This window comes from Eptesicus fuscus, chromosome 10 (genome assembly GCF_027574615.1).
Source record: "Eptesicus fuscus isolate TK198812 chromosome 10, DD_ASM_mEF_20220401, whole genome shotgun sequence".
In the NCBI taxonomy this organism is placed as follows: Eukaryota; Metazoa; Chordata; class Mammalia; order Chiroptera; family Vespertilionidae; genus Eptesicus; species Eptesicus fuscus.
In genome coordinates, this window is record NC_072482.1 from 3,225,667 (window position 1) to 3,287,273 (window position 61,607).

Consider the following 61,607-nt stretch of genomic DNA (forward strand, 5'->3'; position numbering starts at 1 on the left):
CATTTTTTTTTGGCTTTCTCATTAAGGTCCTTGAATGTCTAACTAAGCTCCTCAGAGGTCTCATCAAGTTTCTCAGTGGTTTTTAGGAGATTCTTGAGTAACCTTATAAATGTGGTTTTGAACTCTATGTTGTCCAGTATTTTGCTTTCCTCCATTTATTTCATTCGTGACATGCTTCTGTGTCTCTGCATTTTGGCTGCTTCCCTGTGTTGATGGAGTGGCTTTGTGTGGTAGGTGACCTATAGGGGCCACTGGCTCAGCCTCCCCAATCACCTAAGGTGGACGCTCTTGGTGCACCCCTTTGTGGGCTGAGTGCAAAGTCTTGGTGTAGTTAAGCCTTGATTGCTGTGAGGACCTGATGTGTCCATAATGAAAGAACTGCTGCGCTGGAGACACGCTTATGGGGCAGGACTTGCTTCAGTGAGGCTTTGGTGCTCACTGAGTCTGCCTCTTGGATGTGTCGCTTATGGATGTGAGGAGTTGAAATTTGGTGTTGTCTCACACTGACCACTAGGTACACTGTCTTCTGGATCTCCAATGGGGTGCAGGTCAGCTACTGTCTGAGGCCACCCAGCAGGAACTATAGCAAAAACTATAGTTTTCTCCTCTTTGCTTGGGATTTGGAGGTTTTGGAGCTGTCTGAACAGAGCTGCAGTTTGTTAGGTTAAGCTGCGATAGGGAAGGCCATTCATATGCAAAAGCCACTGCTTAGAGCTTGGGTGGGTTTGTAGATTGTGCGGGGCAGGGTCTCAGGGAGTCACTAGGCTAGGGTGTGGCAAACAGCAATGGCTGCCAGTCAGCCGTCTCTGCATCTCCGAGTTTCCGCGCCCCCACGTCTCATGCCCCAGCACAGTAAACAATGATTCCTGTGTGCAGCTCTGCAAGCAAGCCACCCTCACTTTCCGACCTGATGGCAGACAGTCCAGTTTCTCCCTGTATGAGTTTGGGTCCCCAGCATCTCCCCAGAAACTGGAGTTCAGAGTAATCAGGAGCTTGTCTCCCTTTGGGTTGAAAAAAGCAACGTGAGCCACCAGCCCAGTTCGCGCACCTCCGTACCTCAGCTTTTCAGCACTTGTGCACATCTCAATGCTCTTTTCTCTTTCCTTCTAGTTGTAGAACATCCATTCATCCAGCTGTCCTGTGGTTCTGGGTGATAGACATTTTGTCTTTTAGTTGTAGTTTTGAAATTTTTGTGTGAGACAGCAGTTTAGGTGTTTACCTATGCCGCCATCTTTGTTTCTCCATCAACTTTGTTTTTCTTTCTCAAGATTGCTGTAGCTATTCAGGGTCTTTTGTGGCTCCATATACATTTTTGGATTATTTGTTCTAGTTTTGTGAAATATACCATTGACATTTCAAAAGGAATTTTTTAGAATCTACAGATTGTTTTGAGTAGTGTGGACATTTTAACAGTGTTAACTGTTCCTTTCCATTAGCACAAAATACTGTATGCTCCCATGTATTTGTATCTTCTTCCATTTCTTTTTTTTTTTTTTTAATCCTCACCTGAGACTATTTTTCCATTGATTTTTAGAAAAAGTGGGAGGGAGAGGGAGAGACAGAAGGCACAGGTCTTTTACCTTCTTGGTTAAATTTATTCTTAGGTATTTTTTTATGCAACTAAAAATGGGATTGTTTTTCTAGCTTTTCATTCTGATACTTCATTATTGGTATATAAAAACTAAACTGCCCTAGCTGCTATGGCTCAGTTGGTTGAGCATCATCCCATGAACTGAGAAGTCACTGATTCAATTCATGGACAAAGCACATACCCAGATTTCGGGTTCAGTGCAGGCAAAGGCAATGAATCAGTGTGTCTTTCTCATCAATGTTTCTGTGTTTGTGAGTGCGTGTGCCTTTCCTTTCCTCTCTCTCTAAAAGAAAATCAATAAAAACATATTTTAAAAATAAATTAATTAAAATGCAATCAATTTCTAAATATTTATTTTGAAATTATCCTGCTAATTTACTGAATTTATTTATCAATTCTAATAGTTTTTTGGTGAAATCTTTAAGGTTCTCTATATACAGTATCATGTAATCTGAAAATGACAGTTTTACTTCTTCCTTTGAAATTTGAATGTTTTTTATTTCTTATTCTTCTTGTCTGATTGCTGTGCTAGGATTTCCAGTACTATCCTATATAATAAAAGCCTAATATGCTAAGTGTCTGGTCATCTGATCAGTCGACCATTCAACCAATCAAAGCGTAATATGCTAATGATATGCTAAGGCTGCTCAACTGCTAGTTGTGACATGTAATAACCACAAGAGGGCAGACAGTTGACTGGTCAACCAGATGCTATGACATGCACTGACCACAAGGGGGCAGACACTCTGACTGGTAGGTTAGCTTGCTGCTGGGGTCTGGTCAATTGGGACTGAGTGTAATGGGTTGGACATGCCCTGGAATCCTCCCACGGTCCCTCCCTGGCTGGCCCCGATTGGCCCCAATCTGGACTGGGTGAGATGGGGCTGGACACACCCTGGACCCCTCCCACAGTCCCTCCCCAGCCCAAGTTGTGCACCAGTGGGGTCTCTGTATGATCTGTGCCCACTCACAATCCCGGACCTCTCGGAGTCCTTTACCCATTTTTTATCTGGGAAGCTCCTTCATCTTCAATTTTGAATGACAGCTTTACTGGATAGAGTATTCTTGAATTCAGTCCCTTGTTTTTCATTACTTTGTATACTTCATTCCACTCCTTTCTGACCTAATGTATTTCTGCTAAAAAATAAACTGATAGTCTAATGGGAAATCCCTTGTAGATAACTTTCTGTCTCTCTCTTCCAGCATTTAAGATTCTTTGTCTTTAATGTTTGCCACTTTAATTATGATGTGTTTTGGTGTGGGTCTTTTGGAGTTCCTCTTGTTTGGGACTCTCTGTGCTTCCTGGACTTAGGTGACTTTTTTTCTTCCCCAAGTAATAGAATTTTTCTGTCATTATTTCTTCAAACAGGTTTTCTATCTCTTGCTCAGCTTCTTCTCCTTCTAGCACCCCTATTATGTAAATGTTGTTTTGTTTCATGTTATCCCAAAGCTCCCTTAAACTCTCCTCCTGCTTTTTAATTTTTTTTTCCAATTGCTGCTCTGATTGTCTGTTTTTTTCTACCTTGTCTTCTAACTCACTAATTTGGTCCTCAGATTCTTCTAATCTACTGTTGAAACCTTCTAGGCCCATACCAAGACACATCATAATTAAAATGCCAAGGGCAAAAGACAAAGAAAGAATCTTAAAAACAGCAAAAGAAAAGCAGTTAGCTACCTCAAGGGAGCACCCATATGACTGTCAGATGATTTCTCAACAGAAACTATGCAGGCCAGAAGGTAGTGGCAAGAAATAGTCAAAGTGATGACTATTAAGGACCTACAATCAAGATTACTCTACTCAGAAAAGCTATCATTTAGAATTGAAGGTCAGATAAAGAGCTTCACAGACAAGAAAAAGCTAAAGGAGTTCATCACTGCCAAGATTAAGGTGAAGATGAAGTTGAAGATGAAGATGAATAACCACAATAAAATGGCAATAAATAGATATCTACCAACAATTGAATCTAAAAATCAAAATAAACAAACAAGGAATCAAATGGACAAAATAAACTGATGAGTAAAATAGAACCAGAAGCATGGAAACATGGAACAGACTGACGAATCTCAGAGGGAAGGAGGAGCAGGGGAGAGGTTAACCAAAGATCTTACATGCATATATGCATTACCTATGGACATGGACAATGGACAATAGGGTGGTGAAGGCCTGGGGCAGGGTGGAAACCAGGTGGAGGGGGGCAAAGGGGGACATCTGTAATACTCTCAACAATAGATATTTTTTAAAATAAAAATTATTTTTTAAAGAAAGGATCTTAAATAACCAACCTAACTTTGCATTTCAAGAAACTACCAAAAAAGAAAAATGAAGCTCAAAGTTAGAAATAAGAAAATAAAGATCAGAATGGAAATAAATGAAATAGAAACTAAAAGACAATAGAAAAGATCAATAAAACTAAGAGCTAGTTTTTTGAAGATACAAAAAAAATCACAAACCTTTAGCTAGCTAGACTCACCAAGAAAGAAAGAGAGATGATTCAAATTAATAAAATTATGAATGAAAGAGGTGTTACTATTGATACCACAGAAATACCAAGGATCATAAGAGATTACTATGTAAAGTTAAACTCCAACAAATTTGATAACTTAGAAGAAACAGATAAATTGCTAGAAACATACAGTCTACCAAGACTTCATAGTAAAGAAATACAAAGTCTGAAGAGATGGGTTGCTGGTAAGGAAATTGAATCAGCAATCAAAAGCCTCCCAACAAACCAAAGTCCAGCAACAGACAACTTCATGGGTGAATTCTACCAATAACCTAAAGAATAATTAATATAAATAATTTCAAACTCTCCCAAAAAAATAAAAAGGAGGGGACACTTGCAAACTCATTTTATGAGGACAGCATTAACCTGATCCCAAAATCAGACAAGGACATTATAAGAAAATAAAATTATAAGCCAGTATTTCTGATGAATATAGATGTAAAAATCATCAACAAAATCTTAGCAAGCCAAATTAAATGTTAAAAGGATTATATACTATAATTAAGTTGGATTTATTCCAGAGGTACATGGATGGTTCAACATCCACAAATCAATCAATGGATACCAAAACAGCAATTGACAAAACACAACTTCCATTCATGATAAAAAAAAAACAAAACAAAAAAAAACACCTCTCAACAAACTATAAAGGGAACATGTCTAAACATAATTTTAAAATAAACATAATAAAGGCCATATATGATATGCTCATAGCTAAGATCATACTCAATGGTGAAAAGCTAAAAGCTTTTCCTCTAGATTCAGGAACAAGAACGCCCATTCTCACAACTTTTATTCAGCATAGTATTTGAAACCCTAGTTAGACCACTTAGGCAAGAAAAATAAATAAAAGGAACCAAAATAGGAAAGACAAAAGTAAAATTGCCTCTATTTGCAGGTGACATGATGCTATGTATGAAAAACCTTAAGACTGTACATTAAAAAAAAAAGCTGTTGAAACAAATTCAATAAAGTTTCAAACACAAAATCAATATACAAAATGTTGTATTTCTATAAATTAACAATGAACTATCAGAAAAAGAAATAAAAAGCCATCTCATTTATAATTGCATCAAAAAGAATATAATACCTAGGAATAAATTTAACCAAGGTGGTAAAAAAACCTGAACACTAAAAACTATAAAACATTAAAGAAATACATTGAAGAAGATGAAAATAAATAGAAAGATATTACATGCTCATGGATTAGAAGAATTAACAACATGCTTATATTACCCAGAACAATCTACAGACTCAATGCAATCCCTATCAAAATGCATTTTTCACAGAACTAGAACAAGCAATTCTAAAATTTGCATGAAACCTCAAAACCAAAGGAATCTTGAGAACGAACAAAGCTCATGTTCCCTGATGTAAAACTACAGAACTATAATAATCAAAACAGGATAGTATTGGCATAAATACAGACACATAGATCAATGGTCAATTAATTTATGACAAAGAAGCCAAAAATACAGAATGGGGAAAATACAGACTTCAATAAATGGTGTTGGAAAAACTACACAGCCACATGCAAAAAATAAATAAATAAATAAATAAATAAATAAATAAATAAGGAAGGAAGGAAGGAAGGAAGGAAGGAAGGAAGGAAGGAAGGAAGGAAGGAAGGAAGGAAGGAAGGGAAGAAGGGAGGGAGGGAGGGAGAAATTGAACCACTGTTAATTGAAAATTAACTCAAAATTTATTAGGACTTGAAGGTAAGACTTGAAACCATAAAATTCCTAGAAGATAACATAGGCAGTAAGCAGCTTGATATTAGTCTTAGAAATACTTATTTTATTTGACACCTAAAGTAAAAGTAAACAAATGAACTATATCAAGTTAAAAAGATTCTGCATAGACTGGTGCAGCCACTGTGGAGAACAGTGTAGGGAGCGGTTATAGGGTTAAGCCTCGACTGACCTGCTGGCAAAGTCAAAAACAAGTCCCAGCTTGGAGGGCACAGCCCTCTAAGCATAATTAAGCTTGATCCTGTAACTGCTCCCTAGATCTTTCCTGGGTAGCTAATGGGCTGTGGGAGGGGCAGCAAGTGCTGTGAAAACAAGTGAAACTTACAAGAACATTGTAAATTACCTTGTTTACCCCTGACTATAAATAAAGCATCAGCTTTGCAGTCTGGATCTGTTCTGTGGCCTCAGCCAGGCACAGAAGATCCACCTAGACCCAGCTTATTCTCTTGTCTGTCTTTTTCTTCATCCTTCACCAGCCCTCCCTCAGGCTCACCGAACCCTTGGTTATGCTGGCGAGGCGCAGAACAGTATGGAGTTTCCTCAAAAAACTAAAAATGGAACTCCCATTTGACCCAGTGATCCCACTTCTAAGAATATATCCCAAGAAACTAGAAACATGAATCAGAAAGGATATATGCACCCCTATGTTCATAAGAGAAAGATAAATATCAGGCAGAGAAAGATAAATATCACATGATCTCACTCATTTGTGGAATATAATGAACAACATAAACTGATGAACAAAAATAGATCCAGAGACAGAGAAACATCAATCCGAACGTCAAACCTCATGGAAGGTAGGGGACAGTTGAGGTAAGGCGGAGAGATCAACCAAAGGACTTATATGCATGCATATAAGCCTAATCAATGGACACAGACAACAGGGGGTTGGGGCATGAATGGTAAGTGGGGGGTAATAGGGAAATAAGGACACATATGTAATACCTTAATCAATAAAGAAATTAAAAAATAAAATAAAAAGATTCTGCATAGCAAAGGAAACCATAAACTAAACAAAAAGTCACCCTACCTAGTGGGAGATAATATTTGTAAATTACCTATCTGACAAGAGATTAATATTCAAAATATATAAAGAGCTCAGATAACTTCATAGCAAAAAAAAAAAATGTTCAAATAAAACATGGGTAGAGGATCCGAATAGCCATTTTTCAAGAAAACATAGAGATGGCCAACAGGTACATGAAAAGATGCTCAACATCAGTAATCATCAGGAAATGCAAAATCACAATGAGATATCACCTCAAACCAGTTAGAATGCTTATTACCAAAAGACAAGAAATAACAGGAAGTTCTGCAGGTGTTGGTAAACTCTGTGCTCACCTCCTCCCATGATCATATCAAAATTACAACTAAATTATAGAGCAGCCATCACTTCAGGGGCAGGGGCAGAGCCACTCTCTCCAGAGACCTAAGCAATGGCAGTCGCCATTGTTCCTTTGTTGAGTTCTCTTCCTACCCAGCCAGCTGAGCAGCAGGCACCAAGCACCAATTCTGTGCTCTCCATTAACCTAACAGCATTCACCTGCCCTCCTGATTCCCGGAGACTCTGCCCTACCCAACCGGCTATTTCAACCTAAGCATCCTCCAGGGCTCCTCCAAACAAGTGGACTGCTCATGCTGTGGACTTTCCCCAAAATCTGCAAACTTCACCATGGAGGCGGCCCTCAGCTTGCACTGCAGACCTGCTCAAACGTTGGCAAATCCCACACAAGTGGCCGCTGTCCTTGACACTGAAAATAACAGTGTATGATTGATAAAATACAACAAGAAATCATCATGTTTCTCTTCAAGCCAACCCATCCAAAAGCATAAATGGTAGTCAGTTTTGTTAAGAGGGACTCCTCGACCTTGGTCAAAATTCAAGATTTCCAAATCCAACAGTTGTGTGCCAAATGGAGCTGGGAAAATGGACTTGCTCCTCAGAGAAGCAAGTTAGACGAAAAGAGAGCACAGAGAAAGAGAAATAATTGACACCCAGAATCAAGGGAGTATTTGGGACGTGTAGAATGACCATGTAGGAAGTATTCAAATGTAATTCTTTCCTAATAAAGGTACACGTGTCTCCCACTTAAAAAGCTATTTACTGGACTGTGAGCCGGGATGATGACTCAGAGGAGTCTGTCTCTCTGTCCCCTTTCCTGCACGTTCACAGGACAAGAAGGAAATAAGTGAACCAGACCTGGGACTGTGATTAGAATAACTAAATCTGCAGTAAAGACAGAGAAACTACAAGAATTTAAGGATTTCCCATTCACTTGAAAAAAATGCTTCTAAAAGAATTCAGGATTGCACAATGCCTGGAGCATTCCACGGCATCCAGCGTGCCCCACCCTGACCCCTTGTCCCATTAAACACAAAAGGAAGAGATCTACTAAACTGTAGGTCACACAGAAGAACCAGGCCTGGCCCCTCACAGGGTGGCCTGGAGGACGAGGGACAATGCGGACCCTCCTCCGGGGCACTGCCAAAGTCCAGCCCCGGAGCAGGGCGGGCTCTGGCCCTTTCCTTGCTTTCCTCCGGCTGGTAGACTCGTGGTGGTTTTCTGTCACTTCCTGTTGCAGGGACGGGTGATGAATTTATTACTTCACCATAGTTGGCAGGGCCATGAAAGCCACATCCACCACAGGAGAGGAAACTCGTGAATCCAGAGGTCCTGGACTTGGTATTGTCTCCCTTTAGACTCGGACAGGGAGGCTTTGGTTGTTCACGGACTACATACATTTTACTTGGAGGGCGCACCTTAGTTTTTTGTTTTTTTTTGTATTTGTGTGTGTGTGTGTGTGTGTGTGTGTGTGTGTGTGTGTGTGTGTGTGTTTGAGGTGAAGGAGACCTTCATTAGGTTTTCATTTCAAGGTTCCTGTGTGAACTGTATATAAACAACAGACGTTAAAGGAAGAGTGGCACTCATATTAAGCGCATTGGAAGATGTGGTGATTAAAACTAACGTATATCCCAACCAGCACAGGTTACTAACTAAACAAGTCCCTTAGTTTGACAGAGTCAGCCACTGCTTTCCTTGGGCAATTCCCTTTCGCTGTAAACCACAGAGAGAAAATTAAAAGAAAAGTAGATGACTGAAGAATTGGATGCTTTCTAGCCAGATTTAGCCCTAAAATTGTGTTTCTAATAGAGGGGTTACATTGTCTAGCATCTTTCTATACTTTTCCCACCTTTATACCTTAAGTGGCCTCTTGAGCCTAATCATATTTTGCCCTTAGAGCAATTGTGAGAATCCCATGTCTATAGTGACTGGGTGAGAAATTGGTGCTTTCTCCAGATTGCTAATTGGAGCTGACATGATGGTCTCTTGCTATTCAGATGTTGGGCTGAAAATGTGAGACGGCCACTTTCCTAGCCAAGTGGGAAATGCCGACTCCCGCAGGAGAAAATAAGAGAAATGAACAGGGAAAAGCAGAAATCAGAGAGACATACACAGACACGGAGCAGCAGAAAGCAAATGCACACAAAGAGAAATGGGGACAGAGAGGCATGGAGACAAACAGCATGAGGGAGAATATAGACAAAGGAAAAGGCCACAGAAGACAGAATGACAGAGAGAGGAAAACCCTGGGCCAACAGACTGAGAAACAAGGAGGTGGGCAGAAAGACACCCTGAGAGAAAGACACAATAAATACATATTCATAGGAGAGAAAGAGTCACAGAGTGAGAAGGAAGGAGAGAAATAGAGAAATTCACAGAGATATGGGTATAAGGAGAAATGCAGATACAGAGTCAGAAAAGCCATCTAATAGATTAACAGTACAAGAGCAGGTCGTTCAGACAGACAGGGATGGCAAGAGAGATATGAGAGAGACAAAGAGAAGCAGGACAGAGAGATGTGCAGTAGAAGGGGAAAGAAGCACACTGAGAGAAGGGAGGGAGCACAGAGGGGAGGAGAGAGGAAGGAGGGAGCCAGAGGGAGGAGGGATAAAGACCTCGTTTGAGTCCTGGGGTCTAGGCATTTTCTGAAGCCAAACTCACTTTCAAATCTCATGAACCCAAAAAACTAATTTTTTCTCTTAAGCTAGCATTAGTAGAGTTTTCATCATATGCAACTAAAAAAGTACTAATAAAACCTCCATTGCTGATTACAGTGAGGTGGGTCATATTCAATTAACGATCATGGTTTTCCCCCACTGTACACAGGGCCCTGCAGGGAAATGTTTGTGTTGTCGATTCCATACATTATACCACTAGGCGCCGGGTACCGTGACTGGCACCTGCACAATTACTTGAAGCTCATAGACCATTGCGGGAGCCAGGGGAGGCACCCAACCCCAGATCCAAGGGCCCAGGAGGATGGAAACCTGAATTTGTTTCATACCTCATGTCCCATTCTTTTCTTTAACCCTCACCCAAAAATATTTTTTCCATTGATTTCTAGAGAGAGTGGGAAGGAGGGAGGAGATGGAGAGAGAGAGAGAGACATTGACATGAGAGAAACATGAGAGAGATACATTGATTGGTTGCCTCCTGCACATGCCCCTGCCGCACGCACCCCTACCAGGCTGGAGAACCTGTAACTGAGGTATGTGCCCTTGACTGGGAATGAAACCCATAACCCTTAGTTTTGCAGGCTGACACTGTAACCACTGAGCAAAACCAGCCAGGGCTCATGTCCCATTCTTACATGGCCTGAGGTATACCAAGCTTGGAGACCCATGATTTTCTAGTCTCCTTGCTGGATAGTACCCTCTTTGGAGCATAACTAAACTTGAGAATCTGACCTTCCTTTTGCTCAGTGTCCCCACTCCCTGGCCCCAACCACCATCATACACAGCAAAACTGGAACGTAAGTGATACACAAATCTTTTTTAATTTTGAAAAAAAAATTTATTGAAAGAAAAGAGCTTGACACTGAACTCAGGGGCTGTCTTCAGAAAGAGCAGGATCTGAAATGCCATTGAGAATGGGCGTGGTTCAGACAGACTCTAGGCTCCAGCACCGGGTGCAAACCAGGCACAGGCCTCGCAGCAAAGACAGAACAAAAGGAAGGCCACCAGCTGCTTCTCAGTCTCTGGGGGGCAGGACCGGGGGTGACGCTAGCACAGGTGGCTTGCTCACCAGCCTGGTGGAGGGGAGGCTGGGACCCTAGATTGAGGGTAACACAGGGCAAGGCCAAGGAACGGCGGTGACGGATCCAGGAAGAATGTCTGGGTCAGTGCAGCTCTGGGGGAGAGAGAGGAGGGCGTCAGCAGCCACACATCCCTGAGGAGACTGGCCCTGCCCCCCTCGGGCCTGCCCGCAGCATGGGGACCCGAAGGTGGATCTAAGGTCCCGCTGCTGGCATTGAGGGACCAGCATGGTGGCTAAATGAGCGAGGCTTCCGCTTGCAGGGCCTGACTCACGCTGCAGTGCCCATTGCTTCTCCCACCAGCGAGCTCAGGGCACTGTATGCCATTGGGGTTCGGGGGCATCATCCAAAGCTCGCTGCCAGGCTGATGCCAAAGGCCGGTCTTAGTCTGGGAAATGACCTCTGAAGTTGCCTGCTGGGACCATACAGAACGTCCCGAGTTTCCTGGGCCCGACTCACATGAGAGCATGTGGCTGGAGCAAGGATAGCATACGGAACCCTCAGTGTGCAGACAAGCCACTCCTTCCTTTCTACTCACCTGAGTCATGTCTCTTCGGGAAGAGTGGGAATGTCACCTGTGGGCAGGGCCACGGGGCCTCCTAGCCTCAGGAAGAAGGAAAAGAGAAGGGAAACTCATTAGCCTGGGAGAGGGACACTGCATCTGCCTCTCTTCAGGGAATGCAAGCCCTCCGGTCTGTCCTCACACGAACCAGGCCCATAAGGCTGCGATTGCTATAAGGTGAGGTCCCCCAGCCACAGAGCTGTCACCTGGGAAGGCAACAGAGCCTGAGAGTGCTTTAGGAGGGGAGCTCAGAGCAGGAAGTCCCATCTAATAACTGCCCGACACAGGAGAGGACGGAGGTGAGGACAGCGGTGAGGACAGAGGTGAGGAAAGCGGTGAGAAAAGAGGTGAGGACAGAGGTGAGGACAGAGGTGAGGACAATGGTGAGGACAGCGGTGAGGACAGAGGAGAGGACAGAGGAGAGGAAAGCGGTAAGGACAGAGTGAGATCAGAGGTGAGGATAGAGGTGAGGACAGAGGAGAGGACAGAGGTGAGGACAGAGGAGAGGACAGAGGTGAGGACAGAGGAGAGGACAGAGGTGAGGACAAAGGTGAGGACAGAAGAGAGGACAGAGGAGAGGACAGAGGTGAGGACAGAGGTGAGGACAGCAGTGAGGACAGCGGCGAGGACAGAGGTGAGGACAGAGGAGAGGACAGCGGTGAGGACAAGAGTGAGGACAGAGGTGAGGACAGCAGTGAGGACAGAGGAGAGGACGTAGGCGAGGACGGAGGTGAGGAAAGAGGAGAGGACGGAGGTGAGGAAAGAAGAGGACAGATATGAGAACGGAGGAAAGGACAGTGGTGAGGACAGCCGTGAGGACAGAGGAGATGACAGGGGTGATGACAGCAGTAAGGACACAGGAGAGGACGGAGGAGAGGACAAAGTTGAGGACGGAGGCGAGGACGGGGGAGTGGACAGAGGTGAGGACAGAGGATAGGACAGAGGTGAGTACAGCGGTGAGGACGGAAGGGAGGATGGAGGAGAGGACAGCGGTGAGGACAGCGGTTTGGACAGAGGTGAGGACAAATGTGAGGACAGCGGTGAGGACAGAGGAGACGACAGAGGTGAGGACAGAGGTGAGGAGAGCGGTGAGGACAGAGGAGAGGACAAAAGAGGGGACAGTGGATAAGACAGCGATGAGGACAGAGGGGAGGACGGAGGAGAGGACAGAGGTGATGACAGAGGAGAGGACAGAGGTGAGGGCAGAGATGAGGACAGCGGTGAGGACAAATTGAGGAAAGAGGTGAGGACAGAGGTGAGGACAGATGTGAGGACAGCGTTTGGACATAGGAGAGGAAAGCGTTGAGGACAGCGGTGAGGACAGAGTTGAGGACAGAGGAGAGGACAGAGGTGAGGGCAGCGGTGAGGACAGCGGTGATGACAGAGGTGAGGACAGAGGAGAGGACAGAGGTGAGGGCAGCGGTGAGGACGGAGGTGAGGACAGAGGTGAGGACAGCGGTTAGGACAGAGGTGAGGACAGAGGACACGACAGCGGTGAGGACAGAGGTGAGGAGAACGGTGGGGACAGAGGTGAGGACAGAGGAGAGGACAGAGGTAAGGGCAGCGGTGAGGACAGCGGTGAGGACAGCGGTGAGGACAGAGGTGAGGACAGCGGTGAGGACAGAGGTGAGGACAGCGGTGAGGACAGAGGTGAGGACAGCGGTTAGGACAGAGTTGAGGACAGAGGAGACGACAGCGGTGAGGACAGAGGATAGGACGGACGTGAGGACGGAGGCGAGGACGGATGTGAAGACAGAGGAGAGGACAGATATGAGAACGGAGGAAAGGACAGCGGTGAGGACAGCGGTGAGGACAAAGGAGATGACAGAGGTGATGACAGCAGTGAGGACAGAGGAGGGGATGAAGGAGAGGACAAAGTTGAGGACGGAGGCGAGGACGGAGGTGTAGACAGAGGTGAGGACGGAGGAGAGGACAAAGGTGAGGACAGCGGTGAGGACAGAAGAGACGACAGAGCTGAGGATAGAGGTGAGTAGAGCGGTGAGGACAGAGGTGAGGACCGAGGAGAGGACAGAGGAGAGGACAGTGGACAAGACAGCAATGAGGACAGAGGTGAGGACAGAGGAGAGGACAGAGGTGAGGACAGTGGTGAGGACAGAGGTGAGGACAGAGGTGAGGACAGAGGAGAGGACAGAGGTGATGACAGCAGAGAGGACAGAGGAGAGGACGGAGGAGAGGTCGGAGGTGAGGACGGAGGCGAGGACGGAGGCGAGGATGGAGGTGAGGAACGAGGAAAGGACAGAGGTGAGGACAGCGGTGAGGACGGAGGTGAGGACAGAGGTGAGGACAGCGGTGAGGACAGAGGTGAGGACAGAGGAGACGACAGCGGTGAGGACAGAGGTGAGGAGAGCGGTGGGGACAGAGGTGAGCACAGAGGAGAGGACAGAGGTGGGGGCAGCGGTGAGGACAGCGGTGAGGACAGAGGTGAGGAAAGCGGTGAGGACAGAGGTTAGGACAGAGTTGAGGACAGAGGAGACGACAGCGGTGAGGACAGAGGATAGGACGGACGTGAGGACGGAGGCGAGGACGGATGTGAAGACAGAGGAGAGGACAGATATGAGAACGGAGGAAAGGACAGTGGTGAGGACAAAGGAGATGACAGAGGTGATGACAGCAGTGAGGACAGAGGAGGGGATGAAGGAGAGGACAAAGTTGAGGACGGAGGCGAGGACGGAGGTGTGGACAGAGGTGAGGACGGAGGAGAGGACAAAGGTGAGGACAGCGGTGAGGACAGAACAGACGACAGAGCTGAGGATAGAGGTGAGTAGAGCGGTGAGGACAGAGGTGAGGACCGAGGAGAGGACAGAGGAGAGGACAGTGGACAAGACAGCAATGAGGACAGAGGTGAGGACATATGAGAGGACAGAGGTGAGGACAGTGGTGAGGACAGAGGTGAGGACAGAGGTGAGGACAGCGGTGAGGACAGACGTGAGGACAGAGGAAAGCACAGAGGTGAGAACAGTGGTGAGGACAGAGGAGAGTACAGTGGAGAGGACAGCGATGAGGACAGAGGTGAAGACGGAGGAGAGGACAGAGGTGAGGACAGAGGAGAGGACAGAGGTGATGACAGCAGAGAGGACAGAGGAGAGGACAGAGGAGAGGTCAGAGGTGAGGACGGAGGCGAGGACGGAGGCGAGGATGGAGGTGAGGAACGAGGAAAGGACAGAGGTGAGGACAGCGGTGAGGACGGAGGTGAGGAGAGAGGTGAGGACAGAGGTGAGGACAGCGGTTAGGACAGAGGTGAGGACAGAGGAGACGACAGCAGTGAGGACAGAGGTGAGGAGAGCGGTGGGGACAGAGGTGAGCACAGAGGAGAGGACAGAGGTGAGGACAGCGGTGAGGACAGCAGTGAGGACAGAGGTGAGGAAAGCGGTGAGGACAGAGGTTAGGACAGAGGTGAGGACAGCGGTGAGGACAAAGGTGAGGACAGCGGTGAGGACAGAGGTGAGGACAGCAGTGAGGACAGAGGTGAGGACAGAGGTGAGGACAGAGTAGAGGACAGAGGTGAGAACAGCGGTGAGGACAGAGGAGACGACAGCGGTGAGGACAGAGGAGAGGACAGTGGTGAGGACAGAGGAGAGGACAGCGGTGAGGACAGAGGTGAGGACAGCGGTGAGGACAGAGGTGAGGAAAGCGGTGAGAACAGAGGTGAGGACAGCAGTGAGGACAGAGGTGAGGACAGAAGTGAGGACAATGGTGAGGACACCGGTGAGGACAGAGGAGAGGACAGCGGTGAGGACCGAGGTGAGGACAGAGGAGAGGACAGAGGTGAGGACAGAAGAGAGGACAGAGGTGAGGACAAAGGTGAGGACAGAAGAGAGGAGAGGAAAGAGGTGAGGACAGAGGTGAGGACAGCAGTGAGGACAGAGGTGAGGACAGAGGAGAGGACAGAGGCGAGGACAGCGGTGAGGACAGAGGTGAGGACAGAGGTGACGACAGAGGAGAGTACAGAGGTGAGGACAGAGGCGAGGACAGAGGTGAGGACAGAGGAGAGGACAGAGGTGATGACAGCAGAGAGGACAGAGGAGAGGACGGAGGAGAGGTCAGAGGTGAGGACGGAGGCGAGGACGGAGGCGAGGATGGAGGTGAGGAACGAGGAAAGGACAGAGGTGAGGACAGCGGTGAGGACGGAGGTGAGGAGAGAGGTGAGGACAGAGGTGAGGACAGCGGTTAGGACAGAGGAGACGACAGCGGTGAGGACAGAGGTGAGGAGAGCGGTGGGGACAGAGGTGAGCACAGAGGAGAGGACAGAGGTGAGGGAAGCGGTGAGGACAGCAGTGAGGACAGAGGTGAGGAAAGCGGTGAGGACAGAGGTTAGGACAGAGGTGAGGACAGCGGTGAGGACAAAGGTGAGGACAGCGGTGAGGACAGAGGTTAGGACAGAGTTGAGGACAGCAGTGAGGATAGAGGTGAGGACAGCAGTGAGGACAGAGGTGAGGACAGACGAGAGGACAGAGGTGAGGACAGAGGAAAGGACAGAGATGAGGACGGAGCAGAGGACAGAGGTGAGGACAGAGTTGAGGACATAGGAGATGACATAGTTGATGACAGCAGTGAGGACAGAGAGGAGGACGGAGGAGAGGACGGAGTTGAGGACAGAGGAGAGGACAAAGGTGAGGACGGAGGAGACGACAGAGGTGAGGACAGCAGTGAGGACAGAGGTGAGGACAGAGGTGAGGACAGAGTAGAGGACAGAGGTGAGAACAGCGGTGAGGACAGAGGAGACGACAGCGGTGAGGACAGAGGAGAGAACAGCGGTGAGGACAGAGGAGAGGACAGAGGTGATGACAGCGGAGAGGACAGAGGAGAGGACAGAGGAGAGGACAGAGGTGAGGACGGAGGCGAGGACGGAGGCGAGGATGGAGGTGAGGAACGAGGAAAGGACAGAGGTGAGGACAGCGGTGAGGACGGAGGTGAGGACAGAGGTGAGGACAGCGGTTAGGACAGAGGTGAGGACAGAGGAGACGACAGCGGTGAGGACAGAGGTGAGGAGAGCGGTGGGGACAGAGGTGAGCACAGAGGAGAGGACAGAGATGAGGGAAGCGGTGAGGACAGCAGTGAGGACAGAGGTGAGGAAAGCGGTGAGGACAGAGGTTAGGACAGAGGTGAGGACAGCGGTGAGGACAAAGGTGAGGACAGCGGTGAGGACAGAGGTTAGGTCAGAGTTGAGCACAGCAGTGAGGATAGAGGTGAAGACAGAGGTGAGGACAGACGAGAGGACAGAGGTGAGGACAGAGGAAAGGACAGAGATGAGGACGGAGCAGAGGACAGCGGTGAGGACAGCGTTGAGGACATAGGAGAAGACATAGGTGATGACAGCAGTGAGGACAGAGAGGAGGACGGAGGAGAGGACGGAGTTGAGGACAGAGGAGAGGACAAAGGTGAGGACGGATGAGACGACAGAGGTGAGGACAGCGGTGAGGACAGAGGTGAGACCAGTGGTGAGGGCAGAGGTGAGGACAGCGGTGAGGACAGAGGTGAGGACAGAGGAGATGACAGAGGTGATGACAGCAGTTAGGACAGAGGACAGGACGGAGGTGAGGACGGAGGCGAGGACAGAGTTGAGGACGGAGGACAGGACCGAGGTGAGGACAGAGTAGGGGACGGAGGTGAGGACGGAGGAGGAGACAGAGTTGAGGACAGCGGTGAGGACAGAGGTGAGAACATAGGTGAGGACAGAGGGGAGGACAGCGGTAAGGACAGAGGTGAGGACAGAGGTGAGGATAGAGGTGAGGACAGAGGAGAGGACAGAGGTGAGGACAGCGGTGAGGACAGAGGTGAGGACAGAGGTGAGGACAGAGGTGAGGACAGAGGTGAGGACAGAAGAGAGGACAGAGGTGAGGACAAAGGTGAGGACAGAAGAGAGGACAGAGGAGAGGACAGAGGCGAGGACAGCGGTAAGGACAGAGGTGAGGACAGAGGTGAGGATAGAGGTGAGGACAGAGGAGAGGACAGAGGTGAGGACAGCAGTGAGGACAGAGGTGAGGACAGAGGAGAGGACAGAGGTGAGGACAGAAGAGAGGACAGAGGTGAGGACAGAGGTGAGGACAGAAGAGAGGACAGAGGTGAGGACAAAGGTGAGGACAGAGGTGAGGACAGCGGTGAGGACAGAGGTGAGGACAGAGGAGAGGACAGAGGAGAGGACAGCGGTGAGGACAGCAGTGAGGACAGAGGTGAGGACAGAGGTAAGGTCAGAAGAGAGGAAAGGAAAGAGGTGAGGACAGAGGAGAGGACAGCGGTGAGGACCGAGGTGAGGATAGAGGAGAAGACAGAGGTGAGGACAGCGAAGAGGACAGAGATGAGGACAAATGAGAGGACAGAGGCGAGGACAGGGGTGAGGACAGAGGTTAGGACAGAGGTGAGGATAGAGGTGAGGACAGAGGCGAGGACAGAGGTGAGGACAGCGGTGAGGACAGAGGTGAGGACAAAGGTAAGAACAGAAGAGAGGAGAGGACAGAGGAGAGGACAGAGGAGAGGACAGCGGTGAGGACCGAGGTGAGGACAGAGGAGAGGACAGAGGTGAGGACAGCGAAGAGGACAGAGATGAGGACAAAGGAGAGGACAGAGGCGAGGACAGGGGTGAGGACAGAAGAGAGGACAGAGGAGAGGACAGAGGAGAGGACAGCGGTGAGGACAGAGGTGAGGACAGAGGAGAAGACAGAGGTGAGGACAGCGAAGAGGACAGAGATGAGGACAAAGGAGAGGACAGAGGCGAGGACAGGGGTGAGGACAGAGGTTAGGACAGAGGTGAGGATAGAGGTGAGGACAGAGGAGAGGACAGAGGTGAGGACAGCGGTGAGGACAGAGGTGAGGACAGAGGAGAGGACAGAGGTGAGGACAGAAGAGAGGACAGAGGTGAGGACAAAGGTGAGGACAGAAGAGAGGAGAGGAAAGAGGTGAGGACAGAGGTGAGGACAGCAGTGAGGACAGAGGTGAGGACAGAGGAGAGGACAGAGGTGAGGACAGCGGTGAGGACAGAGGTGAGGACGGAGGAGAGGACAGAGGTGAGGACAGAGGAAAGAACAGTGGAGAGGACAGCGATGAGGACAGAGGAGAGGACAGAGGTGAGGACAGAGGAGAGGACAGAGGTGATGACAGCAGTGAGGACAGAGGAGAGGACAGAGGAGAGGACGGAGTTGAGGACAGAGGAGAGGACAGAGGTGAGGATAGCAGTGAGGACGGAGGTTCGGATGGAGGAGAGGACAGAGGTGAGGACAGCAGTGAGTACAGAGGTAAGGACAGCGGTGAGGACAGAGGTGAGGACAGAGGTGAGAACAGTGGTGAGGACAGAGGAGAGGACAGTGGAGAGGACAGTGGAGAGGACAGCGATGAAGACAGAGGTGAGGACAGAGGTGAGTACAGCGGTGAGGAAAGAGGAGAGGACAGAGGAGAGGACAGAGGAGAGGACAGAGGTTAGAACAGAAGAGAGGACAAGCTGAGGGCAGCGGTGAGGACAGCGGTGAGGACAGAGGTGAGGAAACGGTGAGGACAGAGGTGAGGACAGACTTGAGGACAGTGGTGAGGACCGAGGAGATGACAGAGGAGAGGACAGCGGTGAGGTCAGCGGTGAGGAGAGAGGTGAGGAGAGAGGAGACAACAGAGGTGAGGACAGCGGTGAGGCCAGAAGTGAGGACAGAGGAGAGGACGGAGGAAAGGACGAAGGTTAGGACCGAGGGGAGGACAGCGGTGAGGATAGCGGTGAGGACAGAGGAGAGGACAGAGGTGAGGACAGAGGTGAGAACAGCAGTGAGGACAGAGGAGAGGACGGAGGAGAGGACGGAGGTGAGGACGTAGGCGAGGACAGAGGTGAGGACGGAGGACAGGACAGAAGTGAGGACAGCGGTGAGGATGGATTTGAGGACGGAGGAAAGGACAGATGTGAGGACAGCTGTGAGGACAGAGGTGAGAACATAGGTGAGGACAGAGGTGAGGACAGCAGTGAGGACAGAGGTGAGGACAGAGGAGACGGAGGTGAGGACGAAGGCTAGGACCGAGGGGAGGACAGAGGTGAGGACAGCGGTGAGGATAGCGGTGAGGACAGTGGAGAGGACAGAGGTGAGGACAGAGGTGAGAACAGCAGTGAGGACAGAGGAGAGGACGGAGGTGAGGACGGAGGCGAGGACAGAGGTGAGGACTACGGACAGGACAGAAGTGAGGACAGCGGTGAGGACGGAGTTGAGGACGGAGGAAAGGACAGAGGTGAGGACAGCTGTGAGGACAGAGGTGAGAACATAGGTGAGGACAGCGGTGAGGACAGAGGTGAGGACAGAGGAGAGGACAGAGGTAAGGACAGCGGTGATGACAGAAGTGAGGAAAGAGGAGAGGACAGAGGTGATGACAGCAGTGAGGACAGAGGAGAGAACGGAGGAGAGGACGGAGGTGAGGACGGAGGCGAGGACCGACGGGAGGACAGAGGTGAGGACAGCGGTGAGGACAGAGGTGAGGACAGAGGTGAGGACAGAGGAGAGGACAGAGGAGAGGAAAGTGGAGAGGACAGCGATGAGGACGGAGGTGAGGACGGAGGAAAGGACAGCGGTGAGGCTAGAGGTGAGGACAGAGGTGAGGACAGCGGTGAGGACAGAGGAGAGGACAGCAGTGAGGACAGAGGTGAGGACAGAGGAGATGACAGAGGTGAGAACAGAGGAGAGGAAAGAGGTGAGGGCAGTTGTGAGGACAGAAGTGAGGATGAAGGGGAGGACGGAGAAGAGGACAGAAAAGAGAAAAGAGGTGATGACAGCAGTGAGGATAGAGGTGAGGACAGAGGAGAGGACAAAGATGAGGACAGAGGTGAGGACGGAGGAGATGAGGACAGCGGTGAGGAAAGAGGTGAGGACAGAGGTGAGGACAGAGAAGAGGACAGAGGAGATGACAGAGGTGAGAACAGAGGAGAGGAAAGAGGTGAGGGCAGTTGTGAGGACAGAAGTGAGGATGAAGGGGAGGACGGAGAAGAGGACAGAAAAGAGAAAAGAGGTGATGACAGCAGTGAGGATAGAGGTGAGGACAGAGGAGAGGACAAAGATGAGGACAGAGGTGAGGACGGAGGAGATGAGGACAGCAGTGAGGAAAGAGGTGAGGACAGAGGTGAGGACAGAGAAGAGGATACTTGTGAGGACAGAGGTGAGGAAAGAGAAGATGACAGAGGTGAGGACAGCAGTGAGGACAGAGGAGAGGACAGAGTAGAGAACAGCGGTGAGGACAGCGGTGAGGACAGAGGTGAGAACAGTGGTGATGGCAGAGGTGAGGTCGGAGGTGAGGACAGAGGTGAGGACAGAGGAGATGACATAGGTGATGACAGCAGTGAGGACAGAGGAGAGGACTGAGGAGAGGACGGAGGTGAGGACGGAGGCGAGGACAGAGGTGAGGACGGAGGACAGGACAGAAATGAGGACAGCGGTGAGGACGGAGGTGAGGACATAAGTGAGGACAGAGGTGAGGACAGCGGTGAGGACAGAGGTGAGGACAGCGGTGAGGACAGAGGTGAGGACAGAGGTGAGGACAGCGGTGAGGACAGAGGTGAGGACAGAGTTGAGGACAGTGGTGAGGACAGAGTTGAGGACCTTGGTGAGGACAAAGGAGAGGACAGCAGTGAGGACAGAGGTGAGGACAGCGGTGAGGACAGAGGTGAGGACAGAGGAGAGGACAGAGGAGAGGACAGAGATGAGGACGGAGGTGAGGACAGCGGTGAGGACAGAGTTGAGGACAGAGGAGACGACAGAGCTGAGGACAGCAGTGAGGACAGAGGAGAGGACAGAGGAGAGAACAGCGGTGAGGATAGCGGTGAGGACAGAGGTGAGGACAGTGGTGAGGGCAGAGGTGAGTACGGAGGTGAGGACGTAGGAGAGGACAGAAAGGAGGACAGCAGTGTGGACAGAGGAGACGACAGAGTTGAGGACAGAGGTGAGGACAGTGGTGAGGTCGGAAGTGAGGACGGAGGGGAGGACGGAGGTGAGGACAGAGGTGAGGACAGAGGTTAGGACAGAGGAGACCATAGAGGTGAGGGCAGCATTGAGGACAGAGGTGAGTACAGAGGAGAGGACAGAGGTGAGAAGAGAGGAGAGGACAGAGGTGAGGGCAGCGGTGAGGACAGCGTAGAGGACCTTGGTGAGGACAAAGGAGAGGACAGCAGTGAGGACAGAGGTGAGGACAGCAGTGAGGACAGAGGTGAGGACAGAGGAGAGGACAGAGGTGAGAACAGAGGAGAGGACAGAGGTGAGGACAGCGGTGAGGACAGCGGTGAGGACAGTGGTGAGGTCGGAAGTGAGGAAAGAGGAGAGGACAGAGGTGATGACAGCAGTGAGGACAGAGGAGAGGTCGGAGGAGAGGACGGAGGTGAGGACGGAGGCTAGGACCGAGGGGAGGACAGAGGTGAGGACAGCGGTGAGGACAGAGGTGAGGACAGAGGAGAGGACAGAGGAGAGGACAGTGGAGAGGACAGCGATTAGGACGGATGTGAGGACGGAATAAAGGACAGCGGTGAGGCTAGAGGTGAGGACAGAGGTGAGGACAGCGGTGAGGACAGAGGAGAGGACAGCAGTGAGGACAGAGGTGAGGACAGAGGAGATGACAGAGGTGAGAACAGAGGAGAGGAAAGAGGTGAGGGCAGTTGTGAGGACAGCGGTTAGGACAGAGTTGAGGACAGAGGAGAGGACAGAGATGAGGACAGAGGTGAGGACGGAGGAGATGAGGACAGCGGTGAGGAAAGAGGTGAGGACAGAGGTGAGGACAGAGGAGAGGACACCAGTGAGGACAGAGGTGAGAACAGCAGTGAGGACAGAGGAGAGGACAGAAGAGAACAGCGGTGAGGAGAGAGGTGAGGACAGAGGTGAGAACAGTGGTGAGGGCAGAGGTGAGGAAGGAGGTGAGGCAAAGATGAGGACAGAGTTAGGACAGAGGAGTAGATAGAAAAGAGGACAGGGGTGAGGACAGATTTGAGGACAGAGGACAGGCCAGAGTAGAGAACAGCGATGAGAACAGCGGTGAGGACAGAGGAGAGGATAGAGGTGAGGGCAGCGGTGAGGATAGCGGTGAGGACAGAGGAGAGGACAGAGGTGAGGACAGCGGTGAGAACAGCAGTGAGGACAGAGGAGAGGACGGAGGAGAGGACGGAGGTGAGGACGGAGGCGAGGACAGAGGTGAGGACGGAGGACAGGACAGAGGTGAGGACAGAGGAGAGGACAGAGGTGAGGACAGCGGTGAGGACAGAGGTGAGGACAGAGGAGACGACAGAGGTGAGGACAAAGGTGAGGACAGCGGTGAGGACAGAAGTGAGGAAAGAGGAGAGGACAGAGGTGATGACAGCAGTGAGGACAGAGGAGAGGACGGAGGAGAGGACGGAGGTGAGGACGAAGGCTAGGACCGAGGGGAGGACAGAGGTGAGGACAGCGGTGAGGATAGCGGTGAGGACAGTGGAGAGGACAGAGGTGAGGACAGAGGTGAGAACAGCAGTGAGGACAGAGGAGAGGACGGAGTAGAGGACGGAGGTGAGGACGGAGGCGAGGACAGAGGTGAGGACTACGGACAGGACAGAAGTGAGGACAGCGGTGAGGACGGAGTTGAGGACGGAGGAAAGGACAGAGGTGAGGACAGCTGTGAGGACAGAGGTGAGAACATAGGTGAGGACAGAGGTGAGGACAGCGGTGAGGACAGAGGTGAGGACAGAGGAGACGACAGAGGTAAGGACAGCGGTGATGACAGAAGTGAGGAAAGAGGAGAGGACAGCGGTGATGACAGAGGTGAGGACAGAGGAGAGAACGGAGGAGAGGACGGAGGTGAGGACAGAGGCTAGGACCGAGGGGAGGACAGAGGTGAGGACAGCGGTGAGGACAGAGGTGAGGACAGAGGAGAGGAAAGAGAAGATGACAGAGGTGAGGACAGCAGTGAGGACAGAGGAGAGGACGGAGGAGATGACGGAGGTGAGGACGGAGGCGAGGACAGAGGTGAGGACGGAGGACAGGACAGAAGTGAGGACATAGGTGAGGACAGAGGTGAGGACAGCGGTAAGGACAGAAGTGAGGAAAGAGGAGAGGACACAGGTGATGACAGCAGTGAGGACAGAGGAGAGGACGGAGGAGAGAACAGAGGTGAGGACGGAGGCTAGGACCGAGGGGAGGACAGAGGTGAGGACAGCGGTGAGGACAGAGGAGAGGACAGAGGAGAGGAAAGTGGAGAGGACAGCGATGAGGACGGAGGTGAGGACGGAGGAAAGGACAGTGGTGAGGCTATAGGTGAGGATAGAGGTGAGGACAGCGGTGAGAACAGAGGAGAGGATAGCAGTGAGGACAGAGGTGAGGACAGAGGAGATGACAGAGGTGAGAACAGAGGAGAGGAAAGAGGTGAGGGCAGTTGTGAGGACAGAAGTGAGGATGAAGGGGAGGACGGAGAAGAGGACAGAAAAGAGAAAAGAGGTGATGACAGAGGTGATGACAGCAGAGAGGACAGAGGAGAGGACGGAGGAGAGGTCAGAGGTGAGGACGGAGGCGAGGACGGAGGCGAGGATGGAGGTGAGGAACGAGGAAAGGACAGAGGTGAGGACAGCGGTGAGGACAGAGGTGAGGACAGCGGTTAGGACAGAGGTGAGGACAGAGGAGACGACAGCGGTGAGGACAGAGGTGAGGAGAGCAGTGAGGACAGAGGTGAGGACAGAGGAGAGGACAGAGGTGAGGAAAGCGGTGAGGACAGAGGTTAGGACAGAGGTGAGGACAGCGGTGAGGACAAAGGTGAGGAGAGCGGTGAGGACAGAGGTTAGGACAGAGTTGAGGACAGCAGTGATGACAGAGGTGAGGACCGCGGTGAGGACAGAGGTGAGGACAGACGAGAGGACAGAGGTGAGGACAGAGGAAAGGACAGAGATGAGGACGGAGCAGAGGACAGTGGTGAGGACAGCGTTGAGGACATAGGAGAAGACATAGGTGATGACAGCAGTGAGGACAGAGAGGAGGACGGAGGAGAGGACGGAGTTGAGGACAGAGGAGAGGACAAAGGTGAGGACGGATGAGACGACAGAGGTGAGGACAGCAGTGAGGACAGAGGTGAGACCAGTGGTGAGGGCAGAGGTGAGGACGGAGGTGAGGACAGAGGTGAGGACAGAGGAGATGACAAAGGTGATGACAGCAGTTAGGACAGAGGACAGGACGGAGGTGAGGACGGAGGCGAGGACAGAGTTGAGGACAGAGGACAGGACCGAGGTGAGGACAGAGTAGGGGACGGAGGTGAGGACGGAGGAGGAGACAGAGTTGAGGACAGCGGTGAGGACAGAGGTGAGAACATAGGTGAGGACAGAGGGAAGGACAGCGGTAAGGACAGAGGTGACGACAGAGGTGAGGATAGAGGTGAGGACAGAGTAGAGGACAGAGGTGAGGACAGCGGTGAGGACAGAGGTGAGGACAGAGGTGAGGATAGAGGTGAGGACAGAGGTGAGGACAGAAGAGAGGACAGAGGTGAGGACAAAGGTGAGGACAGAAGAGAGGACAGAGGAGAGGACAGAGGCGAGGACAGCGGTGAGGACAGAGGTAAGGACAGAGGTGAGGACAGAGGTGAGGACAGAGGAGAGGACAGAGGTGAGGACAGCAGTGAGGACAGAGGTGAGGACAGAGGAGAGGACAGAGGTGAGGACAGAAGAGAGGACAGAGGTGAGGACAAAGGTGAGGACAGAAGAGAGGACAGAGGAGAGGACAGAGGTGAGGACAGAGGTGAGGACAGCGGTGAGGACAGAGGTGAGGACAGAGGAGAGGACAGAGGAGAGGACAGCGGTGAGGACAGCAGTGAGGACAGAGGTGAGGACAAAGGTGAGGACAGAGGAGAGGACAGAGGAGAGGACAGAGGTGAGGACAGAGGTGAGGACAGCGGTGAGGACCGAGGTGAGGACAGAGGAGAGGACAGAGGTGAGGACAGCGAAGAGGACAGAGATGAGGACAAAGGAGAGGACAGAGGCGAGGACAGGGGTGAGGACAGAGGTGAGGACAGAGGTGAGGATAGAGGTGAGGACAGAGGAGAGGACAGAGGTGAGGACAGCGGTGAGGACAGAGGTGAGGACAGAGGAGAGGACAGAGGTGAGGATAGAAGAGAGGACAGAGGTGAGGACAAAGGTGAGGACAGAAGAGAGGAGAGGAAAGAGGTGAGGACAGAGGTGAGGACAGCAGTGAGGACAGAGGTGAGGACAGAGGTGAGGACAAAGGAGAGGAGAGAGGCGAGGACAGCGGTGAGGACAGCGGTGAGGACAGAGGTGAGGACAGCAGTGAGGACAGAGGTGAGGACAGAGGTGAGGACAGAGGTGAGGACAGAGGTGAGAACAGTGGTGAGGACAGAGGAGACGACAGCGGTGAGGACAGAGGAGAGAACAGCGGTGAGGACAGAGGAGAGGACAAAGGTGAGGACAGAGGTGAGGACAGCGGTGAGGACAGAGGTGAGGAAAGCGGTGAGAACAGAGGTGAGGACAGGAGTGAGGACAGAGGTGAGGACAGAAGTGAGGACAATGGTGAGGACACCGGTGAGGACAGAGGAGAGGACAGAGGAGAGGACAGCGGTGAGGACCGAGGTGAGGACAGAGGAGAGGACAGAGGTGAGGACAGCGAAGAGGACAGAGGTGAGGACAAAGGAGAGGACAGAGGCGAGGACAGCGGTGAGGACAGAGGTTAGGACAGAGGTGAGGATAGAGGTGAGGACAGAGCAGAGGACAGAGGTGAGGACAGCGGTGAGGACAGAAGTGAGGACAGAGGTGAGGACAGAGGTGAGGACAGAAGAGAGGAGAGGAAAGAGGTGAGGACAGAGGAGAGGACAGCGGTGAGGACAGAGGTGAGGACAGAGGCGAGGACAGAGGAGAGGACAGAGGTTAGGGCAGCGATGAGGACAGCGGTGAGGACAGAGGTGAGGACAGAGGTTAGGACAGAGGAGAGGACAGAGGTGAGGACAGAGGAGGGGATGGAGGAGAGGACAAAGTTGAGGACGGAGGCGAGGACGGAGGTATGGACAGAGGTGAGGACGAAGGAGAGGACAGAGGTGAGGACAGCGGTGAGGACAGAGGAGAGGACAGCGGTGAGGACAGAGGAGAGGACAGAGGTTAGAACAGAGGAGAGGACAGAGGTGAGGGCAGCGGTGAGGACAGAGGTGAGGACAGAGGTGAGGAAAGAGGAGAGGACACAGGTGATGACAGCAGTGAGGACAGAGGAGAGGACAGAGGAGAGAACGGAGGTGAGGACGGAGGCTAGGACCGAGGGGAGGACAGAGATGAGGACAGCGGTGAGGACAGAGGTGAGGACAGAGGAGAGGACAGAGGAGAGGACAGAGGAGAGGACAGTGGAGAGGACAGCGATGAGGACAGAGGTGAGGACGGAGGAAAGGACAGCGGTGAGGCTATAGGTGAGGATAGAGGTGAGGACAGCGGTGAGAACAGAGGAGAGGATAACAGTGAGGACAGAGGTGAGGACAGAGGAGATGACAGAGGTGAGAACAGAGGAGAGGAAAGAGGTGAGGGCAGTTGTGAGGACAGAAGTGAGGATGAAGGGGAGGACGGAGAAGAGGACAGAAAAGAGAAAAGAGGTGATGACAGAGGTCATGACAGCAATGAGGATAGAGGTGAGGACAGAGGAGAGGACAAAGATGAGGACAGAGGTGAGGACGGAGGAGATGAGGACAGCAGTGAGGAAAGAGGTGAGGACAGAGGTGAGGACAGAGAAGAGGATACTTGTGAGGACAGAGGTGAGGAAAGAGAAGATGACAGAGGTGAGGACAGCAGTGAGGACAGAGGAGAGGACAGAAGAGAACAGCGGTGAGGAGAGCGGTGAGGACAGAGGTGAGAACAGTGGTGATGGCAGAGGTGAGATCGGAGGTGAGGACAAAGATGAGGACAGAGGTGAGGACAGAGGTAGGACAGAGGAGTGGATAGAAAAGAGGACAGGGGTGAGGACAGATTTGAGGACAGAGGACAGGCCAGAGTAGAGAACAGCGATGACAACAGCGGTGAGGACAGAGGAGAGGATAGAGGTGAGGACAGCGGTGAGAACAGCAGTGAGGACAGAGGAGAGGACGGAGGAGATGACGGAGGTGAGGACGGAGGCGAGGACAGAGGTGAGGACGGAGGACAGGACAGAAGTGAGGACATAGGTGAGGACAGAGGTGAGGACAGCGGTAAGGACAGAAGTGAGGAAAGAGGAGAGGACACAGGTGATGACAGCAGTGAGGACAGAGGAGAGGACGGAGGAGAGAACGGAGGTGAGGACGGAGGCTAGGACCGAGGGGAGGACAGAGGTGAGGACAGCGGTGAGGACAGAGGTGAGGACAGAGGAGAGGACAGAGGAGAGGAAAGTGGAGAGGACAGCGATGAGGACGGAGGTGAGGACGGAGGAAAGGACAGCGGTGAGGCTATAGGTGAGGATAGAGGTGAGGACAGCGGTGAGAACAGAGGAGAGGATAGCAGTGAGGACAGAGGTGAGGACAGAGGAGATGACAGAGGTGAGAACAGAGGAGAGGAAAGAGGTGAGGGCAGTTGTGAGGACAGAAGTGAGGATGAAGGGGAAGACGGAGAAGAGGACAAAAAAGAGAAAAGAGGTGATGACAGAGGTGATGACAGCAGTGAGGATAGAGGTGAGGACAGAGGAGAGGACAAAGATGAGGACAGAGGTGAGGACGGAGGAGATGAGGACAGCAGTGAGGAAAGAGGTGAGGACAGAGGTGAGGACAGAGAAGAGGATACTTGTGAGGACAGAGGTGAGGAAAGAGAAGATGACAGAGGTGAGGACAGCAGTGAGGACAGAGGAGAGGACAGAAGAGAACAGCGGTGAGGAGAGCGGTGAGGACAGAGGTGAGAACAGTGGTGATGGCAGAGGTGAGGTCGGAGGTGAGGACAGAGGTGAGGACAGAGGAGATGACATAGGTGATGCCAGCAGTGAGGACAGAGGAGAGGACGGAGGAGAGGACGGAGGAGAGGACGGAGGTGAGGACGGAGGCGAGGACAGAGGTGAGGACGGAGGACAGGACAGAAATGAGGACAGCGGTGAGGACGGAGGTGAGGACATAAGTGAGGACAGAGGTGAGGACAGCGGTGAGGACAGAGGTGAGGACAGAGGAAACGACAGAGGTGAGGAAAGAGGTGAGGACAGCGGTGAGGGCAGAGGTGAGGACAGAGGATAGGACAGTGGAGAGGACAGCGATGAGGACGGAGGTGAGGACGGAGGAAAGGACAGCGGTGAGGATAGAGGTGAGGACAGAGGTGAGGACAGCGGTGAGGACAGAGGAGAGGACAGCAGTGAGGACAGAGGTGAGTACAGAGGAGAGGACAGAGGTGAGAAGAGAGGAGAGGACAGAAGTGAGGGCAGCGGTGAGGACAGCGTTGAGGACCTTGGTGAGGACAAAGGAGAGGACAGCAGTGAGGACAGAGGTGAGGACAGCAGTGAGGACAGAGGTGAGGACAGAGGAGAGGACAGAGGTGAGGGCAGAGGAGAGGACAGAGATGAGGACGGAGGTGAGGACAGCGGTGAGGACAGAGTTGAGGACAGAGAAGACGACAGAGCTGAGGACAGCAGTGAGGACAGAGGAGAGGACAGAGGAGAGAACTGCGGTGAGGATAGCGGTGAGGACAGAGGTGAGGACAGTGGTGAGGGCAGAGTTGAGTACGGAGGTGAGGACGGAGGAGAGGACAGAAAGGAGGACAGCAGTGTGGACAGAGGAGACGACAGAGTTGAGGACAGAGGTGAGGACAGTGGTGAGGACAGAAGAGAGGACAGAGGTGAGGACAAAGGTGAGGACAGAAGAGAGGAGAGGAAAGAGGTGAGGACAGAGGTGAGGACAGCAGTGAGGACAGAGGTGAGGACAGAGGTGAGGACAGAGGCGAGGACAGAGGCGAGGACAGCGGTGAGGACAGAGGTGAGGACAGAGGTGACGACAGAGGAGAGTACAGAGGTGAGGACAGAGGCGAGGACAGAGGTGAGGACAGAGGAGAGGACAGCGGTGAGGACAGCGGTGAGGACAGAGGTGAGGACAGCAGTGAGGACAGAGGTGAGGACAGAGGTGAGGACAGAGGAGGGGATGGAGGAGAGGACAAAGTTGAGGACGGAGGTGTGGACAGAGGTGAGGACGGAGGAGAGGACAAAGGTGAGGACAGCGGTGAGGACAGAGGGGAGGACAGCGGTGTGGACAGAGGAGAGGACAGCGGTAATGACAGAAGAGAGGACAGAGGTGAGGGCAGCGGTGAGGACGGAGGTGAGGACAGAGGTGAGGAAAGAGGAGAGGACAGAGGTGATGACAGCAGTGAGGACAGAGGAGAGGACGGAGGTGAGGACGGAGGCTAGGACCGAGGGGAGGACAGAGATGAGGACAGCGGTGAGGACAGAGGTGAGGACAGAGGTGAGGACAGAGGAGAGGACAGAGGAGAGGACAGTGGAGAGGACAGCGATGAGGACGGAGGTGTGGACGGAGGAAAGGACAGCGGTGAGGCTATAGGTGAGGATAGAGGTGAGGACAGCGGTGAGGACAGAGGAGAGGACAGCAGTGAGGACAGAGGTGAGGACAGAGGAGAGGACAGAGGTGAGAACAGAGGAGAGGAAAGAGGTGAGGGCAGTTGTGAGGACAGAAGTGAGGATGAAGGGGAGGACGGAGAAGAGGACAGAAAAGAGAAAAGAGGTGATGACAGAGGTCATGACAGCAATGAGGATAGAGGTGAGGACAGAGGAGAGGACAAAGATGAGGACAGAGGTGAGGACGGAGGAGATGAGGACAGCAGTGAGGAAAGAGGTGAGGACAGAGGTGAGGACAGAGAAGAGGATACTTGTGAGGACAGAGGTGAGGAAAGAGAAGATGACAGAGGTGAGGACAGCAGTGAGGACAGAGGAGAGGACAGAAGAGAACAGCGGTGAGGAGAGCGGTGAGGACAGAGGTGAGAACAGTGGTGATGGCAGAGGTGAGATCGGAGGTGAGGACAAAGATGAGGACAGAGGTGAGGACAGAGGTAGGACAGAGGAGTGGATAGAAAAGAGGACAGGGGTGAGGACAGATTTGAGGACAGAGGACAGGCCAGAGTAGAGAACAGCGATGACAACAGCGGTGAGGACAGAGGAGAGGATAGAGGTGAGGACAGCGGTGAGAACAGCAGTGAGGACAGAGGAGAGGACGGAGGAGATGACGGAGGTGAGGACGGAGGCGAGGACAGAGGTGAGGACGGAGGACAGGACAGAAGTGAGGACATAGGTGAGGACAGAGGTGAGGACAGCGGTAAGGACAGAAGTGAGGAAAGAGGAGAGGACACAGGTGATGACAGCAGTGAGGACAGAGGAGAGGACGGAGGAGAGAACGGAGGTGAGGACGGAGGCTAGGACCGAGGGGAGGACAGAGGTGAGGACAGCGGTGAGGACAGAGGTGAGGACAGAGGAGAGGACAGAGGAGAGGAAAGTGGAGAGGACAGCGATGAGGACGGAGGTGAGGACGGAGGAAAGGACAGCGGTGAGGCTATAGGTGAGGATAGAGGTGAGGACAGCGGTGAGAACAGAGGAGAGGATAGCAGTGAGGACAGAGGTGAGGACAGAGGAGATGACAGAGGTGAGAACAGAGGAGAGGAAAGAGGTGAGGGCAGTTGTGAGGACAGAAGTGAGGATGAAGGGGAAGACGGAGAAGAGGACAAAAAAGAGAAAAGAGGTGATGACAGAGGTGATGACAGCAGTGAGGATAGAGGTGAGGACAGAGGAGAGGACAAAGATGAGGACAGAGGTGAGGACGGAGGAGATGAGGACAGCAGTGAGGAAAGAGGTGAGGACAGAGGTGAGGACAGAGAAGAGGATACTTGTGAGGACAGAGGTGAGGAAAGAGAAGATGACAGAGGTGAGGACAGCAGTGAGGACAGAGGAGAGGACAGAAGAGAACAGCGGTGAGGAGAGCGGTGAGGACAGAGGTGAGAACAGTGGTGATGGCAGAGGTGAGGTCGGAGGTGAGGACAGAGGTGAGGACAGAGGAGATGACATAGGTGATGCCAGCAGTGAGGACAGAGGAGAGGACGGAGGAGAGGACGGAGGAGAGGACGGAGGTGAGGACGGAGGCGAGGACAGAGGTGAGGACGGAGGACAGGACAGAAATGAGGACAGCGGTGAGGACGGAGGTGAGGACATAGGTGAGGACAGAGGTGAGGACAGCGGTGAGGACAGAGGTGAGGACAGAGGAAACGACAGAGGTGAGGAAAGAGGTGAGGACAGCGGTGAGGGCAGAGGTGAGGACAGAGGATAGGACAGTGGAGAGGACAGCGATGAGGACGGAGGTGAGGACGGAGGAAAGGACAGCGGTGAGGATAGAGGTGAGGACAGAGGTGAGGACAGCGGTGAGGACAGAGGAGAGGACAGCAGTGAGGACAGAGGTGAGTACAGAGGAGAGGACAGAGGTGAGAAGAGAGGAGAGGACAGAGGTGAGGGCAGCGGTGAGGACAGCGTTGAGGACCTTGGTGAGGACAAAGGAGAGGACAGCAGTGAGGACAGAGGTGAGGACAGCAGTGAGGACAGAGGTGAGGACAGAGGAGAGGACAGAGGTGAGGGCAGAGGAGAGGACAGAGATGAGGACGGAGGTGAGGACAGCGGTGAGGACAGAGTTGAGGACAGAGAAGACGACAGAGCTGAGGACAGCAGTGAGGACAGAGGAGAGGACAGAGGAGAGAACAGCGGTGAGGATAGCGGTGAGGACAGAGGTGAGGACAGTGGTGAGGGCAGAGTTGAGTACGGAGGTGAGGACGGAGGAGAGGACAGAAAGGAGGACAGCAGTGTGGACAGAGGAGACGACAGAGTTGAGGACAGAGGTGAGGACAGTGGTGAGGTCGGAAGTGAGGACGGAGGGGAGGACGGAGGTGAGGACAGAGGTGAGGACAGAGGTTAGGACAGAGGAGACCATAGAGGTGAGGGCAGCATTGAGGACAGAGGTGAGTACAGAGGAGAGGACAGAGGTGAGAAGAGAGGAGAGGACAGAGGTGAGGGCAGCGGTGAGGACAGCGTTGAGGACCTTGGTGAGGACAAAGGAGAGGACAGCAGTGAGGACAGAGGTGAGGACAGCAGTGAGGACAGAGGTGAGGACAGAGGAGAGGACAGAGGTGAGGGCAGAGGAGAGGACAGAGATGAGGACGGAGGTGAGGACAGCGGTGAGGACAGAGTTGAGGACAGAGAAGACGACAGAGCTGAGGACAGCAGTGAGGACAGAGGAGAGGACAGAGGAGAGAACAGCGGTGAGGATAGCGGTGAGGACAGAGGTGAGGACAGTGGTGAGGGCAGAGTTGAGTACGGAGGTGAGGACGGAGGAGAGGACAGAAAGGAGGACAGCAGTGTGGACAGAGGAGACGACAGAGTTGAGGACAGAGGTGAGGACAGTGGTGAGGTCGGAAGTGAGGACGGAGGGGAGGACGGAGGTGAGGACAGAGGTGAGGACAGAGGTTAGGACAGAGGAGACCATAGAGGTGAGGGCAGCATTGAGGACAGAGGTGAGGACAGTGGTGAGGACGGAGGTGAGGACAGAGGTTAGGACAGAGGAGACCATAGAGGTGAGGGCAGCATTGAGGACAGAGGAGAGGACAGCGGTGAGGATAGAGGTGAGGACAGAGGAGACGACAAAGGTGAGGACAGAGTGAGAACAGCTGGAGAGCTGCTCTCTCTGCCTGAGAACGCACCTTCACCGCACACCTGTGTGAAGAAGCAATCCTGACCCAGCAGGAGAGCTAGTCTCTCAGTCCCTGCAGGTCCCTGGCCCGCCCAGCCCTTCCTTTCGGGGTTGGTAGGCGCGGTCAGCAGGACGCCTCTGTCCCAGCACCAGTTCCCACTCGCTCCCCACCTGCCTCACCTCTCTTCTTCCAAAGGTGGACGACAAGGCCCAGCCCGAGGAAGGCCAGCCCCAGCACAAAGCCCCCAGTTCCACTCAGCATCTTGCTCTGGGCAGATTCAGACTGTGCCCCTAGAAAGTAGATGTCTGCAGGTCAGTGTCTGTCCCACACTCCACCGTGTTGTCATCTGGAAGCCCCGAGTCTAGTCCAGGACAAGGCACGGAGGAGCTCTGGGAGCAGACAGAGGGTCCAGGGCAGCACGGGACCAGGAGGCAGGAGGGACCCCAGGAGGCAGCAGGGACCCCAGGAGGCAACACGGGCCCAGGAGGCAGGAGGGACCCCAGGAGGCAACGCGGGCCCAGGAGGCAGCAGGACCCCAGGAGGCGGCAGGGACCCCAGGAGGCAGCAGGGACCCCAGGAGGCAGCAGGGACCCCAGGAGACAGGAGGGACCCCAGGAGGCAGCAGGGACCCCAGGAGGCAGGAGGGACCCCAGGAGGCAGGAGGGACCCCAGGAGGTAGGAGGGACCCCAGGAGGCAGGAGGGACCCCAGGAGGCAGCAGGGCCATAGGAGGCAGGAGGGACCCCAGGAGGCAGGAGGGACCCCAGGAGGCAGGAGGGACCCCAGGAGGCAGCAGGGACCCCAGGAGGCAGCAGGGCCCAGGAGGCAGCAGGGACCCCGGTGGCAGTGCAGACGGGTGGGGTGTAGGGGTGATGGCAGCTTCTCAGGAAGTGCATCCACCTAGAACCCCACAGACCTCCTCGGAGATGCCTGCGTTAATGGATCCCTGAACCCCAGCTCTTGGGAGACACAAGCCCGGGCTGACCCGCAGCCAGGGGAGTGGGTTAGTAAAGGGATGGCCACGTCTTGGGATAAGGGGACCTCAGTCTTCCATGATCCCAACCCAGAAAGTAGAGGGCAGGCCCAGGTCCTCCCTCCTTGAGCTTCGGAGTCCAGGCGCCATGAGGGGCCCTTACGCCACTCCACTGCGATGGGGCTCTGGAGGCTGGGGTGCTCCACGCGGCAGGTGTAGACGTCTCCTCGCTGGGGGGTCATTTCCAGCATCACCAGGACCTGGTAGGTCCAGTCCCCGTTCCTGATCAGGGGGGTGGACACGACGCCAGCTGTCTCCTCCTGGTCGTTCCGGAACCACCGGACTTGGATGTGGGCTGGATAGAAATCCGTCACCGAGCAGACCAGCATGTTGTGGTGGGTCAGGGCCTCTGTCTTGGCTGGGGACACGGTCACTGTAGGCTCCACTGGGAGGGTAACAGGAAGAAAACGTGAGGCAGCAAGTACCACACACACACACACACACACACACACACACACACACACACTCGGGCCCCGTCTCTCAGGGAAGCAGAGGGGACATGGGTTTCAAATCATCATTAGAACCCCGGCCCTGAGTATGAACCAGCTAATTTGTTAGCCTGCTTTTTAGGGAAATAATGCCTTTACTCGGTGTTTTCTTGTTTATTAAACAGGATAATTTGTGTGAAAACTTTGCGACATGGACTGATGGTTTTTAAACTCTGCACAAATGCATATCCCTACACACAAGTGCCCAGCGCGGGGCCCAGCTCTGACCGCAGGGCGCTCCCGGCGCCTCAGGAGCCCGTCAATAGGGCCCGTGGGCAGGGCCTTGTGACCGGGAGGACTGAGCTCAGAGCAGGGGCCGCCAGCGCTGCCCAAGGCAGGGTTCCTCTCGCCTGGATTCCAGACACCCCCCCCCAACCTGCCTCCACCACCCCCTTTTTAGGGGAACCCCCGGGACCACCCGGATCTTGGGCAACCACATTAGATCCCTCCGGCCTCCGGCCTCCGCGCAGCGAGGAGCCGCCCGCCCACCTCTGCGCTGCGCGGTGAAGGGCGCGGTCTCCTTGTAGTTGTGTCTGCACAGCACGTCCACCTGCGCCCGGTACACCAGCAGCAGGTCCTCCTGGCGGTTCCAGCTCTCCGCGTGGGGCCGCCCCAGCTCCGCGACAGCCACGAACACCCCCACGTCGCTGTCGAAGCGCACGATCTCCTCCCGGTTGTAGATTTCCGTGGCCACGAGCCGCACGCGCTGCGTCCCGTTGGTGAAGTAGCAGGTGCCTTTGAACTGGTACACGAAGTCCTCTGCGGGGTGCGGGCCTGTCTCAACCCCCACTCAGCGCGGGCGTTGGGGAGCCCCCACCCCCACCCCCGTGTCTCAACCACCCACTCAGCTGGGCATTGGGGAGCCCCCTCCCACCCCCCCACCCCCCGTGTCTCAACCACCCACTCAGCCGGGCATTGGGGAGTCCCCGTGTCTCAACCCCCCACTCAGCGCAGGCCTTGGGGAAGGAAGACACCAGCACAGCCACGCGGCTAAATAAAACCCGCTCTCAACCCTCCGGATTTTATCCCCAGAAGGAGTTTGGCCTTCTCGGCCTCTTGTCCTGAACTGAGCATTTACTGGAGAAAACCGAAGGTAAAGCAAGAAAACCAATGGAACCGTGAATGATTGGTAACGAAGAGATAAAACTGTCAGTATTTGCATAAAAGGAATCTGAGAATAAAGAAATCCAAAATAATCTATTGCTAAATGAATGTAAAGCAATAGTTTAGCAAGTAGCTTCCTACAAGACCTATCTTAAAACATTATATAGACCAAGAACAATTTTTCAGTTATTACCACATCAAAAAATGTTTTTATCTAGGAATAAGACCTACAAAAGATATACAAGATTTCTTGAAGGAAATAATGTAATTTTATGAGATATATTAAAAGATTCCCGAATAAATATAAAGATATATTTTGACATAATATGTCAGCATATTAAAGATGACAATCATGCCAAGTGAATTTATGGATTTTATGCATATCAATTAAAATTCCTACAGTTTTTAATTATTTAAAACTTTGCAAGATGAGTCTAAAATTTTGTTGTTAATCCTCATGCAAGGATATTTTTTCCATTGGTGTTTTTAGAGAGAGTGGAAGGGAGGGAAGGATGAGAGTGAGAGCGACACATCAATGTGCGAGAAATACATTGATTAATGGCCTCCCACACGTGCCCCAACCATGGCCGGGGATCGAACCTGCAACCCACGAATGTGCCCTTGACTGGGAATCGAACCCGTGACCCATATGTTCGTAGGCCCACACTCTATCCACTGAGCCACACCAAGGAGATTCTAAAATTTAATAGCAAGGATTAGCCAAACTACTCTTGAAGAAGTAAATATTAAGAAAAAATTTTCTCTACTAAATATCAAATAAAACTGTGGTAATTGTACACTGTGTTATAGACACAGACATAGGAAAATAAACAGATGGCAAACTATGTACTGAAATTAGTTTCAGGCATACAGTTACGGTAACTTTCCGACCATTGCAGCTCAGTGGAGTCGGTGCTGTTGTTAATAAATGGTGTCCCGATACGGGGCAGAGAGAAGGCGGGCTTGAGCCTCGCGTGCACACTACACCTGCGTGGACAGGCCGTGCTACGCCACCCACATGACTCTGGGCGGTAAAGACTTCTCACACAGATCGTTCAAAGCACTAACCATAAAGAGAAAGGACTGATAACTTCAACTTCGTTAAAATTAACAACTGCTGCCCATCAAGCAATACTAAGAGAGTTAAGAAGACAAGCCACAAAAAATAAACAAACAAACAATCAAGACAAGACAAGCCACAAAACACAAACAGGTATCCGCAAAGCACGCACTGGCCAGGCGCTCGACGCACAACACATTTCTTTATTATTGTTAATCCTCACTGGGATATGTTTTCATTGGTTTTTAGAGAGAGGGGAAGGAAGAGAGAGAGAGAGAGAAAGAGAGAGAGAGAGAGAGAGACCAGTTAGCTCCTGTATGAGCCTCAACCTGGAACCGAATCCACAACCTTTTGGTGCATGGATGATACTCCAACCAACTGAGCCACCCGGCCAAGGCCACAATTTGTTTTTCTAATTTCTAAAAACAAATAAGAAAAGACAGGTAATATAATAGAAAAAAAAGAAAAATATCTAAATAGATACTTCAACAGAGTAAATACCAATGGACAATAAACACGCAGAACGGCTAATCCTCTTTAGTAATCAGAGAAATGCAAGCTAAACATAGAGTGAAATACCACTACCTGCCCCCAACACGGGGCAACACGAGACAGTCTCACTGCCAAGAGCTGCCGGAGCTGGGCTGGCTCTCCTGGGAACTGCCCGCGGTAGAGACAACCCGTCTGCACCAGTCGGACCTCCCGCCGAGGAGCTGAGCCAGCACAGCCTCTTGCCCGTGGACTCCGATCTGAGCGAATGCTCTGGTCTAAAGCCCTCAGGCTCCGAGGCTGCAGGACAGGGAAGAAACAGGCGCAGCCCGGAGTGCGGCCACATTGGAAGGGTAAGTGTTGTACCTCAGCGTGGAGGCTGGTTCCCGACAAGGAACGTGGATGGACAGCCGTCACCTGGGAGACCTGTGACCGACCCAGACACAGCACGGGCCAGAGGACACCTTCAGGTGTTGCCCACAACAGAGAGAAGGAAGCACAGTCCCAGGGCCAGGAGGCGGCAGCGCTGGCTCTGGCAGCGGCAGCGGGTGAACTGGGGGGAGGCGCGGGGGCTTCTTTGGGTGCTGGTAACGGTCAGTCCTTTTTAACCTGGTTATTGATTGGCTGGGTGTTTCTTTATGGCTTTTGTTAATTTTATATACGTGCTTTGTATCATGCCTGTGTTGTGTTATATTTCAAAATAACGAACTTTAGAAAGTGGGCTCGCCGAAACTGGTTTGGCTCAGTGGATAGAGCGTCGGTCTGCGGACTGGAGGGTCCCAGGTTCGATTCCGGTCAAGGGCATGTACATTGGTTGCGGGCACATCCCCCGGTGGTGGGTGTGCAGGAGGCAGCTGGTCGATGTCTCTCTTTCATCGATGTTTCTAGCTCTCTATCCCTCTCCCTTCCTCTCTGTGAAAAATCAATAAAATATATTTTTTAAAAAAAAAAGTGGGCTCATCAGTGCCTGCGGGTACGGAAAGACTCGGGGGCGTAGTTTGTGTAACGATGTCACCCAGGGTGTGGGAATTAGTGGGTGCAAAATCAGTGTTAATTTCCTTGGTTTTCGCCATTCTCGCAGCCCTCTCCATCACCAATCCCCATCAAGGGTGCAGCAGGCTCGCCGCCTGCCCTCCGCCCCCGTGGGCTCTCCTCTCAGACTGGGCGCTATCGCCCTGGCTCACCGCTCACACTCCAGGAGGGGATGGTCCTCCTCACATAGACGCTGCAGAGACCATGGTGTTTGAACCTCTGCATCCCCGAGTCCCACTGAACACCGCTTGGCCCAAAGGGCAGGGCAAATCCTTCTCACTTACTGGGAGCACCGTCCCATCCATGGAAAAGGTTGTGGGTTCGATCCCCTGTCTGGGTGCATACAGGAGGCAACTGGCTGATGTTTCTCTCTCTTGCTCCCTTCCTCTCTCTAAAATCAATGGATAAAAGTTAAAATAAATTAATTAAATAAATCAATGGGTATATCCTCAGGTGAGGCTTAAAGGGGGGAAGTAGTAGTAATGGGGTAACTTTGTAAAAAAATGTACTTTTTCTTCCAACTCTGAGATCCCAAAACCCTTTCCCTGAGAGAAAGTATCCTCCTTTTGCCCTAGCCGGCTTGGCTCAGTGGATAGAGCGTCGGCCTGTGGACTGAAGGGTCCCAGGTTCAATCCCAGACAAGGGCACATGCCAGGTGTCCAGCTCGATTCCCCGTAGGGGGCCTGCAGGAAGCAGCCAATCAATGATTCTCTCTCATTGATGTTTCTATATCCCTCTTCTTCTCTGAGCGTTAGGATTGGACCGTTCTTAGGAAAAAAACAATCAGCCCATTAGCTTAAGTTCTCATTTGTCGCTGAGTAAACACTTTTAACAAAAGCTCTCAATGCAAACAAAGTAACCCTGGGCCACCTCCTGCCCAGCATGAGCCTGCGATGTGCTGGAACACAGGGTTCGGGAACCAGGACAAGAATGCAATTTGGATATTTCTTCCGGGACATTCATTCAATTTCTCTGGTTCTTAGATTTAGGGTTTGACAGTAGGAAGGTAGGAGGAAGTGGAATGTTGTTCCCCGGGAGAGAAGATAACTAAAACCTGTTTATTTCCTGCCTTAACCTGGCACTGGGACGCCGTGGGATATAGTATAAATTATAGAGATGATAGGTGGTAGGTAGGTAGGTAGGTAGGTAGGTAGATAGATGATAGATAGATAGATAGATAGATAGATAGATAGATAGATAGATAATATAGATATAGATAAAGGATAGACAGGCGGACAGGCTCGGGGAGGAGAGGGCAGGAGGCCTCTCCGTGTCCCTGTCCCTGCACAGAAGTAGCAGCAGGGACCTGTGAGCAGTGACAGCCATGGGCCCAGCCGGGTGGCGCTCAGGGAGGAGGGCAGGCTTCCGCAGAGAAGTGTGTGGCCGAGGGCTGAGGGTTAGGGAACCTCTAGAAGCTCACGCTGCTGGAGCTGAGGACTCACTGAGAAGTGGAAAACTTGCAAGGCCGGGTCACCGCAGAAGGACAGGCAGCGGCACCAAGTGTCTGTGCGCTGAGGCTGGGCCCTTGCACCCTCCTTGCTCCCTTTCAGGGCACGAGTGAGAGGTGGCCTTGTCCATGGCGACATTCGGTTACTTTGGTGCCACAGGGAGAGGATTCGGGCGCAGACTTCTGTAAGTGCTGTCGGGGAACATTTCGGGGCGTCTGGGGACCTCAGCCCCGGGAGTTGTGACCTCGGGCTGGGGCGAGGGGAGCCTCTGGTGATGGGAACCTGAAAGCCACCTTGGGCCTCCAGCTGGCAGCTTCCTGGACCAGCTAGCGCACCTGGGGTTTGACTCTCACTGCACTGCGGTCAGTTAGGGTGGGAGACCCACGTGGATGCTCCCTCCACAGCACCGTGGTCTGGAAACAAACAGCAAATGGTGACTTCAAATATGAGCCCTTAATTAAAACAAAAAACAAACAAAACAAAAAAACACGCAGGTTGGAATTGCAGAAATTGGTTTGCAGTCAAGTTGTAATTCACATGAAGAATTCTTATAGCACATTAGAGGCCCGGTGCACAGATTTCTGTACTGGTGGGGTCCCTTGGCCTGGCCTGCAGAGTTCTGACATCCCCGAGGGGGCCCCAGATTGCGAGAAGGCACAGGCCAGGTGAGGGATCCTGCTGGTGCACAGTCAGGGCCAGGGAGGGACTGAGGGAGGGATCCAGGGCATGGCCGGCCTGTCTCGCCCAGTCTCTATCGGCCAGACCCCAGCAGCAAGCTAACCTATTGGTTGGAACATCTATCCCCAGGTGGTGAGTCTGTGTCATAGCAACCTGTCAAAAGGTCAAATGAACGGTCAGACACTTAGCATATTAGGCTTTTATTATACTAGAGGCCCAGTGCATGATTGAATCATGCACATGTAGGGTCCACTACACGCTTTCGCTTTCGATCACGGGGGAGCTGGGTGCCTGTCTGCTGGTGCACCAGGCGCTGGAGGCTTCTGAAAGGCCTGCTGCCTGAGCGGACAGGCACCTAGCTCCCACACTTTTGCTTTCGATTGCGGGGGAGCTGGGTGCCTGTCCGCTGGTGCACCAGGCCTTTCAGAAGCCTCTTCTGTGCCGCAGCACAGTCATAGTGCAGACGCTGAGCTTGCACCGCCACTGGCGACGCAGCTCAGCGTCCCGCCGGCCCAATCAGCTACCCTGGCCACCCCGAGTCCCGGCCCCCCGCGCCTCCTGGCCAATCGTGGGCATAGCGAAGGTACGGTCAACTTGCATATTTGTCTATTATTAGGTAGGATAGGACTAGAGGCCTGGTACATGAAAATTCATGCACTGGAGGAAGGGTCCCTCAGCCCAGCCTGTCCCCTCTCACAGACTGCGAGCCCTCAGGGGTGGGAAGCAACCCGCTGATCAGGGGAAGGCAACACTCCCATCACACCTCTGCTTGTGCCACTGCTGGCAGCGCAAGCTTCAGCCAGCCCTGGTTACCTGAGCCTCAGGAATCCCTGGGCTGCTGGGAAGCTGCCATCTGAGGCTCACCTGTGCCTTGGGCATTGGCTGGGCAATTGCCATCCAAAGCTTGCCTGTGCCTCAGGCTAGCCCTGGACAGCTGGGGGGCTGAGGGCGGGTCCGGCCACACTGTGTGCCTGCCACCACCACCCCGCCTGGTGGGGCTGAAGACTGGGGGACTCCAGCAGGGATGAGGGGACAGGCGCTGCCATCTTGTGGCTTTGGGTGACATCATCTTTTGTGATGGTGTGATGATCAATTTGCATATTCCCTCTTCATTATATAGGATTCCATGGTCAATACTGTCAGGAATTTTAATAGGTCTCCCCAGGAACACCAAATAGTGCCTGTGCTTGTGTATTTATGAGTGTGTGTGTGCACATGAGTGTGGACATCTATACCCATATTCAGATGTGCTATAAGTGCTAACCAAGCTATTCATCTGGGGAAGAAATAGGAAAGAAGAGAATTCTGATGACTGTGCTCAAGATGGAAGAAAGAAGAGAATATGTCATGTGGATACTGCCAACAGAGGAAATCCTACCAGTTCTCTGGCCACTGAAGGGGAGATGGAGGTGGTGATTGCAGGGAGGGGCTGGAGGAGAGTATGCGGGGATCAATGATGATGGAAAAAATAAAATAACATATATAGAAAAAAGAGGAAATGGAGCCTTTCATACAATAATTAAGACTAAAAGACTCAAAGTAGAAACATTGTTGATATTATACCCACTAGTGACAGGAACACGGAGCTGGAAGTGGAAACAGCTGAGTCCTAGGACCGGCCTCGCCACCCCTGGCTGTGTGGCCCTGGATGAGCTACTTAGAACCTGTGGCCTGGTTTTCTACTTCCTTCTTCCAATAGCAAGCGTGTGTGACTGGCACTGTTCTAGGCGCTGGGAACATGTCGGTGAAAAAGAAACACAGCGTTGGTGCCCCAGAGCTCCCGCCTCCAGGGCAGAGTGCGTGGAGTGCGCTAGGCACCCTCCATTGTCCCTTCTTGTCCTTCGACCTGATAAGGTGCCCAAGTTCATGGAGGTGACTGGGAAGCTGACCAGTGCCCTGACGTCACGGAAGAGCCAATTTGCCAAATGGACCTGCTTCTTGTTTTAATTAGCCAGATTCTGTCTTGTTTTATAGAATATTAAATTCAGTTTGTCTTTGACCCAGCTTCCTACGGGTGAATACTTCAGTGATAAAGTGCGGGTGGGGTGATTAAGGACAGCAGCTGGAGATGGCTGGGCCCAGAGGGTATTATGTTCAGTGAAATAAGCCAATCAGAGAGAGACAAATACCATATGATCTCACTTACACGTAGAAACTGAAGAACAAAGCAAACAAACAAGCAAAACAACAGGCTCATAGACACAGAGAACAGACAATGATTGGCAGGTGGGATAGGGACTAGGAGACTGGGTGAAAGGGTGAAGGGATTGAGAAGTACAGAGTGGTAGTTACAAAACAGTCACGGGGCGTGAAGTCCAGCAGAGGGAACACAGTCAGTAAAATTGTGATAACTATGTAAGGTGCCAGGTGGGTACTAGAAGTGTCAGGGGAACATTTCGTAAAGTATAGGATTGTCTAATTATGCTGTACACCTGAAACTAATAAATAACGAAATAAGGTTGAATGTAAGCTGTCATGGAAAATATAAAAATTTAAAATATTAAAATAAGTAAATAAGAACTGCAGAGTTGGGTGTGGAGGGTGGCGGGTCAGGGAGAGGCCCCGCAGTGAGGACGGGAGCTGGGCTGGCAGCTTCGCGCCTTCTGTCCTCCCTTTCCTGAATTTCCTCTCCCCCCCCCCCCCACCTCCCCTGCTTTCAACCTGCGGACAAGTAATGTGAGAAAGGGAGGAAACTCACAGGCCACCTGGGAAAGCCCCTTATGAACCCAGGGTTTCTTTGGGGATTCCCAGCACAGAGGAAGTTAAAAAAAAAAAGCAACTTAATCTGTGGTCTCGTTCGCCATCTGGCGGTAGAAATGCCACATCACACCCTCGAGGCACCATCTCTGCTCCTGCATCAGAACAGGGGGCTCAAGTGTAGGATTCTTTCTGAACTTTGCCCAAGGGGAATTTTTCTGATGGTTGATCTAACATCGTGACGGTGTCCCTCGCTTTGACATGTAACCCCATCTTCTTTCAGCTCAGCCCTGGTTTATCGAGGTTTATTAGACGAGATCTTTCTGATCCCAAAACCCCTCCCACAGAGGACCTGTGGCTGCGTCCCCCGCCTTGCCTCCGCCTCCCACAGCACACCGGGCCCAACCCTAACAGGTGTGGGGCTAAAACACATACATATACACGTTAATACTGCCCCTCCCCTTCTACTTCTTCTGGCTAATACACTATTAACAGGGGAAATCACGTTTAATGCGTGAGCATGGGATTCGCGTAGGCATGAACACTCCGAAGGCAGTGAGGCATCACGGGATACAGGAGACATTTTTGCCCCAGCCTGTAGCTCAGTGGTTAGAGCGTCAACCCCCAGACTGAAAGGTCTAGGGTTCGATTCAGGTCAAAGGCACAGACCTCGGTTGCTGGCTCGATCCTCTCCCAGTCTGGGCACGTGTGGGAGGCAACCAATCGCTATGCCTCTCTCACATCAATGTTTCTCTCTCTCTCTCTCTCCCTCCCTCCCTCCCCCCCCCCCTTGCTCCCTCCCTTCCACTCTCTCTAAAACCCAATGGAAGAAATATCCTCAGGTGTGGATTAACCAACAACAACTACCAAAGAGTAAAGTTCAGACAAAGGAGAAGGGGAGATTGGGTCTCAGAAGTGAGAAGGGGCAGCTAGGGAAGCTGAGGAGCAGGGCGGCGGTATGGCTGCCAGATGGGCGGAGAGGTGATGGGGCCTGGCTCCCGGGTGGGCGGGGCTGCGGGGCCGGAGCTGGTGAGCTCCAGGTGAGCGCCAGGTGAGCTCCAGGTGAGCGCCAGGTGAGCGCCAGGTGAGCTCCAGGTGAGCGCCAGGTGAGCTCCAGGTGAGCGCTAGGTGAGCTCCAGGTGAGCGCCAGGTGAGCGCCAGGTGAGCTCAGGTGAGCACCAGGTGAGCGCCAGGTGAGCTCAGGTGAGCGCCAGGTGAGCGCCAGGTGAGCTCCAGGTGAGCGCCAGGTGAGCGCCAGGTGAGCTCAGGTGAGCGCCAGGTGAGCGCCAGGTGAGCGCCAGGTGAGCTCAGGTGAGCGCCAGGTGAGCTCCAGGTGAGCGCCAGGTGAGCGCCAGGTGAGCGCCAGGTGAGCACCAGGTGAGCTCCAGGTGAGCGCCTGGTGAGCTCCAGGCGCCCGCCCCGCAGGCCTCTGTGCGCCCCTCCGGCAGGAACGGGGCGGCTCTGCTAAGCCCAGTTTCTTAAGCCGCTCGGGGTGGCGGAGCCGGGGTTCCTTCGAGGCCACCGCACCCCCAGGCCCAGGAGGGAGCCGAGAAAGAAGCTTCCTGCGGAGGGAGGCGGAGCGCGGCACCGGCCCAGGAAGTCTCCACGGGGCACCGGGCCTCGCCCCCGCTCAGACCCGCGGCCCGGGCCGCCTTCGAACAGCCGTGTCCTCTGCGCACGCTGCCGGCCGGAGCCTCTGGCCCGAGTCCCTCCGAGGCGGCCCAGCTTCGGGCAAAGCGGCCGCAGAGACACGGAGACTCCGGACCTGGGAGCCACAAACGCCCAAATCTGCCATGGGAGCTGGGGAGCCCCTCTCCCGCCCCGCCCCAGGGGGCTCAGAACCCAAGAGGTCAGAGCGGTCCGGTTGCCCTGGGGATGCGATGGGGACAGCGGGCGGGCGGGGCCCGGAGGCGTTGGGGCGGGGCTGCGGGCCGAAGGGGCCGCTCACCTGGCGGCTGGGAGGGCTGCCCGGCGGCCTCGCAGACTCAGAGCTGAGTCCCCGCCCAGGACGCCTGAAGGCACCAGCAGCTCCAAGCCTCCGGAGGGAGGGCGTGCCCTGGGCCGGACCCTGCCTGCCAGGCCACCTCCTCCTCCCCGAGCCCGCCCACTGCCTGCCCCGCACAAGAACATCCTGCCAGGGCCGTGGCCGCTCCCCTTGCCCCAGACCCCGCGGGGGAGGAGTGGGCACCGCCCGTGCACAGGGCGGAGACCGGAACCAGGTGCAAACCCGCCTCCTCCCGGCGTTACCGCCCTCACTGACATGCTGGTCCTGCAATGGCGGGCGTTCGGCTCAGGTACACTCAGGACGACTTGGGGGGGGGGGGGGGGGGCCTGCGGTGGTTTGGGATTGGTAGACAGGAGGGGACAGGTGGAGCTGAGGGTCAGGGTTAGGACGGTCACTTCATGCTGCAGGCAGTCCGGCCATTGGCAGGGTGAGAACAGGAGCAGCCGCGTCTCACACCAAGAAGGATGTTGTGGGGGGAGGGAGGGTCTCACTCCAGGAGGAACACTGTGTGTGTGTGGGGGGGTCTCACACCAGGAAGGACGCTGTGGCGGAGTGGGTCTCACACCAGGAAGGATGCTGTGGGGGGGAGGGTCTCACACCAGGAAGGACCCTGTCGCAGGGAGAGGTAAAGGGGGAAGCAGATGGTCAGGGCGGTGGGCGGAGCCGGTGAGCCTGTGGGCCTGCATCAGCTGTGTGCAGGAGAGGACAGGCTAGAGCAGACCTGCTTGGGAGGCAGGGGAGGCTTCCCACCAAGGACAGCGGCACAGAGGAGGTGTAAGGAGAAAGAAGGTTCTCTGTCTGATGGAAGTTGCCCTGGTCCAAGGCAGAATAATGCCCCACCCAGCGATCCCTGGGACCAGTGCAGCTTACGTGGCAAAGGGACTTGTATTGGTGGTGAGCTGAGGATCCCGGCATGGAGGTTTCCCTGGGTTACCTAGGGCCACGTACAGTCAGGGGTGCTTATAAGTGCAGGAAGGAGGCAGGAGGGAGATGCGCTGAGGGACAGAGGCCAGCTAGTTATTCCTGGAAGCAGCCACAGCCAAGGGCGCAGGTGCCTCTGGGAGTTGGGGGGTGGGGTGGGGTGGGGGGCGAGGAATGGGCCCTCCTCCAGAGCCTCCAAAGGAAGGCTCCTGTGATTAGCCCCTTGGCCCACTGCAGGCTCACACCCTCCAGGCGTCGGGTAATGCATTTGTGCTTTTGAAGCCACTACCTTTGTGGTCAGTTGTCACAGCAGGAACAGGAAACCGCTGCCTTTGCTTGAGGCCCAGGATAGCTCAGAACTCCGTCTGGGGCCACTTTCCACCAGGACCTGGGCGATCGTTAGCCTCTCTGGGCCTCTGTTTCTCGCCTGTAAAATGGGACTAACGGGGTTTGTGTCCGGAAAGGGAAAATGGGGAGGCGGGGAGGGCTGCTGTTTTTCATAACAGGCCACAGAGGAGTACCTGCCACTTTAACCCATGCCCCTGTGTAACTGTGTAAAAGTAAAATGATTCTAAAATATGGAAATATCTAAGGAAATAAAAAGATGTTCATGGAGAAACCAAGATGGCGGCATAGGTTAAACACCTAACCTGCAGCCGGGCACAACAATTTCAAAAATACAACTAGAGGTCAGAACGGACATCGTCCAGAACCACAGGAGAGCTGGCGGACTGAAATACCCACAGCTGGGGGGAAGGAGAAGGCCACGGGGACAGTCGGGGAAGCCGTAAAAACCTGAGGTATGGAGAAACGGGCGGAGACACAAGCACACGCGCCTGCGGGGAGGATGGAACCGGAGAGGAGGGGGCGGCTGATGACCTGGCCGGCGTTCACTGGCAGGAAGGAGATAAAGGCTCCGGAGTGCGCTGAGCGCCGGCTCCGATTGCACTGAACCCCATTCCGGGCGAAACCCTGGGAAACTCACTCACTTTCGCAACTCTGCCGCCCCCGCAGGCCACCTGGCCCGGGACGCTGGGGACGCCGCCGCAGCGGCGGCGCCCGGAGCCCGGCGGCCTCCCAGCACCCGTCCCCGCCGCGCAGCCCCCGCGCACCGGACGGAGGCCCGGGCGCCCTCTCCGTGCACCTCCCGGCGGCGCTAGACTTCAGTAGAGTTGACTGAATTCAAGGGATTAAGAAGTATAAATTGGGGGGACGCCGCGGCGGCGACGTCCGGAACGCGGCGATGGCGGTGCCTGGAGCTCGGCGGCCGCCCAGCGCCCGTCCCAGCCGCGCGACCCTCGCGCGCCTGGTTCCGCGGGACGCGCGCACCGCGCACAGGACGGAAGCCCGGGCGCCCTCTCCGCGCACCTCCCTGCGGCGCTAGACTTCAGTAGAGTTGACTGATTTCAAGGGATTAAGAAGTATAAATTGGGGGGACGCCGCGGCGGCGACGTCCGGAACGCGGCGATGGCGGTGCCTGGAGCTCGGCGGCCGCCCAGCGCCCGTCCCAGCCGCGCGACCCTCGCGCGCCTGGTTCCGCGGGACGCGCGCACCGCGCACTGGATGGAGGCCCGGGCGCCCTTTCCGTGCACCTCCCAGCGGCGCTAGACTTCAGTAGAGTTGACTGAAATGAAGGGATTAAGAGGTACAGATTGGGAAGTATGAAAAAGATGGCGGCGGAGGTTAGGGGCTGTTCTGTTGCCTCGCACCCAGCGAAATCGGAGGGGATGAGGTGTGGAGGTGCGAGGGTCAGGCTGGTGGCGGGGGAGAGGGGCTTTTGTTCCAAACCTAGGGGAGATTGGCTCTCCATCACCCTGAAACCCATCTTCTGGCGAACCCCGGGAGACCCAGATGCCTGCGGGGAGAGGCGGGACTCTTGCGGAGGTGCGCCCAGCAATCAGTGTTTGCTGCGCTGGAGTGCGGAACGAGGGGACTTAGATACGTGGAAGGCAGAAGGACCAGACTCACAGCCATCTTGGCTCGCCGCACCATGGCCTGTGGGCGCCCTGAGACCCCGCCCCGCCCTGGGACCCGCCCCGCACGTTTTGAAGACCTGCCCCGCAAATCTTGCAGGCACACCTGCGCCCCAAGCAACGGCTTATGCATGTGGGTGGCCTGCCCTCTGGCAGCGGACCAGATGATCTGCTGTTCTAGACGGAATGCTCCAGGGCCACTCAGACAGGAGGAAGAAACTACAGTTTTTGCTGTAACCCTTGCTGAGTGCCTAAGGCAGTAGCTGATCTACACCCCATTGGAGACCCAGAAACGAGGGCATCTGGTGGTCTGTGGGAGATGACACCAGATTTCAACCACGTGCATAAGGGACACATTCAACGGGAATATTCAGTGAGCGCCAAAGCTTTGCTGCACCAAGACCCGGCCCATAAACGTGTCTCCTACACAGCAACTCTTCCTTTATAGACAAAGAGAGCCCCCCCAGTGACACCAACAACAATCAAGACTTAACTATACAAAGGAGGACCAAGATGGAGGCATAGGGCGGAAGCCTGATTGTTGCCTACCACAACAACTTTGAGACTACGACAAGAGAGCAGAGCAGACACCATCCAAGACCACCATAGGGCTGGCTGAGTAGATGCTCTACAACTAGAATAAAAGAGGGGTATGTGGGATGATGCTGATGCTGGTGACCCAAAGACCACACTTTAAGAACTACGGCTCAGGCGACACAAAAGAACTAAGGCTCAGGCGATACAACAGCGGCCTGGAACGTGCTCGGCGCAGATCCCCCGGCGGTCTCCGGCTGAGGGGACGGCTCCACTGGCAGCCAAGCACGGACAGACGAACCCCTATGAGACATGGGGTGGGAGACTCCGCGCTTGCTGACCTCTGAGTCCGTCAAGAATCTCAACGCCCCGGAAGCGGCCAGGTGCGCATGCTCGGCGACCAGCCACCGATGCAGACCCAAGGGCCGACGCAGCGACGCCAGACTGGCCCACCGCCATGCACCGGGTGCACCGGAGCTTCGCCGAGCCGCCGCCCGACGAGTTCTGAAGCAGCCATACTGGAGCTCTGGAAGGATGGACAGGGGAATTGCTGAGGGGGGATTGACCGGCAGGAATTGGGATCGGGAAGACGGGGCCCCGCTGAGACCCGGGTGCGGGCGGGGTTGCGCGCCTCTGGGCTCGGGTGTGGTCACACGCCTCTGGGTATAAGTGAGGCCTCACGTCCCTGGGTCTAGGTGAGGCCACATGCCCCTGGGTCCAGGTGAGGCCGGACTCCGGGACCGGGTGAGGCCAAGTGCCCCTGGATCCGGATGACGCTGGATCCCGTGCCCGGGCGAGGCCAAGCGCCCCTGGGTCTGAGAGAGCCCACACACCCCTGGGTCCAGGCGAGACCATGTGTCCCTGGATCCGGGTGAGGCCGCGTGCACCTAGGCCCGGGTGAGCCCAAGTGGCCCTGGGTCTGGGAGAGGCTAAGCGTCCCTGGGTCCGGGTGAGACCATGTGTCCCTGGATCTGGGTGAGGCCTCGTGCACCTAGGCCCGGGTGAGCCCAAGTGGCCCTGGGTCTGGGGGAGGCCAAGCGCCCCTGGGTCCGGGTGAGACCATGTGTCCCTGGATCTGGGTGAGGCCTCGTGCACCTAGGCCCGGGTGAGCCCAAGTGGCCCTGGGTCTGGGAGAGGCCAAGCGTCCCTGGGTCCGGGTGAGACCATGCGTCCCTGGATCCGGATGAGGCCTCGTGCACCTAGGCCCGGGTGAGCCCAAGTGGCCCTGGGTCTGGGAGAGGCCACGCGTCCCTGGGTCCGGGTGAGACCATGTGTCCCTGGATCTGGGTGAGGCCTCGTGCACCTAGGCCCGGGTGAGCCCAAGTGGCCCTGGGTCTGGGAGTGGCCAAACGTTCCTGGGTCTGGGTGAGACCGTGTGTCCCTGGATCCGGGTGAGGCCTCGTGCACCTAGGCCCGGGTGAGCCCAAGTGGCCCTGGGTCGGGGAGAGGCCAAGCGTCCCTGGGTCCGGGTGAGACCATGCGTCCCTGGACCCGGGTGAGGCCTCGTGCACCTAGGCCCGGGTGAGCCCAAGTGGCCCTGGGTCTGGGAGAGGCCAAGCGTCCCTGGGTCCGGGTGAGACCAGGTGTCCCAGGATCCGGGTGAGGCCTCGTGCACCTAGGCCCGGGTGAGCCCAAGTGGCCCTGGGTCTGGGAGAGGCCAAGCGTCCCTGGGTCCGGGTGAGACCATGCGTCCCTGGATCCGGATGAGGCCTCGTGCACCTAGGCCCGGGTGAGCCCAAGTGGCCCTGGGTCTGGGAGAGGCCAAGCATCCCTGGGTCCGGGTGAGACCATGTGTCCCTGGATCCGGATGAGGCCTCGTGCACCTAGGCCCGGGTGAGGCCACGTGCCCCTGGGTCTGGGAGAGGCTAAGCGTCCCTGGGTCCGGGTGAGACCATGTGTCCCTGGATCTGGGTGAGGCCTCGTGCACCTAGGCCCGGGTGAGCCCAAGTGGCCCTGGGTCTGGGAGTGGCCAAACGTTCCTGGGTCTGGGTGAGACCGTGTGTCCCTGGATCCGGGTGAGGCCTCGTGCACCTAGGCCCGGGTGAGCCCAAGTGGCCCTGGGTCGGGGAGAGGCCAAGCATCCCTGGGTCCGGGTGAGACCATGCGTCCCTGGATCCGGGTGAGGCCTCGTGCACCTAGGCCCGGGTGAGCCCAAGTGGCCCTGGGTCTGGGAGAGGCCAAGCATCCCTGGGTCCGGGTGAGACCATGTGTCCCAGGATCCGGGTGAGGCCTCGTGCACCTAGGCCCGGGTGAGCCCAAGTGGCCCTGGGTCTGGGAGAGGCCAAGCGTCCCTGGGTCCGGGTGAGACCATGCGTCCCTGGATCCGGATGAGGCCTCGTGCACCTAGGCCCGGGTGAGCCCAAGTGGCCCTGGGTCTGGGAGAGGCCAAGCGTCCCTGGGTCCGGGTGAGACCATGTGTCCCTGGATCCGGATGAGGCCTCGTGCACCTAGGCCCGGGTGAGGCCACGTGCCCCTGGGTCTGGGAGAGGCTAAGCGTCCCTGGGTCCGGGTGAGACCATGTGTCCCTGGATCTGGGTGAGGCCTCGTGCACCTAGGCCCGGGTGAGCCCAAGTGGCCCTGGGTCTGGGAGTGGCCAAACGTTCCTGGGTCTGGGTGAGACCGTGTGTCCCTGGATCCGGGTGAGGCCTCGTGCACCTAGGCCCGGGTGAGCCCAAGTGGCCCTGGGTCGGGGAGAGGCCAAGCGTCCCTGGGTCCGGGTGAGACCTTGCGTCCCTGGATCCGGGTGAGGCCTCGTGCACCTAGGCCCGGGTGAGCCCAAGTGGCCCTGGGTCTGGGAGAGGCCAAGCATCCCTGGGTCCGGGTGAGACCAGGTGTCCCAGGATCCGGGTGAGGCCTCGTGCACCCAGGCCCGGGTGAGCCCAAGTGGCCCTGGGTCTGGGAGAGGCCAAGCGTCCCTGGGTCCGGGTGAGACCATGCGTCCCTGGATCCGGATGAGGCCTCGTGCACCTAGGCCCGGGTGAGCCCAAGTGGCCCTGGGTCTGGGAGAGGCCAAGCGTCCCTGGGTCCGGGTGAGACCATGTGTCCCTGGATCCGGATGAGGCCACGTGCCCCTGGGTCTGGGAGAGGCTAAGCGTCCCTGGGTCCGGGTGAGACCATGTGTCCCTGGATCTGGGTGAGGCCTCGTGCACCTAGGCCCGGGTGAGCCCAAGTGGCCCTGGGTCTGGGAGTGGCCAAGCGTCCCTGGGTACGGGTGAAGCCAGATCCTGGGTCCGGGTGAGGCCGTGCGCCCCTGGATCCATCCGGGTGAGGCTGGGTCCCAGGCCCGGGTGAGAACACGCGCCCCTTGGGTATGGGTGAGGCCACGTGCCCCTTAGTCCAGGTGACGCCGTGCCCCTGGGTTCGGCCGAGACCAAACCAGAGGGAGTCGGACCTCCGTTACCACCATTTGTCCACCATCCAGAGCTGAGGGGTCAGTGCTGACATGTACACATAAGGAACTACTGGACATCGAAATTGGGTCTCAAAAGAACTGTTGGTCCAGGGGGAAGCTCACTACAGATTGATTCATTTGCCTGTCAGCATAAATATTATTGCTCGTCTCACATTCAGTTCTTATTAGTATATATCTAGTGACATATGATCTCGTTCATCTAGAGGAAATGATGAACAACATAGACTGAGGAACAAGAACAGAACCAGAAGCAAGGAGGCATCGATCGGACTATCGGGCCTCAGAGGGAGGATAGAAGAGGGTAGGGGGAGGGAGGGGGAGGGGGAGAGTTCAACCAAAGGACCTGTATGCATGCATATAAGCCTATCCAACGGTTAAGTTCAACTGGGGATTGGGGCATGTGTGGGGTGAGGGGTGGGATGGGAATGGGGGGATGAGGACAAATATGTGACACCTTAATCAATAAAGAAATTAAAAAAAAAAAAAAAAATAAAAAGATGTTCATTTCTGTTTTCTTTTATACACATCATTTTTAATCTCCTTCCAAAACAAAAGCAACTACCATACACCTGAGATTTATAGAAAGTTCCACAGATTAATATTAAATATATCAGAATATCTAAACTACCTCAAAATCTGTTCAACACAAATGCAATGAGCTGTATTCGGCTAAGATGTTAGCGATATTCGTAGTCTCCCACTTAGCCTGTCCGAGGGGAGCAGAACTGCCTCCTGTGCCGCAGAAAGGTGGGCGCAAGCGGGAGTCCATGGCTTAACCAAGGCCCACACCATTGCAGGCGGGTACAAGGAGCCACGGCAGCAGCGAGTCATTGCTGGACAGTGAGCTACACAAGCAAAGCCGGGAGTTCCAACAGCAAAGGAACTTACCAGGAATAGGAATAAACTCTGATAGATTTCCGATACAGAGTATTGGAAATAAGTCACAATTCTGCCAGTAACTTATTCTTAAAATATAACACCATTATGGCTTTTGGATGCTGTATGAGTGGAGGTTACACAAGCCTGGATAATCGTAAAGGTCAGCGTGGCCCTCGAGTGACATGAGATTTGTCTTGGAGGAAACATTACACAGCAGGCTCTTGGGTGATGGGAGCCATGGCCCTGGGGAGGGGTCCCGGGTCACAGCGGACCTGTGGATGCTGTGAGTCCAGCGCACATGGCTCTCGTTTAAGAAAAGTATATAGGAGTGCCCAGCTGGTGTGGCTCAGTAGTTGAGCATCAACCTATAAACCAAGAGGTCCCCAGTTTGATTCACAGTCAGAGCAAATGCCCAGGTTGCGGCTCGACCCCCAGTAGAGGGCATGCAAGAGGCAACCAGTCAATTATTCTCTCTCATCATTGATGTTTCTGTCTCTCCCTCTCCCTTCCTCTCTCGCTCTTAAATCAATAAAAAAATATATATTTAAAAAATAAAAAAGAAGTTCCAACAGGCAGGCACCCTGAGCCCATCTATCCACAGGACACTCATGGGAGCCACTGTGAGCTCTCCCTGGGAGTGATCTTGAACAAACAGGGGTGCACTCCCCCCGACCCCCAGTAGTAGAAATTTTGAAATCTCTCATCCTGGATACCTGCACACAGGCACCTCAATTACGCGGCTACACTGCCAGGGCCCTTCAGGGTGCTTCATGCTTCAGTGTGCCTCGCTGGCAAACTTACCGTGGGTGCTCCTGTGAGCCGCCACTGGGAGTAAGCACCTATCTACCACAGGTGCAGCAGCAAAAGCTGAGTCTGCCCACCCCACAACTACAGAATTCTGGGTACCACAGTCACGCCTTTCCAGAGTGCAGGCCCCTGAGCCACATCACCCTGACAGACAGTTCCTTGGTGCCACTGTGAGTCCCTGCTGGGCACACGTGATTTCAATTAAGGGTGCAAGACAGCAAAAATTGGGACACTCCCCTCCACGGCTGCTGACTTCTAGACACCGCAGTTGTGCCTCTCAAGCTCGCAGGCCTACATCAAGAGAACCCAAATAGATCAAGTAGGGAGGTACACTAGATTACCAAGCCCAGGAGAACTGAGAGATTACACCACTAGCACCATCCCCAAAAGAACCTGGGTAGCAAAGCAATTGGATCTACAATTAAAACATTACAGGAAAACATGGGAAGACAAAAAAGCTATCCCCAAAGGAAAGAAAAAGAGGAATCACCAGAAGGGAGTTAAATGAAATTAAGCCTAGCAGCTTATCAGAGAAAGAATTCAGAGTAATTGTTATAAGGATGTTTAAATGGCTGGATGACAAATATACACATCTCAATGAAACCTATAAGGAGCTGAATGAGAATGTCACCAACATGAAAAGAAACCAAGAGGAGATGAAGAACGACATAGCTGCAATAAAGAACACAATGGAAGGCTTAAACAGTAGACTAGAAAAGGCTGAGGACCACATCAGCGAATTAGAAGACAAGGTAGGAAAACACACACAAACACAGCAGCAACTGGAAAGAAGACTTAAAAAGCAAGAGGAGAGCCCAAGGGAGCTTTGGGACAACACAAAACAACATTCGCATAATAGGGATACCAGAAGGAGAGGAAGAGAAGCAAGGAATAGAAAACTTGTTTGAGGAAATAATGACAGAAAACTTCCCTGATATTGGCAAGAAAAAAACTATACAAGTCCAAGAAGTACACAGAGTCCCAAACAAGTTGAAACCCAAAAGACCGACACCAAGACACATCATAATTAAATTGACAAACACTAACGACAAAGCAAGAATCTTAAAGGCTTCCAGAGAGAGACAGAAAGTGACCTACAAGGGATCTCCTATTAGAATATCAACTGATTTCTCAACAGAAACACACCAGGCCTGAAGGGAATGGAATGAAATATACAAAGTGATGCAAAGCAAGGGACTGAATCCAAGAATACTATACCCAGCAAGGCTGTCATTCAAAACTGATGATGGAATCAGGAGCTTCACAGCCAAAAAGGACTAAGAGAGCTTATCACTACCAAGCTAGCAATGCAAGAAAAGCTAAAGGGACTGCTGTAAAAAGAAGAAAGAGAAAGGCAAGAAGAAATACAAACACTAAGGGAAAATATGACAACAAACATGTACTTGTCAATAATAACATTAAATGTAAATGGATTAAATGCACCAAACAAAAGACATAGGGTAGCTGAATGGATAAGAAAACATGACCCATATATTTGCTGTCTACAAGAGACTCACCTCAGAGCAAAGGATTCACACAGACTGAGAGTGAAGGGATGGAAAAACATTTTTCAGGCAAATGGAAATGAGAACAAAGCTGGGGTTGTGATACTTATATCTGATAAAATAGACCTGAAAGTAAAAGCCATAACAAGAGATAAGGAAGGCCACTACATAATACTAGAAGGAGCAATTCAACAAGAAGATATAACTCTGGTAAACATATATTCACCCAATGCAGGAGCAACCAAATACATTAAAAAAAAAACCTCCTGGAAGATATCAAGGGAGAGATTGACAACAATACAATCATAGTAGGGGACTTTAATACACCACTGACATCACTGGATAAATTCTCTAGACAAAAATCAGCAAAGAAACAGCAATTCTAAATGACTCACTAGATCAGATGGACCTAATTGACATCTTCAGAGCATTTCACCCCAAAACCACAGAATATATGTTCTTCTCAAGTGCACAAGGGACATTTTCAAAAATAGACCACATATTGAGTCACAAGCAAAGTCTCCCCAAATTCAAAAAGATTGAAATCATATCAAGCATTTTCTCAGACCACAATGGCAAAATATTAGAAATAAACTACAATAAAAATAACCAAAAAATTCAAACACTTGGAAGCTGAACAGCATGCTATTAAATAATGATTGGGTTATCAATGAGATCAAAGAAGAAATTAAAAACATCCTGGAGACTAAAGACAATAAAAACACAACAATGCAAATGCTGTGGGACACAATGAAAGCAGTCCTGAGAGGGAAGTGTATAGCTCTACAGGCCTACCTCAAAAAAAAAAAATAGTAATAAATCATCTAACTCAACAACTCAAAGAATTAGACAGAGAGCATCAGGAAAAGCCCACAGTGAGCAGAAGGAAGGAAATAATAAAGATCAGAGCAGAAATGAATGACATGGAGACCAAAATAACAATACAAAAGTTCATCAAAACCAAGAGCTGGTTCTTCGAAAGGATAAACAAGATTGATGAACCTCTAGCAAGGCTCACCAAGAAGCAAAGACAGAGGACCCAAAAAAACAAAATCAGAAATGAAAGAGGTGAAATAACAACAGACCCCACAGAAATACAAAGGATTGTTAAAAAATACTATAAACAACTCTGTTCTAACAAACTACACAACCTGGAGGAAATGGACACATTCCTAGAAAAATACAACATTCCAAAACTCACTCAGGAAGATTCAATAGGCGAATAACTATGGAAGAAATTGAAGCAGTCATCAAAAAGATTCCAGCAAACAAAAGCCCGGGACCAGATGGCTTCACAGGAGAGTTTTACCAAACATTCAAGGAAGAACTAAAACCTATCCTCCTCAGACTATTTCAGAAAATTCAAGAGGAAGGAACACTTCCAAACTCCTTCTATGAAGCCAGAATCACTCTCATACCAAAACCAGATAAAGATAACACAATGAAAGAGAATTACAGGCCAATATCCCTCATCAACATAGATGCCAAAATCCTCAACAAAATTTTAGCAAATTGAATCCAGCAGTACATCAGAAAGCTCATACACCACAACCAAGTAGGATTTATCCCAGGGATGCAAGGATGGTACAATATTCGCAAATCAATAAACGTCATACATCACATAAACAAATTGAGAGATAAAAATCACATAGTCATATCAATTGATTCAGAAAAAGCATTTTACAAAATCCAACACCCTTTCTTGATAAAAACTCTCAGCAAACTGGGAATAGAAGGATCATACCTCAACATAATAAAAGCCATATATGACAAACCCACAGCCAACATCATACTCAATGGGCAAAAACTAAAACCATTTCACCTAAGAACAGGAACAGGGCAGGGATGCCCACTCTCACCACTCCTGTTCAACATAGTGCTGGAAGTACTAGCCATTGTGATCAGACAAGAAGAAGAAATAAAAGGCATCCAAATTGGAAAAGAAGAAGTAAAACTGTCCTTATTCACAGATGACATGATACTGTAATAGAAAACCCTAAGGACTCCATCAAAAAATTATTAGACTTAATAAATGAATTTGGTAATGTAGCAAGATACAAAATTAATGCCAAGAAATCTATGGCATTTCTATACACCAATAATGAACTTACAGAAAGAGAGACTAAAAAAGCAATCCCATTTACCATCACATCAAAAAAATTAAGATACCTAGGAATAAACTTAACTAAGGAGGTAAAAGACCTATACGCAGAAAACTACAGGACACTGAAAAAAGAGATAGAGGAAGACATAAACAGATGGAGGAACATACCATGTTCATGGATTGGTAGAATCAACATCATCAAAATGTCCATACTACCCAAAGCAATCTATAAATTCAATGCATTCCCCATTAAAATACCAATGGCATATTTCACAGACCTAGAATGAACTTTCTAAAAATTCATCTGGAATAAAAAATGACCCCGAATAGCTACAGCAATCCTGAGAAAGAAGAACAAAGTAGGAGGGATCTCAATACCAGATGTCAAGCTATATTTCCAAGCCACTGTTCTCAAAACAGCCTGGTACTGGCACAAGAACAGACATATAGATCAATGGAATAGAATAGAGAACCCAGAAATGTACCCAAACCACTATGCCCAATTAATATTTGACAAAGGAGGTATGAACATACAATGGAGTCAAGACAGTCTCTTCAATAAATGGTGTTGGAAAAATTGGATAGATACATGCAAAAAAAATGAAACTAGATCACCAACTTACACCATACACAAAAATAAACTCAAAATGGATAAAGGACTTAAACATAGGACAGGAAACCATAAAAATACTAGAGGAATCTACAGGCAGCAAAATCTCAGACATATGCCAAAAGAACTTCTTCACTGATACTGCTCCTAGGGCAATGGAAACTAAAGAGAAAATAAACAAATGAGACTACATCCAAATAAAAAGCTTTTGCACAGCAAAGGAAACCATCAATAAAACAACAAGAAAGCCCACTGCATGGGATAACATATTTGCCAATGATATAAACGATAAGGGTTTAATCTCCAACATTTACAGAGAACTCATACAACTTAACAAAAGGAAGATAAACAACCCAATCAAAAAATGGGCAACTGATCTAAATAGACACTTTTCAAAGGAGGACATACAGAAGGCCAAGAGACATATGAAAACATGCTCAAAGTCACTAATCATCAGAGAGATGCAAATCAAAACAACAATGCGGTACCATCTCACACCTGTCAGAATGGCTATCATCAACAAATCAACAAACGACAAGTGTTGGCGAGGATGCAGAGAAAAAGGAACCCTCGTGCACTGCTGATGGGAATGCAAACTGGTACAGCCACTGTGGAGAACAGTATGAGTTTCCTCAAAAAACTAAAAATGGGACTCCCATTTGACCCAGGGATCCCACTTCTAGGAATATATCCCAAGAAACTAGAAACACGAATCAGAAAGGATATATGCACCCCTATGTTCATAGCAGCACAATTCACCATAGCTAAGATTTGGAAACAGCCTAAGTGCCCATTAGCAGATGAGTGAATTAAAAAACTGTGGTACATCTACACAATGGACTACTACGCTGTGGTAAAAAAGAAGGAGTTCCTACCATTTGCAACAACAGGCATGGAGATGGAGAGCACTATGCTAAGTGAAATAAGCCAGGCAGAGAAAGATAAATATCACATGATCTCACTCATTTGTGGAATATAATGAACGGCATAAACTGATGAACAACAACAGATCCAGAGACTGAGAAACTTCAATCAGAACGTCAAAACTCAGGGAAGGTGGGGGTCGGTGGGAGTAAAGGGGAGAGATCAACCAAGGGACTTGTGTGCATGCATATGAGCCTTATCAATGGACACAGACAACAGGGGATGGGGCATTAGTGGGGGGTGGAGGGTAATGGGGGAATAAGGACACATATGTAAAAAAAATTTTTTAATTAAATAAATAAATAAAAGGGATATAGGAGTATAAAAAGGAATAAGATGTAGGTGCAGCCGCATAGCAAAACTAAACTGCATGAGGCAAAGACCAAGAGCAGTGCTTAGTAGCTGAGAGGAGTAAATGTCTGACAGAGTCCATGTGCAAAGGCACAGGCAGACAGCAGGTGTAAGGATGCAGCCCCTCTGACAGCCTGCAGAAAGGGCAGCTGCCAGAAAGGTCTGAGCCGAGTTTGTGCCGTGCACGGGGTCCTGGTTACACAACTCCACACCCATTCATGACAAACCCTGAAAAGGAGGAATAGAGGGAGCTTCCTCACGCTGAATAGAGCTTCTGCAGAAACCTCGGAGGCTGCGGCCGGGTCCATGAGAGACAGGGGGTCGACCAGATGGCCGGCCCAGACAACGCTCACGTTACACTTAGGGGTAAAAGGCTTTCCTCTCTCCCCTCTCATTCAGCAGCCCTGGGAGTTCTCACCAGTGCAACAGCCAAGGAAAGGAAGTGAAAAGCATACAGATTGCAATGGGAGACATAAAACTGTTCCTACTTTCAAATTGTCTGCATAGAAATTCCAAGGAATCTATATATAAACTACTTAGACCTGCCCAGCCAGTGTGGCTCAGTAGTTGAGCATCAACCTGTGAACCAGGAGGTGGAGGTTCGATTCCTGGTCAGAGCACATGGCTGGGTTGCAGGCTCAGTCTCTGATGAGGGCGGGGGGCGTGCAGGATTCTCTCTCATCATTGATGTTTCTTTGTCTCTCTCCCTCTCCCTTCCTCTCTGAAATCAAAAAAAAAAAATATGTTTAAACAACTAGACCTAAAAGCGGGTTTAGTTAGGGTTCAGGATATAGGATAATCATACAGAAATCAGTTGTATTTCTACATACTAGCGAGGAACTCACAAATGCCAAAATTAAAAAATACAAAGCCATTTAAAAATCACTCAAGATTTTGGGGAGACAGCCTGGCGCTAAGGCGCCTCCCTCTCCATGAAGAGGAAGCACAGGCAGGGTGCCTGGTGCAGACCCCCGTTCCCAGGAGGTGGATGTGAGATGCGCGGATGGACAGGGCACAATCGCCATGTCTTTAGTCTGCACAGATGGCGGTTCTGCGTGGCAGCCCTACGCCCTGTCAGCCCATGTGAGGGAAGCAGCAGCGAACCCCCTGAATCAAGGTGAGTGGAGCCACCCCAATAAACACCTTTAGGATTTTTTAAATCACTCAAAAATGAAAATGTAGGATTATTCTAACAAAAAGTGCAAAATATATATGCCAAAAACTACACAATACTGACCAAAGAAATCAAAATTTTCTCAATAAATGGAGAGACAACTGTGTTCATGGATTGGAAGACCCAACATAATAAAGATGCCGATTCTTCCTAACTGACATACAGGTTGAACTCAATTTCTATTTAAAAAATATGGCAAGATTTCATATGCGTATGAAATAATCTTGTGTTTTCTGCAATCCTAACATTTCTATGGAAAGGCAAAACAACTCGAGCAGGTGAGAACAACTTTGAAGAAGAAGGACTGGAGGAGGAACCCTCTTCCCAGACGCCTACAGTTAGACCAGCAGGGCGGAGGTGGTGGCGGAGATGCAGACACAGGTGATGGAGCGGAGTGGAGAACGGAGTGGGAGCGGAAACGGGCCGCGCAGCATGCCCCACTGGTTGTGACAAAGCTGCAAGGCAACTCGATAAAGGAAACTAGACTTTTCAGCACACGGTGCTGGAGCCATTAGACGTCCATAGGCAAAAACGTGTCACACATTCCATAAAATCCACCTAAAAGGGATCACAGACCAACACGTAAAATGTAAAACCAGAAAATTTTTAGGATAAAACCTTTGGGTTCTAGGGCTAATCCAAAAGTCTTTAGACGGGACACAAGAAGCATGATTCATAAAAGGGAAAATTATAAATTGGATTTCATCAATTTCGTTCTCTGAAAAATACCTTTTAAATAGAATGAAAAGACAAATTAAGACTGGGAGGAAATATCTGCAAATCACTAACTGACGAAGGGCTAGCACCTAGACAGACAGTCGGTTCTCCAAATCTGTGGGTTCCCCATCCACAGATTCAACCAACCACAACTGAAAATATCAGTTGAGCTACACAGGCGACCCCGGTGAAAGGAGTTGCGACCCACAGGTTGAGAATCGCTGTCAGGGGTCGCCTAAGACCATCGGAAAACACAGATATTTACATTACATTGCATAACAGTAGCAAAATTACAGTTATGAAGTAGCAACGAAAATAATTTTATGGTTGGGGGTCACCACAACATGAGGAACTGTATTAAAGGGTCATGGCATTAGGAAGGTTGAGAACCACTGGTTTCGAGCATGGAGGAGGATGTGCGTAGGTCACAGGCAAGTACACCGTTCATATACTGGACTTGAGCATCAGTGGATTTTGGTGTCTGTGGAGGGTCCCAGAACCAATCCTCCATGGATACCAAGGGATGGCTGT

General features: G+C 52.4%; 1 protein-coding gene across 1 annotated transcript; it reads right to left on the minus strand.

Moving 5' to 3' along the window:
• Window positions 1-33,255: 33,255 nt before the first annotated feature.
• Window positions 33,256-38,562, minus strand: LOC129150533 (HLA class II histocompatibility antigen, DQ beta 1 chain-like). The gene is made up of 4 exons (XM_054722310.1): window positions 38,490-38,562; window positions 35,142-35,411; window positions 34,268-34,549; window positions 33,256-33,422 (listed from the first exon to the last, which is right to left on the minus strand). The coding sequence occupies exons 1-4, from the start codon at window positions 38,560-38,562 to the stop codon at window positions 33,256-33,258; spliced, it is 792 nt and encodes a 263-aa protein (XP_054578285.1).
• Window positions 38,563-61,607: the final 23,045 nt, after the last annotated feature.

Excerpts from the sequence above, each read along its gene's own strand:
- LOC129150533 (XM_054722310.1), bottom strand. The coding sequence starts at position 38,562 with ATGCAGAGGTTCAAACACCATGGTCTCTGCAGCGTCTATGTGAGGAGG. Across the intron at positions 35,412-38,489 it reads CCCCTCCTGGAGTGTGAGCG|AGGACTTCGTGTACCAGTTC; the intron begins GTGAGCCAGGGC and ends CGCACCCCGCAG. Across the intron at positions 34,550-35,141 it reads CTTCACCGCGCAGCGCAGAG|TGGAGCCTACAGTGACCGTG; the intron begins GTGGGCGGGCGG and ends TTACCCTCCCAG.